General features: G+C 41.1%; 1 protein-coding gene across 2 annotated transcripts; it reads right to left on the bottom strand.

Annotated features, from left to right (window-relative positions):
* Positions 1–19,787: 19,787 nt before the first annotated feature.
* Positions 19,788–71,786, bottom strand: syne3 (spectrin repeat containing, nuclear envelope family member 3). Of its 2 annotated transcripts, none has more exons than XM_004564182.3 (18): positions 71,642–71,786; positions 64,631–64,788; positions 60,223–60,395; positions 55,278–55,587; positions 53,788–53,943; positions 53,122–53,481; positions 49,356–49,492; positions 48,259–48,433; positions 46,250–46,432; positions 45,169–45,312; positions 42,988–43,122; positions 39,358–39,519; positions 34,058–34,230; positions 32,880–33,366; positions 31,297–31,440; positions 27,877–28,062; positions 26,975–27,025; positions 19,788–22,668 (listed from the first exon to the last, which is right to left on the bottom strand). In XM_004564182.3, exons 2-18 carry the CDS (start codon positions 64,772–64,774, stop codon positions 22,483–22,485), a joined length of 3,306 nt encoding a protein of 1,101 aa, XP_004564239.2. In that variant the 5' UTR covers positions 64,775–64,788; positions 71,642–71,786; the 3' UTR covers positions 19,788–22,482. The 2 variants fall into 2 exon arrangements, with proteins under 2 accessions (XP_004564239.2, XP_004564240.2); XM_004564183.3 differs by having other exon boundaries at positions 19,788–22,665.
* Positions 71,787–72,089: the final 303 nt, after the last annotated feature.

Below are 72,089 nucleotides of genomic sequence, written 5' to 3'. Positions count from 1 at the left end.
CCCGGCCTCTCGGCCTGGGGCTCGGTCACTCAGGCACAGCTGGCTGCCGGCGGAGCTCACGGGCGCGTCACTGCAACTCCCCCTGGCTTCTGCTCCGCGGCTGCTGAGTGAGCCCTCATCTGGGACTCTCCTCAGCTCTTTCTGGGACAGTGGCGCGGCTGCCCCTCTGTTGGTCTTCCTTGGTCTCTTGTGTTCTGGGGGCCTCTGGATGTCTGGAGTTTTGATCTCCTCCATACCTGCTTCATACCCTGGAGGACGGGGCTGTGGCCCCCCCACACTCCCTAGCAGATCGTTACATGGAGAAACCTTTGGAATACAAGCATGCTGATCAACACAGGTATGCACACAGGTGTACACACGGGTGTTCACAGAGGCGGACTACAGCTTTCTTGGCTGCTGCCTCAAAGCACATTGTGCGCTGTCTATCTTGCGTGCTGCACAATATCGTTTATTATTTAGTATCTACTGATATCTACTGCTAGCTAGTTTATTGTGATGGTGCTGTTTTTTTTATTATCTTGCTCTTTGTTGTTTGCTTTCTCTTCTGTTTTTTTTCTCCATACAGGTGACCCAGGTGTTTTTTGTTTTTTTTTTGTTTTGTTTTTTTGTTTGTTTTTCTTTCTTCCCCCCTTCTCACCGTCTCTTCTCCCCTTTGGTTTTCTTTCTCTCCCTCTCTTTCTTTCATTCTTTCTCCCTGTCCTATCCCCCAGTCATGTCTGTCCCGTTTGTAGCAACTGAAAATAAAATAAATTCATAATTATAATAAAGGTCAATCAAATGGACCAATATGGCAAGGCCATGATGATCCACTTGGTAAAATAAATCCGCTTAGTATCTTTCTTGGCCTTAAGACAACAATTCTGATGGCTAAAGATCCAAACGGGACACACAAAAAAAAAAAAAAAAAATTAATTTATTTATTTAGGACAGTGCATGTTAATGAACATAAATGTAAAAAAATTACATGAATGTAAACATACCAGATTATAGCCAAGGGCTAATTTCCATCTGTTGTCCATAAAACATAAGAATAAAAAAAAATAGACATAATAATTCATAAAAAATTCATAATTCATTCATAATAAAAACTCCATCACCAAACTCACACATACACACCATTCTATTCCAAAATAAAACATTAAAACTATACAACTTATACATGATCACTCACTTGATTTGCCCATAACCAGTTTTTATTTAGTTTATTTCTCCAATTATACAAAGAAAAGCTATTGGTGAAGCACATTTGAAATATCTTCAAACTGCTCTGAGGTTCCTCATTGCTATATTAGCTCTGCTGTGCATAAAGAGCAGCCAAACAAGGCTTTGGTAATAAATATGGTGTAGCTCTTCCAGCACTGTTCTCATTAAATCCAAATTGAAGCAGCGTCTGGTCTCTGTGCACTGTCACTACATAGGAAATGAGGGTCATTCTAGTGAAGCATGTTTATACACTTAAAGCAGACAGTAATGTCCAGCTTACAGCTGAACTCTTTGTGGCGGAGGTGTGGTCTCTGGCTCAGCTGTGGGGGAGGGGTGCTTCAGTGAGCTCAAGGGGTAGTGCCAGGGAGGCTGGTGGGACAGGTGCATGGAGTTGATTTAATGAGCTCTGTCACTCTTCTGTTGTGATATAGTGAAGCCGGAGCAGAGACTGGAGGAGACAGTCAGAGTGCAGCTGGGCAGCTGCAAGCGTGGGTGCAGAGCCGAACGACACAGAAAACTGTCAGTAGTATGTCACATAAATAATGCAAGCATAAACACGGTCAGTGTGTCCGTTTGTGGTCTTGTGCTGTGACTGTAGTTCTTTTTCGGTCTTTGGAAATATGACCTACATCACCATCTTAAACCACATTAGACAAACTCCTTATACAAACCAATATTTATTCTTGTAATTCTTGTATATATATATATATATATATATATATATATATATATATATATATATATATATACAGATTTATGATGTTATACAACAAAAGACTGTAAGAAAACAGTGCAACTTTTCAAACAAATAATTGATTCCAAAGCTTGTGAAGGACTGGTGTAAGTCCCGTGTTATCCATCCTCACAAAGAAACCCACATAAGCTAAAAAGCAAACTGGGTTTTCTATAAATAAACAGAAATGAGAGGGGGGATATTTTAAGAAAGGGGGCACATTTGCATTCTGGCCCACATTAGCCAGTACAACAGTTAAGAGGTCAGCATCTCCTCAGCTGTCAATGTCAGCGGTATGAGCAGACCGAGTGTTGAGGTAGAGGACCCAAATGCCGATGCATGGCAACAGGATTATCTTAACAAAAGGCAAGCTTTTTATTAGCCTGTAATCCAGAAAGAAAAACCGAACATAGAATACAAAGAAAAAACTTTCAAATTACAGGAACTAAATTAGATAAAACATTAGGAGGTGCTGGGAGAAACTGGGGGGAAATTAGATGATGATCCAACAAAGAACATTATGATTAGGCTTGACACGTACAAAAGGTAAAAAAAAAAAAATGAAAACATGACAGATTTAACATGGATGATACTAAGGGTCAAAAATACAAAGGTGATTGTAAGAGGACAGGAGGGGGACGCTAAAGGGTACTAATAACCCTAAAACATTTAAACTAATCTTGACATGTATAATACACTGTGAAAACAATATGCAGTTAAAATAATTCACAAACACAGGGAAACCAAGGTATAAGAAAAGAATCAAGGAACATAAACAATAAAGAAATAACAAGATTCAAAACAAAACACTGTGTCAAAGTCCCAGACCATGACATCAGCTGTTATCTTTTATAGGCCTCAGTCAGTCCACTGAAACCCACACAAAGCAGAGGCAGATGATACATTTCAGAGAGCAAAATGTTAATCCTCCCACTTATGTATGTCAGGAGAAAACCACTGAAGTGAATGTAGATGCAGATTAGCTGCAAGCTAACTCTGGTACAATGCATTTAACAGCAACATTTATTTTAAGATTGTACATGATTCCTTCTCAAATAAAATCAATAAAGAATATGTTAATTAAAAAAAAATCTTAATCCCAAACTACAAGCTGATATCATCCAGACTAATCTGTTTATAAGCCATCTGGCATGTTTGATTGCTCCCAGATATCCTCAACAAATTATCAGATCACACAGTAAGACCTCCACCATAAGTGCAAGTGCATCAGTGCTGCAACTGTTTATGGGGAAGACAGCAAAATGCTGCAAAAGAGAGGTAGCTGTGCAGAGACTTAACCCTCATTATGAACGGGCTGCATTGTGGGAAGATAGAGGAAACAAAGTTGATAAATTGATATATATAAATGACCCCGGAGGAGCCTGGAGGTTCTCAAACAAGGAACTGTCACATTTCCTCACATGACTCCAAGAGATACTAAGCCTGCCCAAAATGGTTAGAATAATATGATATTTGTGTCAGTGTGTTTCCAACCCAGTCTTATGTGGTAAAATAGCTACAAAAGTGCAGTTTATTTATCTGTCCTGGAAACTAAGATACAGTATTTCAGGTGGAAGGATGCTTGCCAGCACCACAGTTTTTACAGACTTCTCTGAGGGGAGTCGTCTCCCAGGAAACAAGGAAACCAGAGCTTTAGAGAAAGCAGTGACACTCCAAAATAACCAAACAGGGAAGGAAACAGACTAACTCTAAGAGGCTTTTCTCTCACTGGCTACACATAGAGAAGTGTTATGGGAATTCAATGAACATAGATGCCATAAAGATCTGCTATGTGCAATTCCCCCCCCAAATTAAGAGCACAATACTAGATAGTGAAAACACCATGCTTAGAATAGATGCTGACTGGTTTAATTTCAGCTTGAATAGAACATGGGATGGCTATAGCTGAATTCAGTGAGAAAGAACCATTAAAAGGTTGATTTTTAGAGCGTTTCTTAAGGAAAATACTAAAACATATGACATAATTACCAAATTCCAACTTGAAAATACCACTTATATCAACATCCAAGTCAGTTAAAGAGCAGTTAAAGAGCTGCTAATGCTATTGCAATTCAAGATTGTAGACCTAACAGACTTCTGTAAGTGCTGTAAAGGCTATGCATATAAAATTTAAGCCCATGCTTATTATTTCGAGATTTGTTTTTAAAAAGAGACATATAATGTTATTCCAGTACTGAGTGAATGAGTAAATATTTCTGCAGTCTTTACAGGAACATGATGTCATTTACTGAGAAACATTTGACTGTGACAGAACTGGCAGAGCTGGCAGTGAAGACAGGAACAACAGGAAGTGAGCCACAGCTCTTCACTTTATGATCTATCTGATTTATCTAGTCACTTGTTAAACTTGCTCAGTGACAGGCAGACAAGGCCTCATTAAGAGTTGAATTAGAGTCAGAATGCTTCTGTAAAACAAAGATTTCTGCCGTTGATTTGAATACATTTATGAGGTTGTCCAGAACCTTTCATTAGTTCATTTGGTTGTGCGTATTGAATAAAGCTCATAGCAAAATGTGCTATTTTTATATACTTTAAATAGATCTGAGATCAAACACACTGACATGTATAAAACACAAATTGGTGTGAAATGAATCAGCTGTAATTGTCATGGTCTCCGTGCCTGCCCGGTCGGCCCCACAAGGCTACAATTGCTGTTTCTGTTCTCTCCCTCTCTGCCTGGGCGGAGCTCACTGTGGGCTCCCGCCCTTGGCCCACACACACACCTGACAACACTCACCCATCAGCACTATTTGAGGCTGGAACACAGATCCTCTCGTCACTGGATGATTGTACCCCTAACGTTAGTGTTCTCACAGCTCTTGTGCTTCATATTCGTGATTTGTGATTAGTTGGTGACCTGCCTTCTCGTCTGCCTCAGATCTTCCCCCCCCCGGACCTGCGACCTCCCTGCTGCGGGAACGTGTGTGAGTGTGAGCGAAGAAGACGTGAGCGAGTTACCCTGTGATTCCCCCGGAGTTTTGGATCCCTTCACTGTACATATATTGCACTGGCACTGTAAATAAACTACACCTTGGAGATACCTTACCGCTCTGCGTTTGAATCCCTGTACCAGATCGTGACAGTAATGGTGCTTTGCTTTTGTTTTTAAGGTGTTAGCTTTTACTTTCAGACACCAGAGACGAGTTTAGTTTTCTTCTGGCTGAGAAACAAGCTAAAAGGGCAGCACCTACTAGTGCTGTGCAAAACTGCACATTTTGGTATTGATCTGATACCAAGTAAATTAGAGCAGTATTACCACCCATATGGAAAAGATATATATAAATCTTATAAAGTTTGTATCTGTCTTGTGTGAAACTTGTATGAAAACCATACAAGAGTGAAAACAGATATAAGATCCCTTGAAAAATTGTATAATGAAACTTGTATGTTTTGGATACTTACTAAAACAATATATGAAAGTAATAAGAAAGTGGCCACTTTCATGAGTAAATCATATAAGTTTTTACTATTTCTTTTCCATATGGGCAGTACCGATACCTTTAACCTATAAAGGGACCTTATGTAGGGGAGAGCAGTGTTTCATGAATTATAAGCTGAATCATCGTACATTTGCCACATCTTAACACATTTCAATAAACACCAGCATAACAGTGTTGTTATTTTAACTATTTTTTACTTTTTGAAGGACTTTGGGTCTACTTCTGTTGTTTAAATGTGCTCTAGGCTATGAAGAATTGACGTGGTGATATCTGCAAGAAGATGAATGGATATTTGTTCATTAAAAAAAAGATTTAAAAAATGTATTTAACATGGTTCAGTGGGATAAAGTAGGGTTACACTGTAAAAAAAGTAATATAAAAATATTTTACAGTGTATTTTACAGTTTTGTACTGTTCTTCTAGAATAGCATTAAATTTACATAAATAGACAGTGATTTTACATTTCAAATGTAAATTAACGTAAAATCACTGTAAATGTAATAAAACATAATTTTCTTGTTTTTTTTAAAATGTATTTGTCTGTACATATGCATATTTAGATTGTTAAAATACATTCACAAATGTATCATAATTTCACAAATATTTGTCCGTTATTTGAAAGATTGAACTGTTAAATTCAAATGTAATGATATGGAAAAATATATAAAATCATTCTTATAAACTTTTTTTTACATCAAATAATTGTTATTATCATTGCTATTTAGGGCAATCATGGCTCAAGAGTTGGCAGTTCGCCTTGTAATCAGAAGGTTGCTGGTTCGAGCCCAGCTCGGACACTCTCAGTCGTTGTGTCCTTGGGCAAGACACTTCACCTACCACCTACTGGTGATGGCCAGAGGGGAATTATAAAGTGGAATTGTAAAGCGCTTTGAGGGTCTCAAAGAGCGCTATATGACTGCAATCCATTATTATTTAAACCAACTGTTAACTGTATATTTCTGTACATTGAAGTATTATTATTCATATTGCCGCATTCATTGACCTTGTTTATAGGTAATTTCATTGTTTAGTCACATTAAACTGTTCCTAATTTAATGTTTAAAAGCGCTTGAAAAAGGCAAAATCCCATGTAAAATTAGGGCAACAAACTGTATTGTCATTACTGAAAATAACCGTATTTTCATGTGAACGTTATTTTCTGTTATTTTCTGGTATTATTTTGGCGCCCCAGCTGCTGGAATATTACTGTTTTTTTAGGATTTTTTTTTTACGGTTTAGGTTAACTGGTGATCCTAAATTGCCCATGGGTGTGAATGTTAGTGATGTGTCGGTCGCGAACGAAACGGTTCTTAGAGCCAACTCTTTGAAGTGAACGACGCGAGCCGGCTCCTTATTGGGAGCCATGGGTTGTTTTTTTTTCTTTCTCGCTCTCTCGCACTTTTTTTCCGCTTCACTCCGCACGCGAGCCTTGTGCTTTATGCTGGGAAGAGGGGGGAGGGGCGGTAGTTACACTCGTAGTAGCACAGGAACAGAGCGGGCGGGAGAGAGAGAGAAAGAGAGCCAGGGACAACAACGTCACATTAGAAAGGTGATCATCCACAACTATTTTCAGTTGCGGATGATAAAGGATTCAGAAAGTTTATTCATACAGGCCCATATGACAGAGAATGTGCCTCTTCTTTTTGTTTTCATATTTTAATTTATATTTAATTGTGTTGTGATTTGCAGTGTTTTGTGTTGTTTCACTTAAATATTGTTTAAAAGGAATAAGCTGAAAATTTAAATAGTTAAAGTTGAAATGTAAATAGCTGTTTTTTGTATTATATGATTTATTTATTACATTTTATGTGAAGTGAATAAATAAAAGTATATTTACGGTGGCCCCTACAGACAAAGCACATACAAACTCCAAAACACGTACAAACTCTGAAGCTGTACAAACCCCAAAACACGTAAAAACTCAGAAGCACGTACAAAACACAACAGAAGTGCTCCAGGATGCTAGGGGCAGTGTTGAGCTTTTGTTACCTAGTAGCTACACAAGCCAGGAAATACCAACGACTGGATTTGGTGTGTGGTAGTAACAGGTAAATGTTCCTTTTGTGCATAATTTTATATTGTTGTTAATAATAAATTAATTAAAGCAACAAAGCAACCTGAAGAGCCGGTTGGGAGCCGATAGAGCCGGCTCTTTTTAGTGAGAGTGAGCGGTAGAGTGAGAGGAAGGCAGAACATCTAGTGTAGTGAAAGAAGAAGTAGAAATTGTAGTAGTTCAACTGGAGAAATGTTGCCAATTAACATTACATCTTGCATGTCTTCAATTTGTGGATGAAAAACCAGAGTACCCAGAGCATATTTAATATAGTATAGCCAGAGTCATGTAATATCTTGTAGTATGAATTCAATGAAGGTGTCTTAGTACACTTCTCAAATATATGTTCAAGTAAAAGATCAATGATGTTATAACGAGCTAAGATCAAAAGGTTCATCCCATCCCCAAACACTTCTCATCTTCACAGGAAATATCGACACACTGCCACAAACATGAAGACGCTCCTTCATTTATGCAGCATAACCTCCCTCTCACAGGCCTCTGTGTGACTACCTGGATCCACAAGACTAAATATAGCCAGTAAACACACACGTGCTCTGAAAGCACACGCATTTAGATAAAGGACAGATGTCAGATTTTTAATAAGTATTGAGTTTTTGGTCTTATTTTCATTTACGGCATTTTTGTCTTTGTCTTTCTTACTATTGATCTTTTCATCACATTTCTGTGTTTCATAGTCTTTGGTTGCAGCTGAAGTGTTAAAATGAAGTCATGAGGTCAAGGAAAATTGTGAGAGAAAATTAAGGAGTTACAAAATACTTTAAATACAAAATACTGTTCTCAGTTAGGTATTCATGCAAGATCCTATTCCATTTACGACCAGATTGTTTTAACCCATACAAGGATTTTTGTAATCTACAAACTAAACCTTCCCCCTTTTCATAACCTTCTGGCTGGTTAATGTAGACTTCATAACCAATGGGAGCGTGTAAATACGCAGTCTTCACATCCATTTGATGGCGTAACAGGTTCTCCTGTGCTACTTTCTGTAACAGAACTCTTATGTGGGTTAAGTTAGCTGTTGGTGGGAATGTCTCCCCACAATCTATCCACATCTTTTGACTGTAACCCTTGGCTACGAATCTTGCCTTGTATTTGTCAGTTCCTTCAATGTCACTCTTAAAGCATCTGTTCCGTGTTATAGCTGCAGTTTGAATGGAATTTTGGTAGCTGGCTCTCAATTAGCATGCACTTGCCCATTTCAAAAAGAGTACGCCACCTGCTCTTGGCTGTACCGTTCTGATGGGGTGAGTACGGGGCTGATGTCTCATGCTTAATGCCATTTTTTTTTAACAGGGTTTGGAAATCTCTGCATGTGAACTCTGTGCCATTGTCTGATCTGATGCATTTTACATTGCCATATGGTGCAACATCCGCTAGAAATTTCTCTGTTGCCTGTAGCGTATCAGTTTTTGTCTTCAGGAAATATACAAACACTGAGTTTGAATAATCATCAGTGAATAACTGTACATATTTGTACCCGTCAATAGATTCAGTGGCTATCAGACTGCTAAATCTGTGTGTACCATCTGTAAAGGAGCCTTTGCTCTTGTATCAGGATCTCTATTTCGGGTTTGTGCAAACTTTCCCTGGATACACACTTCACATTCCTGGTCAGGTCTATCGGTTCTCCCCTTAATCTGCATACCATTAACCACACCCTGCAATCTTACTACATCTTCGTAGTTGCAATTACCTAATATCTCATGCCATGCCTGTATGTCATGACACGTGTTACACTTACAGTATCATTACCCTCAACTTCAGTCTGCAAATAGTACAACTTGCCATACACATGAATGTTAAAGTTAGTACCGTCTTTGTGGGTAAACATGTCCTGCCCTTGTGACTGTTGCTCCTAATGCAGTGGCTGACTTTACTGAGAATATGTCCTGGAATAAACGGCGCATCTTTAAGCGTTGCTTTGTGTCATTGGCCTGTATTGTCAATCAGGAACACCTCTGCATCCCCCCTCTGTTGGGTGATGCCTCCGCACTGGGTAACGTCTGCCAGTTCCACGCTGTGTGACTCCGGTCTGAACGCATCGTCAAAGCTCTTGAATTTGGCGATGTCATTACTGGGTAGCCCCAGTGTCCACCAACAGGCCTTTCTCCTCAATGCTGTATGCTGACCAGAGATGGGCAAGTAACGCGTTACAAGTTACTTGTAACGCGTTACTTGTAACGTGTTACTGTAATCCGATTACTTTTTTCAAGTAACGAGTAAAGTAAGGGATTACTATTGCAAAAACGGTAATTAGATTACCGTTACTTTCCCGTAGGAACGCTGCGTTACTGCGTTACTAAAACCATGATTTTTTTGCGAGATTGTCTCATGACAGTGACGTAAGTGAGTGCGACATTCGTGACAACAGCTGTGTGCAGATTAACAATGGGTAATATCTCGAGTGCGGGAGAGAGTGTGAGCGTGCAGCGTTTAAAGCGTGGAAGTACTGACCTTACTTTGAGTTTGATTCCATAAAAAGTGACAAAAACATTAGTGTCCGTTGTGCGTGGGAAGAAAACTTCTTTTTACACCGAAAAAACCCCCTAAACTTCCAAGCAAGCACCGAGTAGCTACGACGTAATGGGAAACTCACAGAGAAATTCGCGGATTCTTCCACTGACCGCGGCACACCTGCACCAGGGTAAACCTCCGCCTACCTCACTCCTGCTTTATGGGTGAAAATAGACCAAAAGGACCGCTGAGTCTTTGACTTTATTTATTTGTTTTACTTGCATCTATTTGAAAGAGTGAGTGTAAACACACACAAAAAAAATTATTTCATGTGCTGGAATGTGCAGAAAATAGGTTTAAATGTTAAACTAATTTCTTCCAGTCAGAGAATGTTGCATATAATTAAATGTTTGCTTGATGCATAAAGTTAAAAGATTAAAACTAATAAAACAAGTTTTAAAAAGGGACTTTTTTATTTGTTTACATTTTGTATGATGGATTATGCAGAAAAAGTAGAATTGGGCTGAAAGATCTATTGTTTTATCACCTATTCAGGTTGTAAATCGTGTTTTTAAAAAGTAATTAAGTAACTAAGTAATTAATTACTTTTGAAAATAAGTAATCAGTAAAGTAACGGGATTACTTTTTGGGGGAAGTAATCAGTAATTAGTTACTGATTACTTTTTTCAAGTAACTTGACCAACACTGATGCTGACTATTGGACTTTGATGTCTGCACTCTTAATCCTGAAGGCATAATCCGGCGTTTCTGCTTTGGATCCGTTGCCACTCTCATCTGCAACCTTCCGCGCGCCATCTTGTTTGTCTTTATGTCTACATGTGGTACCACTGTGTGTGTTGCTTTTGCAATGACTGCACCACGTCCTCCACGTGGAGCACACTTTTGCTCGGTGGCCTTTCCACACTTGAAACACACAATGTCCACATCACTCTCGTATCTGCATTCTGTGCTTGATCTCGTGTGCTCACGCCCGTTTCTTACTCCTGTTTTCATTACATTGTCGCTACACTCCGATGCGCTTGTCTTTTCGGTGTCTTCAAAACTTCGTAGCTTTGTTTTGAACTCAGCAAATGTCATATCTTCCTTATCGTGGGTCATGTGTATTGCAAATGGTTTAAAACTTTCAGGTAGTCCCTTTAAAACCATAGCAATCAGTAATCCATCACCTAAAGTCTCACCCGTGTTGCGCAGCGCTGTAATGGCGGCCTCGGCTCTGATGACATAGTCTGTGACATTCTCTTCCCTCTTTTTCTGATGGGATGTCAGCGTGGTGTACAGGTTGATGATTCGGGGCTTCCCCTTTCCAGCGTAGTAGTCCCTCAATATTTTTAATGCTTTTCTCCCATTATCAGGGGCATCTCTCATAATCAGTGAGAGGCTTTTATTGTCCAAAAATTGGATTAACTCGGCGTAAGCGTCGGCGTTCTTCTTACCATCTGCCGCTACTTCAGCCTCACTGTTCGGTTCCTTCAGAACAGTGTCTTTTAATCCCAACAAGTGCAAATATCCTAGCACCTTAGTTTCCCAAAGTTCATATTTGGTCTCATCTCCGTCAAACATAAGTCGAGGCAGCCTGCTTGCTCCTCGTTGATCCATGTTGCTATTTACCCGTTAGCCTGCTATCCATTGCGGCTCCGGATCTTCATAAGAAAAAACTCCTCTTCGAGTCAGCCCTGGGCCCATAACCTGTTGAGACTGTGTTGAGTATTGCAGCATTGACAGCGATCAACTCAAAGGAAAATGACGACGGAGGCAAAAATGTCCTTAATATTTTGGGAACTTTATTCCACCTTAACACGCGGCAAAACCTTTACTCACGGGTGCCATTTTTGTTTTGGTATACTTTCTTTTCAGGGGCGTGATGACTCAGCATACGTGCCCTTACAGTGAGAACAGTGCCTCCTTGTGGTGACAACTAAAATATTGTATCTGTTAAACAACAGTAACCATAATAGTAACATTAATCGTCTCCGTCCTTTTCTCTCCCCACATGCCGCTGCCATTCTTGTCCATAGCCTTGTTACTTCCCGGATTGATTATTGTAATTCACTTCTTTCTGGTCTTACCCAAAAATCCATCCACAAGCTCCAACGCGTCCAGAACTCTGCTGCCCGTATTATCACCAGGACCCCTTCTATCCACCACATCACTCCTGTCCTGCAGGAGTTTCATTGGCTCCCGGTCAAATATCGTATCAATTTCAAAATACTCTTGTACACATTTAAGGCTATTCATCATCTCTCTCCTCCATATCTCTCTGATCTGGTTCAGATCACCGCCCCATCTCGGTGTCTTCTTCCCTTTCTCTCTCTGTCCCCTCTCCCCGTCTTGCCACCATGGGGAGCAGGGCTTTCAGCTGCTCTGCTCCTCAACTCTGGAATTCCCTACCTTCTGATTTAAGAAACATCTCTTCCTTCTCTCTCTTTAAGTCCCAGCTCAAAACTCACTTGTTCAAAATAGCTTATCCCACATAACCTCTCCACTCTGCTATTTTAAATTTGTTTCATGTCTTATGCTTTTATGATTGTGTAAACTGCTTGCTTTTATGTTGCTTTTATTATTTTACTGTGTACAGTGTAAATAGTAAATGGCCTGCATTTGTAAAGCGCTTTTCCAGTCCTAAGGACCCCAAAGCGCTTTACACTACATTCAGTCATTCACCCATTCACACACACACATTCACACACTGGTGATGGCAGCTACATTGCAGCCACAGCTGCCCTGGGGCGCACTGACAGAGGCGAGGCTGCCGGACACTGGCGCCACCGGGCCCTCTGACCACCACCAGTGTCCTTGAGTGTTCTGAAAGGCCCTTTCAAATAAAATGTATTATTATTATTATTATTATTATTATTATTATTACAATGCAGTTCAACACATTTTATAACAGGAGTACACACGATGTATATCTTAACAGACTGTTGTTTCTATTTACTTAGCTGATTGGTTCTTACCATAATATGAATTCTAACAGTTGTCAAATATGGCTGTCAGCTGTGTACCAACCTGACTTCTGCACAACACAACTGATGGTCCCAACCCCATTAAGAAGGCAAGAAATTCCACCAATGAACCCTGACAGCCACACCTGTGAAGGGAAACCATCTCAGGTGACTACTTCATGAAGCTCATTGAAAGAAAGCCAAGGGTTTGCAACGCTGTCAACAAAGCAAAGGGTGGCTACTTACAGGAATCTGAAATATAGGACATATTTAAAGTCATTTACAATTCGGCAATTTGTCAAAAAATATATACCTTGAAAGGTATTTCATATATGACGCTAAAATTTCATCATAACTGGTCACATTTTCAACCATATTGTAATTTTCACCATTATGCAAATTGGAGACAGTCAAGCAGAAGGCTGGGTTTATTTAAGACAGACTGACTATATCTGTGTGTATGTATAGCAAACTATAGTTGTGAAAGTTAGACACTAGAAAAGGTTTTTAAAAGGGTGAGCATCCAGCACATTTATAAATCTGGAAGCTTCTTTCAGCAAGGCTGCTCTGATTTTTCTGCATGTGATTTGGCAGCAGGAGCAAGAGTACCAGATTGCAGAACAGCTCGGTGAGCCATCTGGGAGGGTGAGGTGAGAGCAGCGTAGGAGGCTTCATACACAAAGAGCAAAAAAAATGACACAGATGTGCATGTTAGATGACAAAAACAGCAACAGTGATGTGAGAAAACAGTTTTAGATCAGGTTGAACTGTATTTAACATTTAAATTTAAAATAATTGATTACACGGCAGCGCGCAGTAGAAGTGCTGTAACTAAGTTTAAGAATATAATTCACCCACTGTTATCATCTTCAATGCCCTGTACCAACACACAGCAGAGCAGCTACCGACAAGCTACTCCAACAACAGAGGTCGATTATTTTGTTAATCATTTTTAACTCTTTACTACGTATGACTGTGGATGCTGTAGCTCCTGTGATAAAGAGAGCCTCAAATAAGAATTACTTAACTCCCTGGTATAATTCTCAAACACTTACCTTAAAGCAGATAACTTGTAAGCTGGAGAGGAAATGACGTGTCAAAAATTTAGAAGAACATCATTTAGCCTGGAGAAATAGTTTGCTGCTTTACAGTGGGGCAAAAAAGTATTTAGTCAGCCACCGATTGTGCAAGTTCCCCCACTTAAAATGATGACAGAGGTCAGTAATTTGCACCAGAGGTACACTTCAACTGTGAGAGACAGAATGTGAAAAAAAAATCCATGAATCCACATGGTAGGATTTGTAAAGAATTTATTCGTAAATTAGGGTGGAAAATAAGTATTTGGTCACCTCAAACATGGAAAATCTCTGGCTCTCACAGACCTGTAACGTCCTCTGTAAGACGCTTTTCTGTCCCCCACTCGTTACCTGTATGAATGGCACCTGTTTGAACTCATCATCTGTATAAAAGACACCTGTCCACAGCCTCAAACAGTCAGACTCCAAACTCCGCCATGGCCAAGACCAAAGAGCTTTCGAAGGACACCAGGAAAAGTATTGTAGACCTGCACCAGACTGGGAAGAGTGAATCTACAATAGGCAAGCAGCTTGGTGTGAAAAAATCAACTGTGGGAGCAATCATCAGAAAATGGAAGACATACAAGACCACTGATAATCTCCCTCGATCTGGGGCTCCACGCAAGATCTCATCCCGTGGGGTCAAAATGATCATGAGAACGGTGAGCAAAGATCCCAGAACCACACGGGGGGACCTGGTGAATGACCTGCAGAGAGCTGGGACCAAAGTAACAAAGGTCACCATCAGTAACACACTACAACGGCAGGGAATCAAATCCCGCAGTGCCAGACGTGTTCCGCTGCTGAAGCCAGTGCAGGTCCAGGCCCGTCTGAAGTTTGCCAGAGAGCACATGGATGATACAGCAGAGGATTGGGAGAATGTCATGTGGTCAGATGAAACCAAAGTAGAACTTTTTGGTATAAACTCAACTCGTGGTGTTTGGAGGAAGAAGAATACTGAGTTGCATCCCAAGAACACCATACCTACTGTGAAGCATGGGGGTGGAAACATCATGCTATGGGGCTGTTTTTCTGCCAAGGGGACAGGACGACTGATCCGTGTTAAGGACAGAATGAATGGGGCCATGTATCGTGAGATTTTGAGCCAAAACCTCCTTCCATCAGTGAGAACTTTGAAGATGAAACGAGGCTGGGTCTTCCAACATGACAATGATCCAAAACACACCGCCCGGGCAACAAAGGAGTGGCTCCGTAAGAAGCATTTGAAAGTCCTGGAGTGGCCTAGCCAGTCTCCAGACCTCAACCCCATAGAAAATCTGTGGCGGGAGTTGAAAGTCCGTGTTGCTCGGCGACAGCCCCAAAACATCACTGCTCTCGAGAAGATCTGCATGGAGGAATGGGCCAAAATACCAGCTACTGTGTGTGCAAACCTGGTAAAGACCTATAGTAAACGTTTGACCTCTGTTATTGCCAACAAAGGTTATGTTACAAAGTATTGAGTTGTATTTTTGTTATTGACCAAATACTTATTTTCCACCCTGATTTACGAATAAATTCTTTACAAATCCTACCATGTGGATTCATGGATTTTTTTTTCACATTCTGTCTCTCACAGTTGAAGTGTACCTCTGGTGCAAATTACTGACCTCTGTCATCATTTTAGGTGGGGGAACTTGCACAATCGGTGGCTGACTAAATACTTTTTTGCCCCACTGTATAAGAAAGCCCTCAATAAAGCTAGAACATTTTACCCCATCACTGATTGAAGAAAATAAGAACAACCCTAGGTTTCTCTTCAGCACTGTAGCCAGGCTGACAAAAAGTCAAGGTGCTGTTTACAAGTAATGTTAACGTTAACTAGTAATAACTATATCACAAATAAAATTTTAACCATTAGAGAAAAATTTCAATTACATTTTCAATACAATTTTATTTGTACAGTGCCAAATCACAACAACAGTTGCATCAAGGAGCTTTATATTGTAAGGTAGACCCTACAATAATAAATAGAGAGAAAAACCCAACAATCATATGACCCCCTATGAGCAGCACTTTGGCGACAGTGGGAAGGAAAAACTCCCTTTTAACAGGAAGAAACCTCCAGCAGAACCAGGCTCAGGGAGGGGCGGGGCCATCTGCCACGACTGGTTGGGGTGAGAGAAGGAAGACAGGATAAAGACATGCTGTGGAAGAGAGACAGAGATTAATAACAAGTATGATTCAATGCAGAGAGGTCTATTAACACATAGTGAGTGAGAAAGATGACTGAAGAAGAAAAACTCAATGCATCATGGGAATCCCCCAACAGCCTACACCTATTGCATATAAATAAGGGAGGATTCAGGGTCACCTGAGCCAGCCCTAACTATATGCTTTAGCAAAACGGAAAGTTTTAAGGAAAGAAAAGTTTTTATCTTAAGAATAGAGATAGTGTCTGTCTCCTGAATCCAAACTGGAAGCTGGTTCCACAGAAGAGGGGCCTGAAAACTGAACCATTCTACTTTTAAATACTCTAGGAACAACAAGTAGGCCTGCAGTGCGAGAGCGAAGTGCTCTAATAGGGTGATATGGTACTACAAGGTCATTAAGATAAGATGGGGCCTGATTATTTAAGACCTTGTATGTGAGGAGCAGGATTTTGAATTCAATTCTGGATTTAACAGGAAGCCAATGAAGGGAAGCCAAAACAGGAGAAATCTGCTCTCTCTTTCTAGTCCCTGTCAGGACTCTTGCTGCAGCATTTTGGACTAACATTATCTACAGCTACAGTTTGAGTAGTAGTAGTTCAACCATTACTTACAAAAACATCTGGAGACCCAGTGGTCTTAGCTAATTATAGGCCAATCTCCAACCTTCCTTTCATATCAAACATCCTTGAAAGAGTAGTTGTCAAACAGCTAACAGATCATCTGCAGAGGTTTATTTGAAGAGTTTCAGTCAGGTTTCAGAGCTCATCACAGCACAGAAACAGCTTTAGTGAAGGTTACAAACGATCTTCTTATGGTCTCTGACAGTGGACTCATCTCTGTGCTGCTAGACCTTAGTGCAGCGTTCAATACTGTCGACCATAATATCCTATTAGAGCCATTAGAACATGCTGTAGGTATTACAGGTACTGCGCTGCAGTGGTTTGTATCATATCTATCTAATAGACTCCAGTTTGTTCATGTAAATGGAGAGTCCTCTTCACACAGTAAAGTTAATTATGGTGTTCCACAGGGTTCAGTGCTAGGACCAATTCTGTTTACATTATACATGCTTCCCTTAGGCAGCATCATTAGAAGACATAGCATACATTTTCACTGTTATGCTGATGACACCCAGCTCTATCTGTCCATGAAGCCAGATAACACACACCAATGAGTTAAACTGCAGGAATGTCTTAAAGACATAAAGACCTGGATGGCCGCTAACTTTCTGCTTCTTAATTCAGATAAAACTGAGGTTATTGTACTCGGCCCTGAAAATCTTAGAAATATGGTATCTAACCAGATTCTTACTCTGGATGGCATTACCTTGGCCTCCAGTAACGCTGTGAGGAACCTTGGAGTCATTTTTGACCAGGACATGTCCTTCAATGCACATATTAAACAAATATGTAAGACTGCTTTCTTCCATTTGTGCATCATCTCTAAAGTTAGAAATATTGTCATGGCTACTGGACGGACTCACGCGCAGACAGTTCTTTCTTTCAGAACAAAAGGAGATTATTTATTTACAACAGGGATCACCTCAGTGATATATATGTACAGTGAGTTGGGAGGGGGGGGGGTCCAGGGCTCCAGGGAGAGAGGGGGGGGGGGGGAATCCACACACGCTTCCTCTTCCACTCAGTCACCGCCACAGCTCCTCCGCACACACGCACTCCTCTTTGGCCGCACTCGCTCTGAAACTCCACACACGCTGCCACACCCAGGCAGGTCCCGTGATTTGGTCCAGAAGATGGATATCTACACACAGAATTCAACGTTAGTTCCACAGCAAAATACACACAGGGGATTCTTTTGATAATGCCGAGAGCATGAACTCAGGAGGTTCAACGTTCCAACGATGAGCTGCTCTGTGCCACTGCCTTAAATAGCAGCTGGGGAAATCAGCCAGATCAGCAGCAGGTGGAGACAATCACACAGGTGCATGGGCCAAGAGCGAGAGCCTGTAACGAGCTCCTCCCAGGCAGAGAGGAGGAGGAGAGACAAAGAAAACAAAAAATCGGCCACGGCCATCTGTTATGGCCTATGGATCATCTGAATTTAAAGGGCTGTAAAGCGAGATACCACTGGGTGATCCGGGCTTTGGGCTTTGAGAAAACGTCCCCCTGCCCTGTGTTTGAGGCGTCCGTCTGCAGGATGAATGGGAGGGGAAAGTTAGGTGTGTGGAACAGTGGCTCCCCACAGAGAGCCTTTTTCACCTGCACATTTGCCACTCTGTCCACTGGACCAGATCTGGGGTGTCCTTTCAGGTGAGATCGGTCAAGGGCCTGATTGGGTCCGAAAACCGGAGAAGAACCGGAGATAGTAACCAGCCAACCCCAGAAACGTCTCACCTCCTTTTTAATCTTTGGGAGTAGGCAGGATGCAGTACCTGCTGTTTTCTACATCTGTGGACACACCTGTCCGTCTCTCAGTGGTACCCCAGATACTGTACCTCCCTCCATCCAACTGCACACTTCTTTGGGTTGGCCTCATGGATTTTAGAACCGTGGCCACCCGCTGCACATGCTCTGCCCAGGTGTCACTGTGGATGATCACGTCATCCAGGTAGGTGGCCACATATGCAACGTGTGGCTGCAGCACCTCATGAGGCGCTGGAAAGTGGCTGGGGCTCCGAACAAGCCGAAGTGTGACAAATGGTCAAACTTCAACCCGTACGAAGTGGAGAAGGCTGTCTTTTCCTTGGACTCTGCAGACAAGTGAATCTGCCAGTAACCATTAGTTAAATCCAGTGCAGTGAAAAATTAAGCTGTGCCTAACCAGTCCAGGAGCTCGTCCATCTGGAGCATGGGGTAGGCATAAAATCGTGACACTTCATTTAACTTGAGGTAGTCGACACAGAACCATTTAGACCCATCTTTCTTCATAACTAAAACTATGGGGCTACAGCAAGCACTGTGCAACTCTTCTATAACTCCCATTTTCAGCATTTCAGTCAATTCTTTCTGAACAATTTGTCACCTCAGGGCCCTGGGGAAGAAGAGTGGAGGTAAATGGATTAGTGTACGCTCTGCAGTGGCAGGCCCAGGAGGCTTCCTCCTCAGTGCTGGCACAGGAGGTGGTTACGGCTCATCACTCCCTCTGGCCAGGCAGCCAGGTGATCGTTCACAAGGGTAACCGTGGCTTCCAAGCTCACCGGTCTGTGGCAATGGAGCCAGCGCACTGTTTCCCTGGGCAGGCCATCCACAAACTGTTCTCGGACCACCATTGCCAGCACGCATCCGTTTCCCTCCAGTGTGATTACTTCACTTCCCTGGCACCATCCCACCACACCCCTGCGACATCCTGTCTTCCTTCTCTCACCCTAACCGGTCGCGGCAGTTGGCCGCCCCTCCCTGAGCCTGGATCTGCTGGAGGTTTTTCCCGGTCAAAAGGGAGTTTTTCCTTCCCACTGTCACCAAAGTGCTTGCTCATAGGGGGTCATATGATTGTTGGGTTTTTCTCTGTATATCTCTTATGTAGGCTCTACCTTACAATACGCCTTGATGCAACTGTTGTTGTGATTTGGCGCTGTATAAATTAAACCCCATTTAATTATCCAATCCTCTTATGTTCACGTCAGTGGAAAAATACAGGCACTTTGTTGGTAGCATTAATCAAATATTCAACCCAATACAAAAAAAAAAAAAACAACCAAACCACACAATGATTCCTCACAAAATATTTAATAACAGAATAAAAAACCGGTTAAATACAAGCACTGTCGAATAATATGAAGCACTTCTTCCTTCACTATTCTATAATGTAACAATATGTAAATCCTACATGTCAGAGTTTACCTGCATCTTCACAATGAATACATCCATCTGAGGAAAGTTTGCATAACATATATTCTACCCTCTCTGTTGCTGAAAGACCAGCTGTGCTCAAGAGATGCAAGTCATTGGACATGTTGCATAAATTATTAATAAATGCATACGGTTGGATTATGGGATTTGAGACAGGCATTGCATAGGCTTTTCTAAAGGGATACATGCATACATATCATAGGACTGAGTAGAACAGTGCAGCAAGGAGCAATGCCACACAAGTTATTCTTGATTCAGCATACAATGCAACACACATGATAGAAACACGTATGCGTTGTGTTACTATGTAACTCGTATACTGTATGCGTGGTGCCAAATACAGCCAATCCAATTTTTAAGGCTTTGTAACTGGATGCCTTTACTTTTATGTAGTACATATTTTCTTAATTTTTGTGTAAAGCTGCTACATGAAGCAAATATATTGTTGATCACTCAAATAAGTGACAGAAGAAAAAAAACAAATAAAAAACTCTGTCCATTGCTTTTGTTTAATCACCACTGATAAACCAGTGTGAACCACAGTGAAAGTTCAAACTTGACATTGTCAGGGGTGACACTGGGTTCATAGCATACCAGAAAAAGTAGGCCTTTGTGGCATGTGGCCCACATTTTTTTTTCCAGGTTTCATAACCAAAAATATGTTATAAACACTAGATAACTCTGTACACACGGCGAGCCTCATATTGTAACCAGGTTCTTGTTGTAACCTTGATATGATAGTACATAAAGTAACAAATCACGAACTGAGATCAAGACTTTTCTATTGAAGTCAGAGGGGTATACAGTTTTACTGTTTAGTCAGGTTTCACCATTTATTTTTTAGAAATGTCAAATATGTTCAAAGTTGGACTAGAATGTACACTTTACACACTTCAGCAGTGCTTGCCACTTGATAAATGTAAATAAATTCTGAGAAATTACATAAAAATCTAAATCAGGAGAGAAGTGATTTCCAGCTCGATACGTCATTAAACATGAACACTTGGCCGGCAACAGGAATACCCATCCACCCTTTGGCACATTTTACTCTATTCTGACATCATCAGTGCACTGAGCTATAGACTCTTTTGTTCTTTATTACAAGCAACGCCCACTTCTTTGATCGACTGCAATGGCCTGCTCCCTCTCATTCTCAGTTATTTCAGATGCTGTCCTAAGAAACAGATAAGACAAATGGAACTAGATAAGCATAGCATGACCTGGAGACTTTTTAAGACAGTATTAAAGAGTCCATGTTCCTCCCCAGAAGTCAGAATACAAGGGCGGTCTAATCCAAACTACTGTATTTACTCCAACAGTGACCACATTTAGCTATTCTGCTTTTATGACAAATTAAGGGAATGCATTACTGTGAAAAGTGGCCATGACAGGTATCAGAGAGTCACCAGGAGCTTCTCCTTTACTCTTTACGTAGATGAGCAGAGCATCAGCATGATGATCAACACAGGAACTGTAGTCAGCTGCACTGATGATGTCACAACTTCAAAACACAAGCAAACAGTAAGCATATTGAAACGGAAAAAAAAACCCCAGACTGTCTGCAAATATAATAAAAATGTTCTAAGTGACGATAAAAGTCCTGGAGCTTCAGTGGACAAACCTCGAATTTGTTTACAGGGCTTTTTTTTTGTTAACTATAAAGGCTCTACTTTGAGCTTTTAATATTCCTGTTGACGTTGGCAACCATCAGAAATAAAGCTTTTAAATTGCGACAAGGGTTTATTTGAGGAAATATGGTAAGATATTTGTCATTTAAAATGTATAAATGCCAAAGTACCGTGTCTAGCATTGCTGCTATAGTCTTTGGTTTCAGCCTTCTTGTTCAACAATTCTATGTATGAACTGTGACTTTGGCTTATCATGTTGTAATTTCTAAATCTCTCTTTGGTGGATTTAAATGGTCAAACTAAAACAATTCCAGTCAGCTGATAATCAGTCTCCAATCAAACAAGCACTGATCCACGTCTCCTCAAATTTTCAAAGTAAGAAAATTAGATTTATGTGAGTCTGGTAAAAATGATACTAAATGAAAAAAAATAAATAAAAGAATCGAACGAATCTAAAAGTCCCAAGCTCAAACTCAAAAGCATGTCAGGACTTGTATTTTATAGATGTTAAGCTTTCTCCTGTCTTCATTGACACTTCACATCTGTAAATGATAAGATTAAGAATGACTGATGTGCCAATTAATACTTCTAATGGTGATGGGCAGTTTTACACATGGTTAAGAGATCATGGTTTCATATAGTGAAAAAACCTTAGAAGACATTTAACCATGCAGTGCAGAATGCAAAATGTTGTTTGCATACACACGATGCTCTAGGTTGCACTATTCTTTTAGACTAGATCTGTCACAGAGAGATATGCACTGCAGACTTTAGACTGATCTGAAGTTTGGGTAGACCAGCTCTGTGGTTCTAGTACAGTTACATATGATCTTCAATCACAGGGGAATGCCGGGTCTTAGGTAATCAAGTCAACATTTCCTACATAATCCACAGCCCATCATAGAGTTTTCTGTTGTCAGGAAATCTCCTATGTGGGTGGAGGTCCTTCGTAGCGGAGCATGATGTTGAAGGATCGGGCAAAGTTGTTAGAGAGAGAGCAGCTATTGCCTTCATCCATGAGGGGCAGCAAGAAGGCCAGGAGCAGCAGAGCGAGGAAGAGGAGCCACAGAGGAAGAGCCAACCGACAAACCCGCTGCAGCAGTCCAGGTTTCTGCTGATGAAGAAGTAATACAGGGTTACTGGAACACATAGTTAATCAAACAAATGAATCCCCATTGACACATGTTAAAATGACCAACTATACAGCACTAAAAAGTGTGCTTGCTGCCCAGCATAAATAATGCTTCTGGCCTATTCTTAATTAATCCATTTGGAACTCTCAGAGCTTAAAGTTGGGTTACTTTGACTGAAAAAAAGCAGTTGTAGCTAGTTGCTAATAGCAATGTCCCATGAAATTGCATTGCTGGTGCCTCTGTAATGGAGCAATAGCATGTCCAAGTCTACCCGTAAATTTTGGTGAAATTCTAATATTTCTTCTTTTTAACTTTGTTAGGCAGCACATTTGCAGTTCATGAATACTGCTTGCTAACCAAGCTACCCAAGGCTGCTAGCAATACTTGATAACAACACTGCACCATCAGTCATCATGCCTGGTTAAAAATAAACAAAAACAATATAAAAAAAAAAGTCGATATCACAGCAATCAAAACCATGTTTTATTCATCTCTACAGTGTTTTTATTAGCATCTATAACGTGAATGACAACAATGATATAGTTCTGTGATCATTCATCAGCTCTTAAAAAGAGAAAACCTGTTCAACAAGGAAATCTGCACCATTGCAAGCAGAAAGCAGAAGACAGCTCAGTCACACAGTCAGAAACAACACATACCAGAGCAAAATGACTCAGCTCAGGCCTCTGCCTCTTTTTTCTCAGACTTGTTATTCTGTGAATCATGTTTACCGCCTACATCCATCTTTCACCTTCTGAACACTGTATCACCAGCCTCACTGGTGGCAATGTGAAAACAACAAAACTGAGGTCTACACAGTGTAATACCAGGAAAAAGGCAGAAAAATATTTAAGATGCTTTGTATTGGTGTGTAGTACAAATAAAACTTCCCAAAATACACCATTGTTGTACTTCCTCACGTCAGATCTCTGTGCACTTTACTAATAACAATACATACAGATGGCTGAGGGACAAATTGATAGAAAACGCATTAATGAACTGGAATGAAGTCTTTGATAATGATGATGATTATGAGAATATGCACAATGCCTAATGAGCCACAATGGTTTTGTGTCGGGCATCATTGTGTTGTGTTTAGATTCACATTTTATGGTTTTTACTCAATGAAATATTTGTCAATGGAAAAATAGTGTATAGATTATGGTCACTAGTTACCATTTTTTCAACTTTCTGGAAAAAAACCAACCCTCAAATAACAGCAGCTCCTTCAGGACAATAACTGCAACTGAGTAAATGTAATAGCACTGCAGCTGTCTGAAAGGCTTTTCCAATATGTGGCTATTACTGTTAAAAAAGATATTTGGACGTTTCTTTGGTCCACTCTTCTTTACAATGTTGTAGCACTCCACCAACCAGGACTGTATTGTTGCCAGTGCTAAGCCACTCCCCAGTAAAAGACATATGACAGCCTATTTGTCAGAAGGACTCTCAAAGCACGAGAAACAAAATTCTCTGGTCTGATGAAACAAACATTGAACTCTTTGGCCTGAATGCCAAGCCCTCACCAACTCTAAAGAGCAGACCCCCTCCAACCCCCGACAGGGGCCTCAAACTTGCACAGGAGCTCAACAGCTTCTTTGCTTGATTTGAGACCACCCAACCCCCACTCCCCTTGCCCCCCACCTCCCCCTTCTCCCTCCAGAAGCATGAGGTCAGGAGGTGACTGAGAGCAGTGAACCCCAGGAGAGCTGCTGGCCCTGACAGCATCCCAGGAGCTGTGGTTAAAGCCTGCACGGACCAACCGGCAGGGGTCCTCACCAGGCTGTTCTACTTCTCCCTGACTCATGCTCGGGGCTGCGTTCTCAGACTCCTACTGTATGCCCTGTACACATATGACTGTACACCAACCCACCCAACCAATGTCATATCAACAAATATGCCGGTGACCACTGTGGTTGGGCTCATCTCTCATGGAGATGAGAGAGGGTACGGAGCAGATGAAGAGACCTTGTCCTGCTGGTGCTCAGAAAATAACCTGAAGCTGAATGTCCTCAACACAAAAGAACTCACAATGGACTTCAGGAGGTAAAAACAGGTCCACTCCACTCTCATTATAAATGGAAAACGAGTGGAATTTGTCTCCACCATCAGGTTTCTGGGCACCCACAACTCCACCAATCTCACCTGGACCCACAACAACAATGCCCTGGTAAAAAAGGCCCAGCAGCAGCTGCACTTCCTCCATGTCACGATGAACAATAACCTAGACCAGAAGCTGCTGCTGGCCTTCTATCGATCCTCAGTAGAGAGCGTTTTCTCCTAATTTCTGGGTGTTTGGTATGCAGAGGCCATAACTAACAACACAAAGGCTGTGTAGAGGGTAATTAACAGTGCCCCCCCCCCCCAAAAAAAAAAATCATAGACTGCCCTCTGCTGACCCCTGGAGGCCATTGTATGATTCTCCTGTCTCAGGAAAACCAGGGCTAAAGTTGACATCTTGCATCCTGCCCACCACCTGTTTGACCCGCTGCCCTCTGGTTGGCACCTCATGTCAATCAAGTCCCACACCTCCAGACTCACAAACGGCTTCTTCCCCTGGGCTATTTGGCTGTTACTAAACACTATCCCCTGACTCCCCACCCCCGCCTATTCACCTCACAAATCTGAGCCATGGTTAAGAGTAACCCCCATCACTCTGGCCGCTCACACATGGACTAAGTCTGTTCTTTGCACTACTTCCAAGCACTTTGCAACTTTTCTCTAATGTGTGCTTCTCTCTCTCTTTTGTATATTTCCCTCTCGATTGTATATATTTCTACTATTTGCTATTTATTCCAGCTGTCTACTATTCATTTTATTCCAACAGAGCTGGTTTGGGGCACCCACAATTTCGTTATACATGTACAATGACAATAAAGGGCTATTCTATTCTAGTCTATTCTATTGATCAGTGGCCACTGACCACTAATCAATGATCATTAATCAATGGTCATGAGAACTGGATGATCTTGGATTGTCTAAGAATTTCATCTCTGCTTTCCACAGATGATGTGGTTCTGTCGGCTTCATCGGGTCGTGACCTCCAGCTCGCACTGGAGTGGTTCCCCGTTGAGTGTGAAGCGGCAGAAATGTGAATCAGCAAGTCTGAGGCCATGATCCTCAGCCAGAAAAGGGTCAGAGACGAGTTGCTGCCCAAAGTAGAGAGTATACCCCGTTTTTGTTTACAAGTGAGGCAGCAGGAGATTGAGAGGTAGATCACAGTAGAGATGGTTCGGGCATCTGACAAGGATGCCTCCTGGTGAGGCGTTCTGGGCATGTCCCACTGGGAGGAGGCCCCGGGCAGACCCGGGACACACTGGACAGATTATATCTCACGCTGGCCTGGGCTTCTCTGCTCAGGGTGCTGCTCCCACGACCCAGCCCCAGATAGGCAGAAGGAGAAGGATAGATGGATGGATGGACTTTTGCACAATATACGATTTTAAATAATTATAACAAATAAAAATATTAAGTTGCAACTAAACGGAAAAGAATATAGGCCATTATCAAAATTCAAAAAGAAACCTAAACAAGTAACAAACCAGAAAACAAAACAGCCTAAATGAAAGTTCTACCAGTCTCAGAGAAAATCTCCACCTTTGCAGGAAGTTTGTGCACGATTAAATAATTTTTCTTTAATTTTCTTTTAAATTGTAGCTGTCCAAGAGAGTCCAGGCTTTGTTGATGAATAAAGGTGGTCATTTATATTGCCACATATGCTGTTTTTTCATGTATATTTTAGTGAATATCCTTGCAAAATATAAACAAAAGCGGGTTACTCAAAAGCTTTGCACAGTACTCTCAATACAGTATATTCTAACAATGGCATTTCTGATTTCTATGACCTCTAAGCCAAAAATAAAAACATCCCTGAAATATTTCATATATTCACAACATTTTTTGAAATGATTTATGTTAGAAAAACAAACAAAAACAAACAAAATTCAAAATCAACAAAGTTAACTTTTTGTGACCAAGTAATATATCACATGATGCGCTCACCTGAACTGTTTTTTATATCCCAGCCTTAACAGTTACTTGATTTCAGCACAAAAATGTTGTTTTCTTGATTTAGTAACAAATCTTCATAATCACATTTTTCGTTTTAATCAGTTGTTAAATCTATTTAGAACAATTTACATGTACAAGCTGGAGTAGGTAGCCCACAGACTGTGATATTTTAATCTTCCAAGACTTCAACCAACTCTGTAACTAAAGTGAAAGAAATATTTTTTGACCGAGGATGCTTGTAGTTGTCATTTGAACATATCTGAACTCTGCTCTTACCTTTCGAGCTGGTGCTGCAATGGCTGCATCCTCCTGAGTGGCTGAGACTCTCTGCAGAGAAAAAAAACCTGCCCGTTATTTTACAGTGTTTTACCAGACTGTGCGCTGTGTCCTTTAGGATTATATGTTTTTATTTATATAAATGTTTTTATATAAACAGCCGTGTCTCAATACCTAGAGAACGTTGTTAAAATGCATAACTTTAACATCATTACACAGTCCAGTGAAAAAGTAAGGGGACAAATCTCTTGTATGTCACATAAGTTAAGAAACCATCATAAAGACAGCAATAAATGTGAGACTAGCAAAGAACAGCAATAACAGATTGTTTAAAATCAAACAACTACATTTGGGCCCCGGATACCTGCTGTATGTATGCAGAAACCAGTCTGTTACTTTTTACCTCACCTTTCTCCTGTTATATGAAATATACTTTGTTTTTGTTTACAAGATGGATGGATGCATAGTTAACACCATAAGATCCACATAGATTCCATCACAGGGAAAACACAAACATGCAAATGTTTCTAATTTGTTAACTAGATATGTCGAGTGTGATTCGGTTTGCAGACCTGAGTAATAAGTTTGCCCCAAGTGCTCTCACAACACATTACTGGTCCTCTTTGCTCTTTCAGGCTTGCCATGGTATGGCGCTTGCAAATCATTCTTATGCTGATGGATGCATCAGCATATTTGGCATGCAGACTAGAGCAGACAGGGGATTGTACCACTAACCTTCTGATTAATAGGCGACCTGCTCTACCGCCTGAGCTACAGCCACCTAGGTGAAGCCTCATCAATACACATCAATTAGACTTTTTCATTCTTACAGCAGAAGCCAAGAAAAATAGTTTCCTGCTAGTTTTGTCTCTATAATGTTCAGAAGTCAGCGGTCCTCTCACCTTGGAACTGATCCTGTTCCTCACATCTCCGACATCCTTGAGCTTAGACTTGTAAAGCATCCAGCGGTAGCGGAGGTCCTCCAGGCCGGCCTCTTCTTTTGGTCCAGTACCAGCCTCACTGCTCTGGCTATCCTGGATCAACAGCTGAAACTGCTTCTGACCCCAGGACAGGTCAGCTCTCAGAGACTGCAACAGGACACAGATTTGACTCACAGAACTAGTTTTAATAAAATAAACAGTACAGGCTTTTCCTGGTGTTTGGATTGCTACTTCTGAGGCGAAATGCAAGATTTAGAACAACAAAACTCAAATTTTAACCACAAGAGGTCAGTATAACAGTGTCTTTTAACTTGCTCTGCAGGCTGATCATTAAAAAAATCTGACTACAATCACTATGCAAAATAATCACTTTGATACGTGAACAATTGTTATGCAAGATTATACAAAGTTCTAAAACCACAGCCACTCAGCAGATGAAAAAAACCACGAGGTCTGGCTCAAGGTGAACCAGAGGTTCTGTTAGAGCTTCATTGTTATGGTAAATGTGGGTCTTCAGGCAAAACTGTTGCTGACATGTGGAATTCTTTCCCACAGTATCAGAGAGTGCAGTACTTTGAAAACATGCTGTAAAGATTCTGACTCTTGCATGGATAAAGAATGTGGGAGGACTGGTATTCACCCTGATGCAGGAAACTAGTATGGTTACTCCATTTTTTTCCTGTGACATGGCTTATACTGTTTTCTACATGGTCTAATCTACTCGTGTATTTACATATCAGGTTCCTTATTACAGCCTTACACACTATGATATGTCTATGCAGACATAAAAGAGTGTTGACACAAACAATAACATTGATGTGAAAGGCTCTTCTTTGCATTTTCAAACACTGGCTGGAAAACATCTGAGCTACACATGGGTACGGTGTTGTACCCATGAGACCTTCTCAAGAGAAACAACTGGAACCTTAATAAGTGAAATATGACGCCCTTAACAACCGGCTCTAGTAATAACTGACTGATAGCTAATATACCAGCAATAAATAACAGGCTTTAACACCCTCAGATTTAATGATGTAGTTCTAAGCGATATTCATTGTCAGCCTAATGTAGCACATCCCTCTCCTTTAATATCAGTTTCAGTCTGCATAATGTGCAGTCATTAGAAAACAAAACTTGTTTTTGTAATGACAACATTATTTACCATAATAACCAATCAGCCTCAATCAGACTTGGCCCCTGCCTTTCCCTGCACTGTCACAAGGTACCGGATCCCTGCAGGGCTGTATTCTCTGCCTCCTACTGTACACCTATGACTGTACACCAACGATGGGTGGGTCATCGCTGATGGAGATGAGACAGCGTACAGAGCCGAGGTACAGAGTTAGTCCCGCTGGTGCGCAAGAAATATAAAATTATAATAACACACTGGACAATGTGAAGAGCAGTTTCAGCAACAGGTTCCTTTAACCTGGCTGCCTGAGGAAAGCTACAGGAGGTCATTCCTTCCCGCTGCTATCGGACTGCTGAATTCATCCACTTGGGTCAGATCCACACATGTGGAACAGAATGAATCACACCTCAATGCACCCTGTCGCTTTTGTAGACCGCAACATATATTTGCACACATACTTGTCCTTTTATATTTATAAGTATATTTATATTTACTCCTCTATCTCAATAGTCTTCTTAATACTTATCAATATCTGGTTCTACGTTTCGTTTTATATGAGTGCTTGACGTTTGTTGCTATGACAACTCAGTTTCCCTCTGGGATTAATAAAGTCTGATTCTGATTCTGAAGTTGCAGTGTGTTGTACTCACATCAGTTTTTAAAGCTGGAGGTCTGTCACTGAGGACTGAAGGCAGATTTGGATGTTGGGACTGTAGACATGTACTCTGGACTGAGCTTCTCTGTTTGCACAGTTTTCCAGTCACGCTCTTTATCTTCAGTAACATTTCAGAGAGGATTTTCTTGTGTACTTAAAGCAGGACGCTGCTGCATGAACTAACCTGCAGTTGTTTTAACCTTTATTTAAAAATTTTCAGCTATGTCTCTTATTTCTTCATTGTTAACTTTACCGTGATTGTCACTGAATAGTTTGTGCGGTGGACAGTAAATGCTTATCCAGCTTTTCGCCCCTTCCGCCTGTGAAAGCCTTCTTACAACAGACGTGTGTAGTAGGTTACGCACATCTTAAGAGGTTTATTTACTGCTGTTGCCGACTGCACTGACACAAACAACATCCAGAAATTCAAATATCCAGACCGAATGTTTTCAAAATGCAAAACATTTCACTAAAAGTTAACATTCTGCACTGACCAATTTTTATTACTAGATTGCTAGTTTTTGCAAGTTTCTGAATGGGCCTCATTACTGTGATACAGCTGTGACAATCACCAGGAGACATGACGGTAATTTCAGCAAAATCAATATTGACTGAATGAAGCATGTGAAGAATGTGGACACAGCACCACAAATCTGAATAGAAATGTGACATCTGAAAAATATGAACACTATGATCTACTGCGAGTTGGTCTGTGACAACAACATTTGCAACAGTGTGTGTAATAACACTGTGTTACAGCACAGTTTCAGAGATACCGGCTCTCAAAACAAATAATCAAAGTATCAAAAATATAGTCACAATAAAAAAATCAATAAATAATGAACTGGTTATTCAGAAAAATCCACTGTAGATGTGTTTTCTGATACCAACACATCTACAGTCTGCAGAGAGTTTATTATACTAGATTATTTAGATATGAAGCCCTGCTGTTCTCCTTCCAACAGCTTCATTCTCTCTTGTTGACAAAATCCTCCGTCTAGCTAGATGTGCTGCATCAGAGAGATTTTGTTCTGAAGCTCAAACAGTCTGTGCTACCTTTTCCAACATCATACCAGTAAAATTATAGTCTGTGATTCATTGGCTACGTTGTAAAAGGTGTAAACACATGTATGTTAGCATTTTAGACCTATAACTGCAGTGTGTGTCTTCACAGTCCCACCATAACAATAAACAATTGCAGCCAGGCATACATTATGCAAATTAGGGCAAATCTCAGATGGATATGAGAGAAATCTTTTTTTTCTTAAACAAAAATATCACAATACAAGGATTCATCGATTAATTCATCAGTTTTTTGCTTCAGTGCTTCATTTAACACAAGGCTGTGTAGAGCGTAGTTTCTCCCTCCTATTTAAGAGGTTTCCATGATGACAGAGTATAGACAATTTTATTTTACGCTTGAACATGTTTTTAAAGTGCTGAACACACATAAAATATTTCCCTTAACTTCTGATTGGGCAAGACCTCAATTTGGGTAGCCTGAGCTAAATCCAGCCTAACCGGTGACCACCACCTGTCCTGGCATCTTTCTGCAACAAAAACGTCCTGACTGTTTGCACATTCACAAGCTCACCTTGAGTGTATCCTGCTTGAGTCTGACATCTTTGGCGCTGTGTGCTGCTCCTTTGGAGCTGAGAATCTCAGAGAGGAGTTCATTCTGTTTGAACAGCCAAGAATCAAACTCCTTCCTCCTGGATTCATGGTGTCCTTGGCTCCCCTGGAAAACCCCAAACAAGTAATGAAACATTTACATGCACACTAAAACACCTTAGTTAAAACACCAAGTGAAAAATGAAAACCATTTAAAACCCAGATTAGTGATTTAATAAAATTTTAAAAATCTATTTTATATTAACACACAAACTTGAACTTATTTTATATGTAGAAAATGCATTTTCAGATTGCCAAAAAGTCTCTCAGTTTTAGTGTTCCAGAGTATGAAAGTATGTTACCAAAGTATTTTAAAGTGTATAAGTTGCGTCTTTGTTGCCAAGCATATTGGGCCTTAGAGTAACTGTAAAAAAATTGAAACAATTCATTGATTTGTAGATCTCAGAAACCTATATTTTATTCACCTTAGAACATAGAAGACATGTCAAATGTTTATTAAAAATATTAGCATATTTTGAATGTGAGGGCAGCAACATGAAACTCAAAAAATACCGGCAACCGCCAGCGCTACCCCTCAGCATCGTAGTCGACACACCTATGGTATTAGTTATTAAATTCACAAGGTCTTCAGAAAACATGACGTCTGACCTCAAGGTTGAGGACAATGAGATTCAAACTTGCCTGAGATTTTTAGCAGCTGCACCTATGACCTTATATCAACATAAAACATTTGGCGCACAATGAAATATAAAATATGAGGAGGAGGAAGACCCTGGACTGCTGAGCAGCTAAAATCCTCTATGAGACAAGAATGGGATAATTTTCCTCTCCCACAAGTTCAACAGTTGCATATGGACTATTGGTAAAAGAAAAAGGAACACCACACAACTTCTTTGAGATGTGTTGTGGGCAACAAATTCAAAATGTTCTTTTCTTAAAATTAGTACACTTTCTCATTTCAGATGTTTGATATGTCTTCTATGGGTTTCTGAGGTCTGCAAATCACTGACTTCTGTTTTTATTTACATTTTACAAAGCAGCCCAAATTTTTTGGTGTATCAGTGATTGTACTGGTGGTTCAGAGAAGCATTTTCTTTCCCATGATAGAGGCAAACCCAAAACAACCAGTTAGTGGCTTCAATTGTGGGAGGACTGAATAATGTGTTTCACACATAAACCCTTTTTGGAATTGGTTTATAAAAGTCAATGATGTTGTGTGTTTATTGTTTGTATTAGATCAGTTTGCATTGACTGTTTTGGTTATTTAGTTATGGAACATCCATCCATCCATCCTCTGCTTATCCTTGTCAGAGTTGTGGAGGGCTGGAGCCTATCCTAGCTTTCTTAGGCTGAGAGGCAGGGTACACCCCTGGACAGTTTGCCAGTCTGCCGCAGGGCCAGTTATGGAGCATCTAGTGCTCCATAACTGATATAGTGCACTGATACTTGGGCACTATAGTAGCATACAAAACATAACAGTAACTTATGCAGGAAGTTGCTGTAAGTTAGCTTGGTAGAAAATAACAAAATCCTGCACAACAGTACCATTGAGTATTGAACTGGTGTTGCTGATGCTTTCTTGGCTGAGGGTCTTCTGATCTCTCCCACTCCTCCTCCTGAGATGAGGCATCCCCCTGCTTCTGTGCTGTCATCTCCAGAGCTAATCATTGGCGGCTGAGGATAGCTGGCCTGTGTAAATAATACTGCTTCCTCTCCGTCTTCTGCCAAGACACTGCTGTTACCTCCTATTGGCTTGTCATTGGAGACTCCCTGCTCATGGCCAGAGAAATCTACTTCATCTGTTTTGAAGGTCAGTGCACTTCCCTTGACTTTACTTGATGAAATAGGATTTTCAACATCTGGTTCAGCCAATATGTGGTAACCTCGTTGGCCCTGGTTCCACCCTTCCTGGCCAGTCATTAATGCCTCCTCCCTCCCTATCATTGCCTCCGACTTTCCTCCAAGTGCATGCATAAAGCCAGACGTCTTGGCAAAGTCAGACTCTCTCTGCTCTTTGGAACTGTTCAACAACCTGAAAGACAAAGAAATCCAGGTTTCATGCTGTCGTAACTCGTCAGTGGTACCAGTGGACAGAAACTTTCATGTCAAACCTCAGTGCCTACTTTAAACACAAAACCTGATTTCTTGGTTGTTTTGATATATATTAAAAAACAACATTTAGGAAACAGATCTGTCAGAGTGAGCCAAACCTAACTGTTTGCCATCCTTTTCTCAAAATTTATGCAGCGGGGACGGTCTTTCGTAGTTTAGAGAGACTAAATCTAATATAAGACACTGAAAGCATTTAGAGCATTAAGAAACAAAAAACACAACAAAAAATAAGCAGCAAATATTTGAGTAGACATCTACAGCCAGCTAAGACGGAGAAACAAAAGCTACAGACACTGGTGTCATCAGTTACTAAACAAATAACCATGCTGTCTTTGTACTCTTTTAGGTAAACTGAGGGTTTAGAGACATTTCTGCAAACAGCCAGCCTTGATAGGACGGGTTTGTTGAAACACATTTATAATTAAAAAATGTGTCTATGAAGGACTCAAGCAGCAGCTAGTGCTGCTAAGATGTGTCCTTTTGGTATAGACAAGGCCAGAGCGATAAAGGAAAACAAGCTAGGAGCAGTATTGTGATAATACCACACACTGTGTTAGTACCACACACTAAGCTAGGCTGAAAAAAGGAACTGCTGTGTGCTTTTCTTGTACCTGTGCAGATTCAGACTCATTTCGTACAGGGCCAACCAAGAGTCTTTTAGGCGCTTCATGTCTCCAAGAATATGGACCTGCCCCTCCTCAGAAGTCTTCTTTAAAACTCCCTGACCCTGAATATCCACCTGCTGCAGCTGGAGCTCCTTCTCTGGGAACTCTCCCAGTGCTCTCTGTGGAAAAAGGGAAAGAAATACTTATACATAGCGGACAAACTAGACAAAATATATTTTTGTCTTAGCACTAAAGCCACAGTATCTTCTTTTATTCCACTTGCTTCAGTGATGCATGTCTCATTTTTATCAGTGATACAAAGTCAAATAAAATACCAATGTATTCCATCCATATTCCATATTGCTACTCTGCTCATGAGTAAAGCTTTGTCCACATTGGTAGCGATTTCCTCATTGCACATCTCTTTCAGCAGAGCTCGTTAACAATTGGACATTCTAGCTCCCAGCTGCCCAAGTAACCCTCTAATGCATTTACTATCAGACCACAGTCTTTCTATGGTATCTGGTTGTTGGGTTGCTGTGAATCACTTCCTTTGTGGATGCAGCTGAAACGCACTCCCATTACCACGGGGACCACCGTTACCTTCACCCTCCACATCTTCTCTAGCTCTTCTCTGAGCTCTTAGTAATTCTCAAGCTTCTTATGTTCCTTCTTCCTGATATTGCCGTCATTCGGTATTGCTACATTTATCACTACGGCCATCTTCTTCTGCTTGTCTACCACTATGTCCAGTTGGTTAGCCGTCACCAGTTTGTCCGTCTGTATCTGGAAGTCCCACAGGATCTTAGCTCGGTCATTCTCCACCACCCTAGTGCGCGTCTCCCATTTGGACCTCGGGACTCGGCACAGATGTTTCTTCTCACTTGGTTATGGCGTTCCATGTACGGTATGCCCTGCCTGCTAGCATCTTACACCCTGCTGTTATGTGCTGGATTGTCTCAGGGGCATCTTTACACAGCCTGCACCTGGGGTCTTGCCTGGTGTTGTAGACTCCACCCTCTAAGGATCTTGTAATTAGCACTTGTTCTTGTGCTGCCGTGATTAGTGCCTCTGTGCTGTCTTTCAGTCCAGCTTTATCCAAACACTGGTAGGATTTATGGATGCCACCTTCCTCTATCTGCTGGTGGTACATACCATGCAGGGTCCTGTCCTTCCATGATGGTTCCTCCTCTTTCTTGGGTTTCTGCTGCCTGAGTACTGAGCACCCGTTGTTTGGGATCTTCCTAATGTATTCGTGGATGTTCGTTGTCTTATCCTCGACTGTGGTACTGACACTCACTAGTCCCTAGCCTCCTTCCTTCCACTTAGCATACAGCCTCAGGACGCTGGACTTGGGGTGAAACCCCTCCGTGCATGGTCAGGAGCTTCCTGGTCTTTATGTCAGTAGCTTCTATCACCTCCTTTGGCCAGCTTATTATCCCAGCAGGGTAACTGATCACGGGCAGGGCGTAGGTGTTGATAGCTGGGCTATGGATAGCCCAGATCTTGTTCTTACCGTTCAGCTGACTTCTCAGGACTTGCCTGACCCTCTGCAGGTACGTGGTGCTTGCAGCTTTATAGCCTGTGGGATCCCCAGGTACTTGTAGCTGCCTTCTATGTCTGCACAAGTTTCCTCAGCCAGTAGGCGTGTACCATGTCAGGGCCTGGTGCTGTCTAACTCTTATAAATGGACTGGTTCTTATATAGCGCTTTATACAACTTGTGCATTCACCCATTAGCACTTTAAAAGATATTACTGTTTGTGTTCTTTCTTGGGTGGTGCGTGAGTGGGACCAATTTCTTTTTGCGTTCAATGCACGCCGAGACTAAGAACGTAACATGAATTGGGGGGCTCATCCATCCTTTTTTTTTTGTCTCGTCGGGTTGACTTGGAGCGCGAGCTTGTTCGTTCTTTGTTTGTTGCCATTGTCGCGGGTAGGTTACCAGTGTCCTTTGTTGGCTCTGTTTTTCTGGTTGGCAGTTTTATCTTGTGTGGGGGGTATGTGTTAGTATGAAATTTAAATTGGAGGATTTCACTTTAAGTCCAAATGAGGAAAAGTTGAACAGATGTAAAAAGGATGACCTCATTCTTATTGCCAATTTCTTTGATGTGACTGTGCCATTGAATGCAAAGAAAAAAAGAGCTGAAAGAGCTCCTGTGTGTTAAACTGCATGAAAGGGGGTTGTTTGGTGAGCCAGCTCCTGTGGAAGGAGTTGAGCTGGGAGCTGTTGCTGGTATTCCTGCCCCACTGAAAAATCTCCCTCCTCAAACTGGCCCTTCTGCAGACGAGCTGCAGTTAACACTGCGCATAAAGGAGGCTGAGTTAAAAAAGCAGCAGTTGGATGGCTTCCATGCACTTAAGGGTGAGGGCTCTGGAGATGCCAGTCCTCTTACACCTCGGTCACCACCTCCGCAGTCACCACCTCCGCAGTCACCATCCCGTAAGCCAGAAGACAGCTTTGATGTAAGTAGGCACATCAAATTAGTCCCAGCATTTAGAGAAACTGAGGTAGACTCTTATTTCACAGTGTTTGAGCGCATTGCAGGTGCACTACACTGGCCAAAGAATGTATGGTCTCTTTTACTTCAGTGAAAATTGGTGGGGAAAGCTCAAGAGGTATGCACAGCTCTTTCACGTGAGGACAGTTTGGACTATGACGTTGTCCTGCGTGCATACGAGCTTGTGCCAGAGGTTTATAGGGAAAAATTTAGGAATATGAAAAAATCTGCCACCCAGACTTACGTGGAGTTTGCCAGAGAAAAGAAAACACTGTTCGATAAATGGTGTCACGCTACCAAAGTAAAAACCTTAGATGACTTGTGTGAGCTGGTGTTGTTGTGGAAGAGTTCAAAAGTCAACTCCCAGAAAAAGCGATAACCTACTTAAACGAACAGAAGGTTACAACCCTTGCCGCTGCTGCTGTACAGGCTGATGAGTTTGCGCTGACACACAAAAGTGTGTTTACACCTCCTATTCACAACACACCAGGTTCAGTTAGCCCAAAAAACAGGTCTCCAAAGAACACCTGTCGTACCACCACCGCATCCACTGAAAATAGAGAATGTTATTATTGCCATGAGCAGGGATACCTCATTGCTGCTTGTTCCGTTCTCAAAAGAAAGGAACAGTCTGAGAAGGGTAAATCTCCTTCCCCAATAAACCTTCTACAGACCAAACTTCATGTCTTAGAAGGTGTGACTGTAATTCGAAGTGATAAAGTAGATAAAGAGTTCAAGCCTTGTGTGTCAGAAGGTTTTGTTTCATTATTGGGAGAAGAAAAGAGGGTTCCTGTCAGTATTTTGCGGGACACTGGTGCAAAACAGTCGCTCATTCGTGAGTGTCTTACCGTTCTCAGCTCAATCCTATTGTGGTGCCGATGTGTTAGCGTGGGGAGTTAGAATGTGTGTAATGCGTGTGCCTTTGCACTTTGTGCAGCTCTCGTCTCAGTTTGTGTCGGGTGAAGTTAAACTTGGTGAGCGACCCCAGTTACCGGCTGCAGGCATTGACATCATCCTTGGAAACAATCTAGCTGGCTGCAAGGTTTTTCCGTTGCCTGAGGTAGTCGAAACACCAGTTACAGACAACAGTGGTTTTGATCTTGTCACACCAAACTGTTCCTTTGTTTCCTGTGTGTGCTGTGACACGTGCGCAGGCAAACAAACATGGAGACTTGGTGGCTCTTAGTGACTCTTTCCTGAGTGATTCAGATCCAACAAGCGCACCACCCGACTGTGAAAGTACCCCTGTTTCAGTAGAGCTTCAGCCTGATGAGGAAGCTATGACACTCTCAGTAGATAAAGAGAATCTTATAGAAGCCCAGAGAAATGATGAAAGCTTGTCATCCTGTTGGGCTTATGTGAAGGAACCTGGGAAATCTGCATCTTACCTCATTGAAGATTGTGTGCTGATGCGCTACTGGACTCCCAGTTCTGGCTGCACCCATGAGGGAGTGCAGCAAATTGTTGTTCCGCAGTCATTCCGTTCCCAGGTCCTAAGCTTAGCACATGACCACATCATGTCCAGTTACTTGGGAATCACAAAAACATACAACCGTATCCTCTGTTACTTCTTCTGGCCTGGTCTTAAATCTGATGTAGTAAAATTCTGCCGCTCATGCCATACATGTCAGCTTGTAGGTAAACCTAATCAGGTGATTCCTGTCGCACCGTTGCAACCCATTCCAGTCGTTGGAGAACCATTTGAGCATGTTATTGTTGATTGTGTTGGTCCTCTTCCAAAAACAAAATCCGGAAACCAATACCTCCTCACCATGATGTGCACTGCCACCCGTTATCCTGAGGCCATTCCGTTGCGCTCATTAAAAACCCGTGGGATTGTGAAAGCACTTGTTAAGTTCGTTTCTACCTTTGGACTGCCTAAACGCATCCAAACAGATCAGGGCAAAGTCATGACAGAGCTCGGTGTTAACCATCACACTTCCAGTGCGTATCACCCGGAGAGTCAGGGTGCATTAGAAAGGTTCCACCAAACTCTGAAAAACATGCTTCGCAAATTTTGCTCCGAGTCAAGCCGTGAGTGGGATGAGGAGTTGCCACTACTGTTGTTCGCCGTCAGGGAGACATGCTAGGAGTCTTTGGGGTTCAGTCCAGCTGATTTCGTTTTTGGCCACACTGTGCGCGGTCCGCTATGTCTTTTGAAAGAGAAATTTCTCTGAGATAGGCATCGTCCAAGAGAAAACATTCTGGACTATGTTAGTTTGTTTAGAGAGAGGCTGCACAATGCCTGCAATTTTGCTCGTGACGCGCTAGCAAAGGCTCAGGTCAGAATGAAAACCAATTTTGATAAAAAGTCTGTAGGGTTTTGTTTTTTTTTTTTCTTAGGGGGTGGACACCTGGGCGTGCCTACTGAGTAGTTGGGTGGAGTCTCTTCCTGTCCTGAGATTGGTTGATTGGTTGATCACCCCCAGTATTTAACCACCAAATGACAGCCACCTGGCCCCCTCTCTCCTAGCCTCCACGATCCAACAAAGGACCTGTGATTTTGATTTGTTTGTGTCTTTGCCCATTGATTTGCAAGTATAACCAAGTACAACCTTTTTGTGTGTGTGTCTAGCGTTAGAACCTTAATCTTGTAAATAGATTTGTAAAGTAGCAATTGTGGAGTTTTTTTCACCTTCTATATATTGTCCACTGGAGCAGCCTAGTAGGTGTGAGAAGCCATTTTTGTTGATTAAGTTTTCTCCTGTTTTTCGTTTAAAAAGTTAGGTAAGTGAATTGTCCTATATCTATCTATCTATCTAATTGTTTTTAGCACATCCAGTGTAACTGGCAAACACACACGGACCTCAGCTTCATGCCAGCGCCCCTCTATGCTCCACTCTCCTGTTGGGCTGTGGAAGGACATCAGCTTCTGCTTCATGATCATCAGCCACTTCTCGATGTTTAGAAGGCTGTCATGGAACCTCTCATGTTCTGCAACAATTTTGTCACTCTCATCTACCTTTGCCTGTATATAAAAGAAAAATACAAGTTAGACAAGCTTTGTCAGGAAAAAACAACTTAGAATCCATGCAGTGCAGGATTTAAAAAAAAAGATAAAAAAGAAAAGGTCAGGAAAGAAGAAACATGCATCATGGAAAGTAGCTTAGTAGTAGCTACGTAGAAGCTTAAAACTATTGCAGTGTAAGTAAGGGAGGATTCAGTGTCACCTGAAAGAAGTTTTGTCAAAAAGGAACATTTTAAGCATAATCTTAAAAGAAGACAGGGTGTCTGTCTCCTGAATCCAAACTGTGAACTGGTTCGACAGATGAGGGGCCTGAAAGCTGAACGCTCTACCACCCATTCTACTTTTAAATACTGCAGGAACAACAAGTACACCAGCAGTCTGATACTGAAATGCTCTACTGGGATACTATGAGGTCTTCAAGATAAGATGATAATTCTAGGACATTCAAGGACATATGCTCTCTCTTTCTAGTCTTTGTCTGTACTCACTGCAGCATTTTGGATCAAATGGAGGCTTTGTGGAGTTTTTAGGACATCCTAATAATACTGAATTACAATACTCCAGCCTAGAAGTAATAAATGCATGAACTAGTTTTGCAGGATCACTGAGACAGGATGTTTCTAATTTTATAGATATTGTGCAAATGTAAGAAAGCAATCCTAAATATTTGTTTTATATACATTCAAGAACATATGTTAAAAAGTCCTCCTGCCCGGGCATGCGTTACCTGCATGGGAGGAGCATGATTCCCACAAGGGCCAATAGCCAGAGTCCATCCTTGATGCCACAATTGCAGGCAAGTTATGGATCTGAACGGAAGTGGACTAATGCTGGCAAGTGTGCGTTCATAGAAACAGTAAGTCACATTGGGAACATATTTTATTTCAGTTGCATTTAATATACCCATGTGGACAGCTGTTATTATTAGCTGTGTGTCAGCAGCTATACTGTCAAAGCAAAGTAGGTAGTAGCCTGGCTTCACAGGCTACTCCTCATTTCTAAGTTGTTTTCAGTTGTTGTGGAGAATTAATGTTCACAAAGATTTTCCTTGATGTAGTTTCTGTGCTAGCATACAAACCTGTTTTTGCTAAGAACCCCTGTGTAAGCATAACGGCATTTGAGTGAGCAATTGTGTCGAGGGTGGTGTCGAGTCACAAATGAGAGAATTAGCCTAAATTGACTATGATTCTGTGTTTATTCATCCTGTTATGTCGTTATGATAATCCTTTTGTGGTATCCGTTTCTGTCCATGCATAATTTGGTATGGTGTTCTCTGTAATACTGAATGTGAGAGATGCTGAACCAGTGAAAGAGATGTTTATGTTATTTCTTATTTGTATTAATTTCAGAACCACGTCATTGTAAATAAAGTTCTTCAACACTCAGAGATAGCTTACTAGTGTGTCTGCTATAACAACATATGCTGGTCAAGAACTTAGAAGTACTACTGAAAGTTAAGCTAATGCATCCAGAGTAAGCATCTGATTAGATACCATGTTTCTAAGATTTTTAGGACAGAGTACAGTAACAGTTAATTGAGAAAGATCAATTGGAGAAAAAGAGTCTAAATAAATATCAGTGGTATGGAAAGTAGCTGTACTAGGGATGTTCCTAGCGACTGCATAACATTTAGGAAAATAATTTACTGGCACTGGGCATCAATTAAAAATTTAACAGTTAGATTAAACGACAAGTAAGTCAATACGGATATGGGCTGTTGTCAACAGCAAAGATTAGTCGGCTAACATAATGTTATGTTTGTGAGATTATTTTTTCCCCTCTAATAGTTAGAGCTTTAATCTCAAGAAATTAATGAAGTCATTACTACTTAAGGTTAAAGCAGTGCTTGGCTCAACAGAGGTCTCCCTTTTTGTCAGCCTGGCTACAGTGCTGAAGAGAAACCTGGGCTTGTTCTCTTCTTCAATCAGTGATGAATAGTAAGATGTTCTAGCCTTATGGGGGGCTTTTTCTTTTCTTTTTTTTTTTTTTTAAAAACAGAGCAACAAAGTGTTTTTCCAGGCTAAATGAAGACCTTCGAAATCAGTGAAATGCCATTTCCTCTCCAGCTTATGAGTTACTTGCTTTAAGGTGCAGGTTTGTTATACAAGTCAGTCAAGTACTTCTGATTGAAGGCTCTTTTTCAGAGGAGCTAGAGGAAATTCTTAACACAATAATCAACCTCTGTGAATAGAGTTGGTGTAGCTGCTCTGCACTGTGTCAGCACATGGTATTGAAGGAAATAACAGTGGAGGACTTATATCCTTAAACTTTGTTACAGCACTTTCAGAAAGACATCTACTGTGATGAAATGTATTTCTCACTGCTGTGTAATCCATTATTGTAAAATGAAATGCTATTAGAAACAGATAAGACAAAACAGGATTTTGGGAGAAAACTGAGGTGTGTGAGGAAACACTGTTAAATGTTCAAATGTTCCAATTCCAGAACAAGATGTACAGTGTGATTTAAGTGGTGGGTGGGTTCCTTTACATTGCCAATTGTGTCTGTAATAATAGATTGTCATTTTCAGTATCTGCATGGATGTTAAAATTACCAACAATAATTTCTTTTTCCTGAGCTGAGCAATAAATCACATAAAAAGTCAGATGACAACACCTAACACTGCTTTTTTCTCTCCAGAGCATACCCCCAGCTCTCCATGTTACCTTCCACCTGCTCTGACTACAGATCACAATACTGTCTGCAAACATCACAGTCCACAGAGACTCCTGCATGACCTCATCCATCAACCTGTCCATCACTATAACAAGCAAGAAGGGGCTGAGAGCAGATCAGTGATGTAAACACTCGAACCTTCAACCTATCTGTCAACACACCTCACCACTGTCTCATTATTCTCCCATATTTCTCTGCCACTCCTGACATCTTCATGCGCCACACACCCTATCATATGCCTTTTCTAGATCCACAAAGACATAGTGAAGCTCCTCCACACTTTATTTATACGTCTCCATCAACACTCTCAAAGCAAAGATCACATCTGTGTTTCTCTTTCTCAGCATGAAGCCATACTGCTGCTCACTGATCATCGCCTCTCCTTTTTAAATCTAGCTTCAACAACTCTATCACATCTTCATGGTATGGCTCATCAACGTTATCCTTCAGTAGTTACTACAGCTCTGCACATCTTTCTTATTTCGTTTTCTGGTTCTTCCGGCACCGTCACCGGAGAAGGAGACGTTGCAGACCATCTCTCCCTTCTGTAATCATTGGAAATGTGTGAGACTTGCTGTTCATGGGCTTGAATCAAAAACAATCTTGCCTGCTGCCAAGATAAAAGTGTTTTGGATGGTTGAGGTCATGGTGGGTACTTATCTTGTTATTCAACATGATCATATTACTTCAGGGTCACAGATAATCTAACTCCAGCAGAAGTCAAGTACCCAGTTCCAGGGGAGTATTAGGAAAAATGGGCTATTCACACTTCTTATATGAATGTCCCCTCACCTTGACTGCAATGTGCAGATGTTTCCATTCATCACAGAGTTTCTCAAACTGAATCCTGTTGGTCTGACTGGAAGAGACCAGAGTCTCAAGTGCCATGACCTGGGCTTCATAGTCTTCTACATCCTTTAGGATGACCTGGAGACACAAAAGCAAGTGTGCACATGAAAAATAAATAAATAAATAAATAAAATTTTGTACACATCTAAACTTCAACTGAAGTGAACTTCAGTTTCACTAAGGGAAGAGGTACAGGCAAGATCAGACATTCACAGTTTGAAACATTCAAGATAACCAAAAGACTAATCACCTTTTCATAAAGCCCTCCAGCAGTACACAACAAAATTTATCAGCCTTTGTAACAACTGGTCACATAAAATAATGCAATTATTGACTATTTAAAGATGCATTATAAGAATCCAGCTGCTCTTATAGTCTCTTGGTTCATCATGTTGAATGCTTAACGTATGGAAACTACAGTGTTGCTTCATTACAGTCCTCGCCCTGAGAGACAAGCACTACATCATTCTCCTTAGTAATACTGGGATTTTGATGAAACAGTGTACAGCTTCACTGAACTGAAATACAGCGTGTCATAATAACAGTACTTCACTAACACACAGGAGTGACAGTAAATAATATTAAGTGTCTTATATATATTGTACAGATCAACTGTTAGAAAGAGATGTTAGGTTTTCATCAAATAATTTGTAGTAATGCAGCTGTCCTCTGAGAAATCCAGCAGTTTCTATCACAACAGTTACATTAACACTATTTCTCCTGCCTTTTATTTATCTGAATTGTTGATGTTTTCAGAGAAAAACACAAACGGAAAACCAGGATTACACTGCTGCATTATTGTGATACGTACATTACTCCTTTATCAGGTCAGCTAGTTTTCGAGCTGATCATTTGCACTGCTCTTGGCAGAATGCTGCTTATAACTGAAATAAACTAGCTGCATTTGTATGTTAATTAGTGCACTATTAGGTAACCCTGCAAATGCAGCATCAGGCTAATATACATTTTCCTGCCAGCTGACCCCAAGTAAAAAAACAACAGCAATACTACTATTACTAATAATAATACTAATAATAATAAAAATAAATATATAAATAAATAAATAAACAATAATTCTAAAGGCTGACAATACAATGACCTGAAACCTAAACTATACAGAAGCTTAAGCACACTTTAATTGATTAAAATACATCAGAATTTTGGTTTACAGCGCTTGTATAAAGCTACGTTCTTCATGGAAGGCAACGATTTAACAAGAAGCACATTTTGTTACAGTTCATAGTTAACATGTGCCTTTAACAGGCCATCAGTAAGTTCTGGCATGAAATGAAAAATGCAGCTATGAGTAACATTTATATTTGGATGATCTTCTCTACTTTGCCAATCATTCATCATCTCCTTATAGAGTCATCTCTTCTCCTTCTATAAACCCTCTGCTAAAGGAAGCATTAAAGCTCCTTTTTCAGTATTTGGAGAATGTCAATAGCCTTTTTCATGGCCACCACACACGCGTTACTTCACCTTCCCGAGAGAAACAGACTATTTGAACAAAACTTCTGATGACGAGAAAGGCATTAAAAGCAGTGGACGACTATTTCATTTGCTTTTGGAATTGAGAGCAATGATAAGAATTTCATTTTCAGAGTGAAATGTTGCTTCAGACGAGTGATTTTTGGAACCTTACGGGACTGAAAAACTTAAATGAGGCAATTGAATGAAATAATATGAACAGACAGCGTTTCCTGACATTGACGGACTAACTCATATTTAAAGGGTTTACACTTTACAGTGTGACTCTTCATGTGAACTGAAATTAAATAAGCAAATACAATACAATACAGTCTAACTTTCAGCATACTTGGACAACTATGTACCAGCAATGATGAGAAAATTTTTGAGGAATGCAAAGAGCGACATGGCTTTGGACCTGGCCTTCAAACCAGCCAGATCTCTGATTGAGCACTGAGAGTGTGACAGGCCAGATGCCAAACAGGATACAGACAATCTATTCCAAGTGCTGTCCATGCCCATACAGGTCACAGCTGTTTTGTCAGCTTAGAAAGATATAGTCATAGAAGACGAGTCAAATTATAGGCAGGTGGATTTATGGTGTGGCTGGTTAATAAATGTCTAACCCAAAGTCTGGCAGGTGAAAAAACTCACCCCAAACTGGTCTGACTGGCTTTTTTTGGCGAGAATGTCAGGCTGTAGACCATCAGCTGTCATCAGTCTGCCTTTGACACTGGACAACTTTGAGCACATCAGCTTGTAGGTGTCAGTGAAGTCCTTGGTTCTTGAAATGAATGCCTGTGAGAAGGAAAATGTCATTAAGTGTGTCAGTCAACTTAAAGTCTAACAGTATTTTGTCAACCAGACGTCTTCATTCTTTGAAGATGAGTTTTCATTTCATTCACCTAACCATAACCTAACTGTAACCCTGACACTAAAACCACATTTTGAGTCTCAAAAATGCCTTCAAAGTCGTGTAAACTACCAAGTTTTGGTCCCCATGAAGATGTTAATACCCGTCTCCACACACACACACACACACACACACACACACACACACACACACACACACACACACTCTTTATTGAGCCATAGTATGAACACAACATTGAGTACTAAGTCCAAGATTTGACACTACAGCAAGTGCTTTTACAGTGCTTTTAGTATCTACTTTGATAATTACACCAGATCCTGCATGTACTTACTAGAATGCATTCATGCACACTTTAGTAAATGCATCTGATGATTTCAGTTTCTAAACTGTGACAGCTCACATGTGTTGCACAAAATCTAATGAGTGACGTTGTTGTTACACTGCAGTAAATAAGATTGGTATGGGCAAAGCGAGACAGAAGGGCATTCACCAAGACAATCTTGTCTGTTCACTGACACGAACTAATTACAAAACAGTTGCCAGGTTACTTATCGTTCCATAGTCTGATATCAAAAGGCAAACCCGTGATTGTTATGTAGCCTCTGAAAATATTTACTGATTTGATAGTCACATTCTCTTTTAGACTGTCTCTTGGACAACTCCGCCCTCTTTTCTCATCGCTCTCTGTATGCATTTCTTGTCAAACATGACCTGTTAATGATTTCAGGATCAGTTTAAAAGTCCAAAAGGTTTGTCTTGGTCTTTTCTTTAAGCCTGAGGGATACGGTAAAGCTTTGAATAGACTGACACTCAAACCTAAGACAAAACAAAGCTCAGTGGACGACGCCAACACGCGCATACCTGTAGCCTGCTCTTCCTCTGCTGCAGCTGAACATGCAACAGTTCTCTGTTCCTCATGGCAGTGCTCAGTTCGCTCTGCAGTCCATCAGACCTCTCAGGACCAAACACAGAGTCTAGCAGGTCCCCTTTCACTTCCAGTAGACTGAAGCGCTCCTGCAGCTGGACACTTTCCTTCAGGAGACACTAGCGCAGAGAGTAGAAAAGAACATATTCACACGTCTCATTCCTGAACGTTTTAGTCAGCACCTTGGACAGATTGCCAGTCTGTCACAGGGCAATTTAGAATCATCGATTAACCTAACCCAACTAATTGCACATGTTTGGACCATGGGAAGAAGCCGGAGTACCTGGAGAGAACCCACTCAAACTCCATGTGCAAATCTTACATAGAGTTGCATAGATGCACATAGATGGTGGAGTCAAACTGAGGACCTTTTTGCTGTGAGGCCACTATGCTGCCCAGCTAGCATTATACAACTTCTCAAAGTCCACATATTTACATGAACATTCAAATGAAACTCTAAAAATTATTTCTATGCAGACTTTCACACAGAACTTTTCACTGAGAATTTTGACTGTCCTACAGTGCAGACTGAGTTACGCAACTCAAAACTTTCCAAAGTGAAGAAAGCTAACCAGTTATGATACAATTATCTTATGAATACAAACAAGCACATCAGGATAACCAAAGTGCAGCAGACAATAGAATCGTATCTTCCCACCGAGGTCTTTGTAGAATGTAGAACGAACTGGGTTGAAACCTTTCTATGTGAGCGTTCATGTTCTCCCTGTGCCTGCATGCCTTTTCTCCGTTTGTGCTCAGTTTTTCCCTACAGTCTGAAGACATGCATGTCAGTAGGGCTGGGCAATATCATACCGTTCACGGTAATACCGGTGTAATTTTGGGCAACGATAGGAAAATGACATATCGCGATAGAATATGGGTAAAACGCGCATGCGCAGTGCCTTTGTTTACAGACGCACATGCCGGCAACGCAGAATGAGAAGAGTGAAAGTGGATCGTTGAATGAAACAGATGAACCAGAACTGGTTTGTAAAAATGCTGCAGCTTCAGTGGTGTGGAACTGGTTTAGCTTTCGTCCGTCAGATACACAACAAAGCACTATTTTTGGTAGAGCATGCTAGCGGGCCGTCGTTATTACACACGGTTAAAATCAATCCTTTGATTTTTCTGAAAGTCGACAGAGCCCCTTATAATCCCGTGTGCCTTATGTATGAACTCTGGTTGTGTTTACTGACCTTGAAACGATTTTATGTGCACGGCGCTCGAAAATCTGTCAAATGTTTTAGTACAACTTTGCTAAGCTACGAAGCCGCACCGCTTGATGGATTGTTGGAGCATTACGGCTATCGTAGGCAGGAGCCTCGCGGAGTGATACGTACTGTGCTTCAACATAATATTACCGTATTGTGTGTGTATCACCTCTTTTTAAGTTTTGTGGATATTATACATGGTTATGCTGAGGATATGTCGGCCAATTTCCACTGGAAATGCCTTTTGGTTAAACTGTCAGTGAGGAATTTGCATTTGCACTGTTACATTTTTATATAACTTTAATGCACATAAAAAAACAGCTGCTTGTTTAAGTGAAAATACATTGATTTTTTTTTTTGTTTTGCACTAATAAAGTTGTGGAGTTGTAAAGGATTTTGTCTCGTGTCAATTATATCGTCAGTTATATCGTTATCGCAAATTTTCAAATGTATATCGTGATAAATATTTTTGGTCACATCGCCCTGCTCTACATGTCAGGTTAAAGAGCTGATTCTAAATTGGTAGCAGGTGTTGATAGCAAGTTTTGAAAGCCCATCTGACCTCCCAACCTGTATGATTGTGTCTGCTCCGTTTGTGTTAAGCTAGTATGAAAGTTTTTCTTGGTTGCACCAAACAATTCAAATTGCAGGGGTTAACATACACAAATTTACAAAGGTGAGGAATTTTTCTATATGAGCAAAAAGTCCTTCTAAAGATAATGCATTTGTTTTACCTCAATCTTCTGGACTAACATGGCAACATGGGAGAAGTCTGTGACCTCAGCAGAAGTTTCCAACACCTGAGAAACCGTATCTTTCCATTGGTCGTAGACCAGTAGCGGGTCTTGGAGGATGTTTCTCAGTCCCAACTCGGACTCTGAACACAGTCTAGTTGCTCGACATTTCACACTGAAACACAGCACATATGTACAAATGTACAACTACAATTTGAAAAGAAGTTTCCCAGAAGCCCTAAGGTGTTATGATTTATCCTTACAGTAAATAAACAGAGTCAGATTTTGCAGCTAATAAGTTCCACATTCCTGCTGGTAGTTCCATATTTCTCCCTAGATGGAGAGCTACTGCTGGTGACACATCAGTGAAGATACACTACCAGTCACAGACACAGCTTCTAATTTAATAGGAAGACAGGAAATTTCACAAATGAACCCTGACAAGGCACAGTGGTGAAGTAAAAACTATTTCAGGTGACTACATCATGAAGCTCAGTGAGAGAAGGCCGAGGATTTGCAGAGCTGTCAACAAAGAAAAGGGTGGATACTTTAAGGTATCTGAAATATAAGACATATATAAAGTTTTTATCCATTTTTTCTTTGCTACATAACTCCATATATGCTTCATATATATTATATTTGCCTTCAGTATGTATCTACAATGTAGAAAAGTAGTAAAAACATTAAATGAGAAGGTGTGTCCTAATTTTTGACTGGTAGTGTATGTCATGCAAATGTGTTTGAAAAAGGTGCTTCGACTTGTGAAAATTTCGACTTACCAAAGACCCTCTGGAACGAATTAATTTCGTAAGTCAGGGTTCCACTGTATAACTAAACACAGCATTTATAATGTAACACACCCGCATTTATAAAGTGTGTGCATTCTTCAGATTATTATATTATATTTTCAACAGATTTATTATAGCACATACATTTTCACTTTTAACATTCTCATTTAGATAACAACAGTAATCTAAGGAAAGTAAAATGATTAATTTTACTAAATGATTAGTCATCATGGGGCCTTATTTTTAGTTTTGTTTTGGGGTTTCAAAAAACTCCCACACAAACACAAACACAAGCTCCCTAGCACATACCTTTGATGTTCTTTAACAACAGCCAAGACATCATGAGAAAGGTGACGCGAGTCCTCTGAGAACCTGAAGAGCTCCCTGAGCTGAGCCTTGAGCAGTTCCACCTGGGATTCTTCCCCTGCTAAAGTATTCCTCACACCCTGAAACACACAACAGAATATAAACAGTACAAGAGGAGTACAAGTAGCAACTCACACAAAAACTAACAACCCCAACGCTCACTGAGCTATTATATAATCCTGCACTCTAATCAATCCCAGGGTTAATTAAAGGCCATCCACTTCCTAGTTCTAACTCCTAGCTGAAATACAAAATACTAAAAACGTACAACTTACAGACTGAGTACCCTGAATTACTGATACAAGGCAGGATACATTAATGGTTTCATGTTGTTTACACCAAATTCTGACACTACCATCTGAATGTTGTAGCAGATTTAGAGCTTAATGAGACTACCCAATATTTTACTGTCTAATATTGGTGAGCCTGTGTGAACTGTAGCTTCAGCCTCCTGTTCTTAGATGACAGGGGTTGCAGCTGGTGTGGTCTTCGACAGCTGCAGCCTATCTGCATGAAGGTTGGACGTGCTGTTTTCTACTGCCTTCAAGGATTCTAGCGATTCTTGTCTGAAGTCAACAAGACATTTTCACCCAGAGAACAGCCACTTACTGGATATTTTCTCTTTTAAAGACCATTCTCTGAAAACTCTAGAGATAGCTTCGTGTGTTTGCTTGTCGAGCAGTTGCTCTTGACTTTCAAATCTTGTCCCTAGTGTGGTGTCACACAGGCAATATGGTTCAATAAACAGCACTATGTAAAGGCTTTGACTCATTCTCATTTCTTTATATCTCTGTGGATACACAAAGGAAACACAGCATTTCCAAGGGTCAAAAATGGAGTGAGAATTATCATCAAGAAATTCAAAGAAAACCACAGAGTGCAGAACAAGCCTGGCAGAGGTAAGATGCAAGAAACAAAAGTAATCAGAGACATGTATACAGACCTTACCTTAACATGAGTAAATGACCTAGCCAAGTTGGGAATTGTAATATCAAAGAAAACAACCCCTAGAGCATTGCACAGGAATGGACTCCAAGGCTGCAAACTAAGAAAAATTCCACTTCTGCAGAAGAGACACTTTCAAAACAGACTGAAGTATGCTTAGAACAACCTGGAGAAAGATTATGCATACTGGAAGCATCCTTTGGTCAGATGAGACTAAACTAGAACTCTCTCTGGACAATGAGGCACTGTTTACGCTTGGATAAAGAAAGAAGAGGGATACAACCCAAACAACACTTTAACACTCCCTCCACAGTGGAAGGAGTGTTATGCTGAGGGGATGCAGCATACATAATACCTCCATAATAAAGTCCAAAGCTCATGCCAGAAGACCATCAACTCTGGAGCAGCGCGAGAGATTTGCTAAAAAAAGAACGGGCTGAGTTTGCTCAGGAAGCATGTGTGACAGTTGCTGAAAAACACACAAAAAAATTACTCCAGGATGTTAATCAAAGCTCTTCTTTGTTGCTGTGTTTGGGATCACAGTCATGCTCAACAATAAAGTCCTGCCAATTAGACACTATTCAGATGCCGTGGTTGATGAAGATCTTGTGGTACTTTTTTGCATTTATAATTTCATTAATTTTACAAAGATGTCCAACTAACATCACAATTGCCAGTCTTGGTAGCCAGGGATCAAGTCCACCACGGTCTCCACTCCTGGCCGCCGTCCAACACACAATGCACCCTATCCCTATGGCGCCTGCAGGTGGTGGGCCAGCAGGAGGATGGGCCCATGTCCCCTTTTCGTGCTCTGCCCGGCCGGGCCTCTTGGACTAAGGGCCGGCTACCAGACGCTCACCCTTGGGTACCATCTCTGGGCCTGGCTCCAGGGCGGGGCCCCGGTAACCCTATCCTGGGCTGGATGAATTGTTCCCTCTATGGTTTTCTCATAAGGGTCTTCTGAATCGCTGTTTGTCTGGTCCCTCACCCAGGACCAATTTGCCATGGGAGACCATACCAGGGGGCAGAAGCCCCTGGACAACATAGCTCCTGGGATCCCTGTGACACACAAACCCCTCCACCACGATAAGGTAGCGATTCGCGGAGGGGCAAATCTGAGGCCGTGGTTCTCAGCCGGAAAAGGGTGGAGTGCCCACTCTGGGTCGGGGGCTAGTTCATGCCCCAAATGGAGGAGTTTAAGTATCTTGGGGTCTGTTACCATGGATTTCCAATGCAGTTTTCATATAATTTGGCATACCTGTGATTTTGTACCAGTCCCCTAACTTAAGTATGGCTCCTTGACTGCCACCCTTCCCCTGAGTCTGGGAATGAACTTGATCCTACTATCTTTTCTCCCGACCTTAAGAAAAAAACCCTCATAAGATTGCTTCAAGGTGAGACGATTATACAGATGAATACCCCAGATCGTCTGGCATTCCAGACACACCTAACAGAAGCCACTCCACAGGTACAGAGCTCGTCTGCAAAAAATAAATCTGGCTACGTCTCTAGGAACGCAGATAGAACTAATAATGTGACTGACACACCTCTCTGAGGAATCCGGTGTCTCAAACAAACATATCAGACAGTGGAGAATACCTCGAAATGGCAAGAAATTAAGTGAAAAGAGAAACTTGTCTATAAAATAAAATTTGCAATGTACTGTTTGGAAACATGTTGTTTGTGTTCAGGACTACCAAAAAAAACAAACAAAACTATCAGACTAACTATCATGACAATTTGGGAGTAAAGGCACATTCAAACAAAGAACCAGTTAAACTCTGGTGTTACTTTCTTTTAACAAAATGTTGACAAATGACAACTTTCAGCAAAGATGTGATAATTAACTAAACTAAAAACTACAACTAGATGTGATTTAGTCTTTGGTTTAGTCTGCTTCTCGGAACAACCAGAAGCATCTGACCAGCTGAAGTTAAAGTTCTGTTCTTAGTTTACTTATTTAAAAGTTCAGAAAGGTGCTAATCCATTTAGTGCCTTAAAAATGCCTATTGCCTTAATTGCCTTTTGCAATAATAAAGCCTGGATAAAACGCAGACATGAATTGTTTTCTTGAGGTTAAGAGGTAAGAGAATGAACAGGTTAACAGAAATACTAACTCCAGTATAAAGCAGAGCTGGAGTGCATCTGAGATTCTTTCTGGAAAAGCAGCTGAACAGTCAAAGGGACTACAACAACAGCAACCTGGAATGTTAAAACACAAGACGCTAGGGAGGGGCTAAGTTACAGCTAGTTGGTAAGCAGTGACTGTCTGTTTCAGAATGATACTGTTCTCTCAGACAGGTACAACAAAATAAAAACAAAAACAGTCTGAAGTGATTCATCAGATATACTTGGATGGCTGTTAAAGTACCCTCTGACCTACTCAAAGTCTGGGATACAAAGCAAAAGCTAACAATGAGGCAGCTAACCATAAACATGGCAATTATAACTCAATATGTATGTAACAAACACATTTTTCATTTTTTATGACCCAATGTGTAGGTTTGTACACTGCTCTGTGCAACATCTGTTACCCTCAATCATACACTGGCCACTTAAACTGGAACCTAAACTGAGCTTTCTTTTTATTGTTTACATCAGGACATCCCAGACAGTATACAAATCGATCATCAGCACATTAAAAGAACCACAGTAACTTGGTTACAGAAACGGCAGGAAAAGGAGAGGTAGGACTTTCCTGTATTTATCTACATCTCCACTACCCTTTACACTATAACACTGCTGATATGGTTAATAACCCTACCGTGTATTTTGTCCACTGGCCAACCATTTGCTCTTCAGTGTGGTCAATGCGATCCCTGCAGTCCTGGGTCTCCTCCAGTTCCTGGTCCAGCCCTTTGAACAGCTCTCTGAGGCGGCCGATATCGTCTCCCAGCCGCTGGCACCGGGTCATGTACTGACTGTGAGTATCCAGGCTGGAGCGGAGGCCTTCATCTGCCTTGCAAAGACCTTCCCTCAGTCGCTGCCAGCCCAGCCTCAGTTCCTCTGCCTCTTCAACCACTTCTTCCACTCCCGCAGGAGAGGTGTTGGGCCTGAGGCTTTCCACCATGCCTTCAATATCCAGCAGGGCCTTCTCCTCACAGGCCACACTGTCATCCAGAGCCTGAAAAAGGTAAGAGACAAAACATTGCATGATGGCTGGTGCAAAGATATACGACAACCTACCAAGGTAACTCAAATTTTCAGACCTCACATTCAAAAATGTGCACCTCTTGACCTTTTTCAGGCCAGAAGCTTTGAATCATTCTGTAAAAGCCTAATTTTACAGAGTGATTGAACCAGCAACCAGCTCTCATCTGGAACAACAATCTAAAATCTAAGTTACCTCTAATCTAAGGTAAACATAGCAGCAGAATTGCTCTAGACGTGCACAATGAGTTAGGAAATCAGTTCAGTTTCAGGGTCTCACTTTTAATGCTTTGAGCTTTTCCTCAGCTATGTCATTCCTCCCCATCACTTCAGTCAGTTCCTTGGTTTTTGACAGCAGCCAGGACTGGAACCTCTGAACACAACCTTGGTATGTCTGGTGTTCCTCGCAGATCTTCTGAAGCAGTGAAAGACGTTCCTAGCACAGCGGGAGATATATCTCTAGGTAATTTTTAGCATTGCACTGTTCAAAACAAACGAACATCTTAAACCACATTTGGATGTCTGAGTGAGAAACCTGAATATGAATTTGTATTCTTCTGCGAGACCTTCTGCTGAAAAATAAAAGAGAAGAAAAATACTAACAAGCGTTTCCAAGTAAGAGAGGCTTCCAGGGAATATAATCTCATTAGAAAAACAAATAAAATAAAAAACACTTTTATTTAAATCAGACGTTTCCCATTTGTAGTTAAAAATACAGCACTGCAAGCAGACTGATCTGTTCAGCTTATAAAAGCAGTGTGTGGGAAAATGCGACTGACATTTTAAAGAGCTATTTGAAAAGGGAAAGAGGAAGAACACTGTGTGACTCAGGGAACAGCACAACAGCCTGCATGTGTTTGCTCTTACTGACTAATCCAACGTTGTCTTCACTAGTAAGGTAAATTATTCAGTCAGTAAACTTGCAGTCCCTGGATCAGATTACAGGTGCACAGAATAAATATCACCACATACCTTCATTGACATATTCATCCAGACTGCACCCTTCACACAGTCATGTCCCTTGAGAATATTTCAAATGTTTGACCAACTATTTGACCCACCAGTAGTCTGTGTGTAGGTGTTTGAATTTGTGCGTGAAGTGGTTGTCATCATTTCAGCTCAGGACGACTACATCTGTAGGTGTTTCTCAAGCTCCATGCTTCCTGATGCAGAGGAACTGGACTGCACTGGAGGCTTTACTTTTACGTCCACCAATCAACCACAACATTAAAACAATTGTTTAACATAGTGTAGGCATGCTACTAAATCAGCTCTGTCCATCAGTCCACACCCACTCCTCAGTCTGTGCTTTGAAGATTATGACAATTATTATGACTCTGGGGTGTTGATTCATTTAAACTAACACAATCATCCTCCTGTAACCAAGTTTCTATAAGGCAGAATAAATCGATTTTTTGGTCAATTATTAATTCATGTAGTGACAGACACCTAATGTTTAATAATCCACATTTCATTTGTTTACTCTTTTGTGCAGTTGTGGATACTACACTGTTCTTTCTGTGTTTTTAAAAAAAAAATTTAAATGATTTTTTGCAGATTTTTGCTTTGTTTTTGTTGGTTTGGGAGCTGACGCTCAGTAAGGCTACGACTCTGCTTCCTGGTCCCAACTAACAGTCAAGAAAGGAAATGGTTTTAAAAAAGAAAAGAAAAAATAGACTCAACGACAAACTGCACTGTGACTTCTGAACTTTGCCTACAGAGCGGCCACCTTACACTTTTCATAAGAACCAGGTCAAGTAAGTGCCTCACCTCAGCTCTGTCTCTGACATGATTGTACGCTTCCTGCAGTCTCTCCTGGGCCTGAGGATCCACACTGGGGTCCTGGGTTCTGTTGTGCAGTGCAGCTGCCTCATCCAGCAGCCTCTCCAGTAGCACCGCCTGGCCTTTGATATCACTCACCACCACCCTCTGCTGATCGACCTGCCAAAGCTTCTCTTTCGCTCCCAGCTGCGCTTCTAGCTCGACATCATGGCTTCGTTGCTGCTTTGTCAACCACAGCTCAAACTCTTTGTAGGCCTCCAGGTACTCACTCCAGTGCAGCCACACCCACTCTATGCGACTGTTTTTAAGGTAAAAACAAGAAAGAGACAATTTGTGTCAGGTCCATTGTTTCAGTAAGTCCTATTTAATACGTTTTTAATTAAAAGTGATAGGTCTAACAAAGCACATTTGTTTCTACAACTAGACATAGACTGCTGTCAAAGTTTGTTGCCTTTAAAAAGACATTTTTAGCTTCCTGAAACTGGATTTTATTTACCTTCTCGCTTATTTGCTACATTTATTTATTTGTTTGCTGGTTATTTCAGGAAACCATCTGAGGGCCATACATGAATTTCGACCAGCACGTGTTATCCTCCCCCTCCATCACATACCCCAACATTGTAAGTCAATAAAGGGTTCCTAATCCAGCCATGAGGGCATTTATGCATATCAAGGGGCTTTTGGCCGCATATGAACAATCACAAACCATGAAGGTCTAACAATTAAACTGAAAATACAGAGGTTTAACACATACATGCTAGACATCTGCATTGTTTTAACACAGCTTCAAGCAGCAGTGTGTGACAAGTGCTGTACATTATGTTCAACTACGACATAACTGCAGAATTCTTTACTTGTTTAAGAAAAAACCTTCGAAGGCAAACTCAGGATGCTTGTAAGAATCAGGAGTTGCCTTCATGATGTCAATGTACAGGGTGGGCCATTTCTATGGATACACTGTAATAACATGGGAATGGTTGGTGATATTAAAGTCCTGTTTGTGGCACATTAGTATATGTGAGGGGGCAAACTCCTCAAGATGGGCGGTGGCCATGGTGGCCATTTAGAAGTCGGCCATCTTGGATACAACTTTGGTTTTTTTCCCAATAGGAAGAGGACCATGTGACACATCAAACTTATTGGTAACGTCACAAGAAAAACAATGGTGTGCTTGGTTTCAACGTAACTTTATTCTTTCATGAGTTATTTACAAGTTTCTGACCACTGTGTGTTCAATGTGCTGCCCATTGTGTTGGATTGTCAATGCAACCCTCTTCTCCCACTCTTCACACACTGATAGCAACACCGCAGGATTTATGCCAGCACAGGCATCCAGTATCCGTAGTTTCAGGTGCTGCACATCTCGTATCTTCACACCATAGACAATTGCCTTCAGATGACCCCAAAGATAAAAGTCTAAGGGGGTCAGATCGGGAGACCTTGGGGCCCATTCAACTGGCCCACGATGACCAATCCACTTTCCAGGAAACTGATCATCTAAGAATGCTCGGACCTGGCACCCATAATGTGGTGGTGCACCATCTTGCTGGAAAAACTCAGGGAACGTGCCAGCTTCAGTGCACAAAGAAGGAAACACATCATCATGTAGCAATTTCAAATATCCAGTGGCCTTGAGGTTTCCATTGATGAAGAATGGACCCACTATCGTTGTGCCCCATATACCACACCAAACCATCACTTTTGTTGTTCCAACAGTCTTGGAGGGATCCATCCAATGTGGGTTAGTGTCAGACCAATAGTGGTGGTTTTGTTTGTTAACTTCACCGTTCACATAAAAGTTTGCCTCACCACTGAACAAAATCTTCTGTGTGAACTGAGGGTCCTGTTCCAACTTTTGTTTTGCCCATTCTGCAAATTCTGTGCGCCGATCTGGGTCATCCTCGTTGAGATGCTGCAGTAGCTGGAGTTTGTAAGGGTGCCATTTGTGAGTAGCTAATATCCGCTGAAGGGATGTTCGACTAATGCCACTCTCCAGGGACATGCGGCGAGTGCTACGCTGTGGGCTCTTGCTGAATGAAGCTAGGACAGCCACTGATGTGTCCACATTTTGGCAAATCCAACACTGAACCAGTTTCACGAAACTTAGCAATCAGTTTGCTAACTGTAGCATGGGAGATGGGTGGTCTCGTAGGGTGTCTTGCATTGAAATCTGCTGCAATGACCCGGTTACTGTGTTCACCAAATATCAACACAATTTCGATCTGCTCCTCACGTGCCGACTCCTAAATGGCCACCATGGCCACCACCCATCTTGAGGAGTTTGCCCCCTCACATATACTAATGTGCCACAAACAGGACTTTAATATCACCAACCATTCCCATGTTATTACGGTGTATCCATATAAATGGCCCACCCTGAACATAACAAGGGTTTACAGTAAGGTACAAACCACCGGTTACACACAAGCACAGAAAGACCAGATTAGACTTTGCCAGAAAATATCTAAAAGAGATGTCACATAAAAAGAGATGGCGTGTGCAATAGTTAGGGTTTAAAGTTGCTTGTTTACTTTGATTGTTTGTTTGTTTTGTTTTCTTGCACGACACCAGAACAACAGCAGGTGTCCGTAAGTTGCAGTTGCGGTACTATGGCACCTAGCCAGCCCTACAGAAGAGGAGGGGACTTAAAGGGAGTGATTTTTTTTAAGTGACAGGTAATTTGAAATGCAACATTTCTATCAGCTCAAAAATCAGCAAACACAAAAACTGCTTGTGCAGAGTTTGTCTCAGTGTGTTGCAGCTAAAGGTCCAGCTGCTGTATTTGACAGGGAGAGAAAAGAAAGAGATAACTTTCCATCAGAGATGGAGAAAGATAAGAAAGACAGGACAGGAAGGAGAGGTTAGATTTAAAGGTAAGGACTGCTCAGTGGGGTTTGATAAACTGGAAATTTAAAGCTTACATGCAAGTCCTTATGTTTTCAAATCAGAGGTCTGTGCACCTAACATGTTTTTTTATATTATGAAACATGCTGTAAATTGAACGTTAGAGGTAGACTAACTGTGGCATTTAAAGACTGCATGAAAATATTCTTTAGGTTAGTTTGGTGTACTGTGATGCATTTAAATTCAAGAACAGTGTGTGACTGATACACAGTGGCTGTGGCCATGGTCAGAGTTAGGTTACATCGAGTGTAGCAGAGATTAATGTAAATTTAAGCTGATGATGCTGAGATTCATTTTGACTGAATTCCACCTTCATACCAACTACATACCATCTAGAAAAATACAGTATACTGTCAATGAAAAGGATGGAAATCAGCGAGGACAACTCATGACATGTCTGCTTACATCTTTCTGAATTTAGTTGTGCAAATCCACAAGGAGCAGTGTGTGACAGCAGTAGCCCAGATCAGCTGATCACAGCCTGTAGACCAAGAAACTCTAACAGAGCTCTCAATAAAAATTATTGTGAGTTGTGATTCTTCCCCACACTATGCTACTACAACTGATTTTAGGGTTCCCTCAGCAGCTGAATCCCACTTCAACTCCTGACTGTGCTCATTTTCCTGTTTAGAGGCAGTCACACTAATGTAGGCATAAGAAAATCAAGTTTAAAAATGTTGCTTCTTCTTCTTCTTTCTGATTCAAGCTGAGTACTGTTAGAATTAAAAATTATATTAAAGTTTGTATTCCCATTTTCTAATATTATTTTATTATTGCATTAATATAGCACACGGCTCAGTTAGCTTTGCACAGAAAGCTGGTAGAAACTTTCTTTAAGTACATTTCAAAGCCTGTACTTCTTTTTTACTTTTACTTGAGTAAATAAGTTTAAGTACTGGTTCAACTGTTAACACTAGTATCTGTAGGGCTGCACGATTTTGCATAAAATGAGAATCACGATTTTCTTTTCCAGTATAAATATTTATTGCACATCAACTTTGTAACAGTTGAGACTGAATATAAAAACAATAAATAAACATAAAAACAACAAATGTCTCACGTTTTGTTGTTGCCGCAAAATGTTGTACTGCTTGAAATCCCGTCTCCACCGTTGCTCGACGCTGCGTGTATAGAGCAGGTAGTGCAACAATAGAAAAATAGTTGCGGGACGGCACTGTGTAGCGTTTGTCTAGGGTGTTGATCGTTTTCCTAAATCCCTCATTTTGCACAGTGTTGATGGGAGCCATATCTTTGGTCAGGTGATAAGTGATGGCCTCCGTGATTTCTTTGTGCCTGCGGGAGGTCGACGGGTATAGGGAAGCGCTGTATAAGGTTCCCGTTATTGATGTTTGGGTGGTTGACCGGGACGGATTTTCTCCTGTCACTTTCTCGTCATCCCTGACGTGCTCTCCGTTGTTTTCTCCCTGCTAATTTTAGCAGCCAGCTTCTGTATCACGTGGTATAAGGCTCCGCCCTTGTCATTTGTTGAGCAGGAAGAGTGAGCGCTTGTTTTCATGCAGAGTACGTCCCGGATCAAAATGCGGTACAATCGTCGTCGTCTTTTTTCTTTAAATCGTTGTCATTTGGAAATGAGATCGCACATAAGTATGAATTGAGATCGCGATTTTCTAACGATTAATTGTGCAGCTCTAAGTATCTGTACTTCTACTTAAGTAGAAGAGGCGTACTTTCACCTCCTCTGCTAATAATAGATTGAATGCCACGTTGAGGCCGTCATTTTTTGTATCTACTCCCATCCAGAATTTTCTGAGAAATGTCAGAATTATGAGATTTTTTCAAGCTACACGAAAACATCACTGTGTGTTGTAACAGGAAGTGATACTCTAACGCAGAGAGAGGCAACACCAAGTAAGAGCCTTTTTCTCTAGTTTAGACCCACTAAGCTGAGCTTATACGGTAAGGCAATTCAAAAACAGAACATGAAGTCAAGGCTGCCCTCAGGCCAAACCAACCAGTAATGCTACACATTACCACACATCCTGCACTCCTGAACAGTGTAGATGACCACCTGTGACAGTGGGTGATGTAGGTGCAGGTCTCTTCCCAGAGGCCTTTCAGGTCTTTGAGCTGAGTATGGGTGTGGTTCCTGAGCTCTTCATTTCCATTCTGCAGAAGCTGCTCAGCAGCCACCAGCACCATGTCCATCTTCACACGGCCTTCTTCCTCTGACTGGCGGATCTTCTGTTGTCGAGAAAGGTGGAATTGAGAGAGAGAGAATGAACTGTGGATAAATCTAATTTTAACAAAATTGCCTGAGCTAAATAAAACATGAAGTGAAGTATGTTCATATGTAATGGAATTTGTTAAGTATAACATGAAAACAAAATAGATTTTAATGTTTAAACTTTTTTTGAATCATGTACAAACCCAAATCAGAAAAAGTTGGGCCAGTATGGAAAACACAAATAAAAAAAGAAAGTAGTGATTTCTAAATTTACTTTGACTTCTATTTCATTGCAGACAATATGAACACAAAATATTTCAGGTTTTGTCTGGACACCTTCATTTCATTTGTAAACATACATAATTTTCTGTAGTTCAGACCTGCAACATATTCCAAAAAGTGTTGGGGCAGGAGCAATTTAGGGCTAGTAATCAGGTAAATTGGTTAAATATGTTACGTTAGACTCTTTTTCTCTAATTGATCTTTCTGAGTTAACTTCAATAATTACTTCCTCCAAACCATCAACGTGTCTTTTAGACCCCATTCCTACAAAATTGCTCAAAGAAGTCCTGCCATTAATTAATTCTTCGATCTTAAATATGATCAACCTATCTCTAATGATCGGCTATGTACCACAGGCCTTCAAGCTGGCTGTAGTTAAACCTTTACTCAAAAAGCATCTCTAGACCCAGCAGTCTTAGCTAATTATAGGCCAATCTCCAACCTTCCTTTATATCAAACATCCTTGAAAGAGTAGTTGTCAAACAGCTAACAGATCATCTGCAGAGGTTTATTTGAAGAGTTTCAGTCAGGTTTCAGAGCTCATCACAGCACAGAAACAGCTTTAGTGAAGGTTACAAATGATCTTCTTATGGCCTCTGACAGTGGACTCATCTCTGTGCTTGTCCTGCTAGACCTCAGTGCAGCGTTCGATACTGTCGACCATAATATCCTATTAGAGCGATTAGAACATGCTGTAGGTATTACAGGTACTGTGCTGCAGTGGTTTGTATCATATCTATCTAATAGACTCCAGTTTGTGCATGTAAATGGAGAGTCCTCTTCACACACTGAGGTTAATTATGGAGTTCCACAGGGTTCAGTGCTAGGACCAATTCTGTTTACATTATACATGCTACCCTTAGGCAGTATCATTAGAAGACATAGCATACATTTTCACTGCTATGCTGATGACACCCAGCTCTATCTGTCCATGAAGCCAGATAACACACACCAATGAGTTAGACTGCAGGAATGTCTTAAAGACATAAAGACCTGGATGGCCGCTAACTTTCTGCTTCTTAATTCAGATAAAACTGAGGTTATTGTACTCGGCCCTGAAAAGCTTAGAAATATGGTATCTAACCAGATTCTTACTCTGGATGGCATTACCTTGGCCTCCAGTAACGCTGTGAGGAACCTTGGAGTCATTTTTGACCAGGACATGTCCTTCAATGCACATATTAAACAAATATGTAAGACTGCGTTCTTCCATTTGCGCAACATCTCTAAAATTAGAAATATCCTGTCTCAGAGTGACGCTGAAAAACTAGTTCATGCATTTATTACTTCCAGGCTGGATGACTGTAATTCATTATTATCAGGATGTCCAAAAAACTCACTGAAAAGCCTTCAGCTAATCCAAAATGCTGCAGCAACAGTCCTGACAGGGACCAGAAAGAGAGAGCATATTTCTCCTGTTTTGGCTTCCCTTCATTGGCTTCCTGTTAAGTCCAGAGTTGAATTCAAAATCCTGCTCCTCACATACAAGGTCTTAAATAATCAGGCCCCATCTTATCTTAATGACCTTGTAGTACCATATCACCCTATTAGAGCACTTTGCTCTCGCTCTGCAGGCCTACTTGTTGTTCCTAGAGTATTTAAAAGTAGAATGGGAGGCAGAGCCTTCAGTTTTCAGGCCCCTCTTCTGTGGAACCAGCTTCCAGTTTAGATTCAGGAGACAGACACTATCTCTATTTTCAAGATTAGGCTTCAAACTTTCCTTTTTGCTAAAGCATATAGTTAGGGCTGGACCAGGTGACCCTGAATCCTCCCTTAGTTATGCTGCAATAGACGTAGGCTGCCGGGGATTCCTATGATGCATTGAGTTTTTCCTTTCCAGTCACCTTTCTCACTCACTATGTGTTAATAGACCTCTCTGCATTGAATCATATCTGTTATTAATCTCTGGTTCTCTTCCACAGCATGTCTTTATCCTGTCTTCCTTCTCTCACCCCAACCAATCACAGCAGATGGCCCCGCCCCTCCCTGAGCCTGGTTCTGCTGGAGGTTTCTTCCTGTTAAAAGGGAGTTTTTCCTTTCCACTGTCGCCAAAGTGCTGCTCATAGGATTGTTGGGTTTTTCTCTGTATCTATGAAGCGCCTTGAGGCGACTTTTGTTGTGATTTGGCGCTATATAAATAAAATTGAATCGAATTGAATTGAAATAAGGATGTGATGTCAACAGATGATTGTAATTATGATTTGGTACAAAAGCAGCATCCAAGAAAGGTCTATTCCTTTAGGAGCAATGATGTGCCGAGGATCGCCTGTCTGCCAACAAATAGGTAAAGGAATTATTAAAATGTTTAAAAACAATGTTCCTCAAAGAAAGATTGTGTATAACATTCTTAAAGGATTCAAGGAATCTGAAGGAATTTCAGTGCGTAAATGATAAGGGCGCAAGCCCAATATGAACAACCGTGATCTCTGATCCCTCAGGCGGCACTGCATCAAGAATCGTCATTCATCTATAAACGATATTACCACATGGGCACAGGACTACTTTGGCAAAGCTTTGTCAAGTACCACAATACGTAGCTTTGTCCACAAATGCCAGTTAAAACTGTTCTGTGCCAAAAGGATGGACCATCACACAGTAGAAACGTGTTCAAACGAATTTCTGTATTTCAAGTATTTTTGGGGAGAAATGGACGCCGTGTACTCCAGACCAAAGAAGAAAATGGTAACCTAGAAGGTTACCAGCAACAAGTTGCCCTTAAGACTTGTTTGCAGAAAGAATGGGACAAATTTACACCTGAAAGACTTCATCACTTGGTGTCTGTAGTCCCTAAACGTTTTTTAAGTGTTATGGTAACTGGTAAATGCTTTACTGTTCGAACCTTTTTTGTGTCCCAAGAACCAAAATTTGAATACATGTTAATTTTGAAAACAAACAAACAAACCCCATAAAATTCATGAGGAACACATTAAATAATGCGCTGTTGTATTGTTTTCAATGTAATACAGGTAAAAGATAATTTAACAAAGTACTGTTTTCAGTTTGATTTTAATTTAACACACCGTCCCAACTTTCTGTGATTTGGGGTATGTTTTTTTTTTTGTTTTGTTTTTTAGTCACAGAGTGTATGATAAGGTGTGGTTGGACATCCGGTGATTAGATATCGCAGGTATTGAAAGTTATGTGAAAAAGAGATATGGGGTTTTACCTTTTTCTTCTGCAACACGAGCAGTTCAGAGTAGTCCAGCAGAGACGCCATAGGACATTGACAGCTGCCCAAATTGTGAACTTGCAAAACTGTTTTTGTATTTTTTGGCTTTTTCTCTGCTCATTTTTGCCGTGTTAGATTATAGATTAGGGAGGATTTAGATAAGTGCATCTTCAGATCTGATTGTGCTTATCCTCACCTCCAACCTTTCTCCTCACAAAAATTAGAACAAGGTCGGCATTAGTAGGTTAATTAGACAAGTATTTTGTTTCTGTCTAAATTGTGGCATTCCCTTTTAGCCCTTTGTGAAACAATATTTGGTGACCTGTAATTTTTTATTTACTCATCTGAGAAAACAACACCATCTTTGATTATTTTGAAAGTTCAACTAACCGATGTGTATGTATACTTTATTAATCCCCGTAGGAAAATTACTCCTCTGCATTTAATCCATTCACTCAGTGAAGCAGTGGGAAGCCAAAAATCCAGTGCCCGGGGAGCAGTGTGTAGGGACGGTACTTTGCTCGGGGGTACGTCAGGGTAGCCGTTCGGTGGATTTGAACCCCCAACCCTTCGGGGCAAACACTCTACCTACTGAGCTACCTCCTTCCCCCACCAGCCCTGGCCTGCCTCATGTTTTCCCGAATGGCTGGCATGATGTAATTCCAGCAGTCCTTGAGATCAAATAGCTGCTTTCCACCGGGTTATGTCTCCTCAAGTTAGACCCTGTCTGAAACTGGTCAGATGTATAACAACACAGCATGGGTCAGAAGGGAAGGGTCAAGATTAATTTTACCAACCCACCTCTGTCTCCCTAAGTCTGGCCTCCAGAGCCTGACGGGGGCCCTGCGTGTTGTCATTGGCCTTCAGCCTCTCTTGGATGGCTGTCATCCAGGACTTGGCTGAATCCAGGTTGTCTGTGAACTCCTGCTGCTCCGGTAGAGTCATGACTAGTTCTGGGTCTGAAAAGAACAACAGCAGGCAGTTTTAGTAGACACTTTCTGCTGAAGAGGAACTTTACCAGCTGTAGGTTGGTGACGTTTTGAGAAACAACTTGAACAACACTTTGATATGAACAAGAGTAGAATCATTGCATATCCACTTCAGGTTCTTGTTACAATCAGTGACTCCGTACATATGGCTGTGCTCGTTTGCAGCAAAGCAGTGAGGAGTTTTTTCTGTAAAAAAATCATGGTTAGACTGAAGGTTTCTAAGGGGTTCTATATGGTCATTTGCAAAAACTTCACGCTTTGCTCCAAGACATAAAAACTATCTATCTATATTGTATATATTGACCGCCCACAGGGGCGAGTGGGGAATTTATTTTTATTTTTATTATAACAAAAAAAAACCCAAAAAAAAAAAAAAAAAAAAAAAAAAAAAAAAAAAAAAAAAAAAAAAACACCCAGCACGCCCCTGCGGGCGGTTTATCCTTCAAGCTCGGGTCCTCTACCAGAGGCCTGGGAGCTTGAGGGTCCTGCGCAGTATCTTAGCTGTTCCCAGGACTGCGCTCTTCTGGACAGAGATCTCCGATGTTATTCCCGGGATCTGCTGGAGCCACTCGCCTAGCTTGGGAGTCACCGCACCTAGTGCTCCGATTACCACGGGGACCACCGTTACCTTCACCCTCCACATCCTCTCGAGCTCTTCCCTGAGCCCTTGGTATTTCTCCAGCTTCTCGTGTTCCTTCTTCCTGATATTGCTGTCATTCGGAACTGCTACATCGATCACTACGCCCGTCTTCTTCTGTTTGTCTACCACCACTATGTCCGGTTGGTTAGCCACCACCATTTTGTCCATCTGTATCTGGAAGTCCCACAGGATCTTAGCTCGGTCATTCTCCACCACCCTTGGGGGCATCTCCCATTTTGACCTCGGGACTTCCAGGTTATACTCGGCACAGATGTTTCTGTACACTATGCCAGCCACTTGGTTATGGCGTTCCATGTACAGTGGGGCAAAAAAGTATTTAGTCAGCCACCGATTGTGCAAGTTCCCCCACCTAAAATGATGACAGAGGTCAGTAATTTGCACCAGAGGTACACTTCAACTGTGAGAGACGGAATGTGAAAAAAAAAAAATCCATGAATCCACATGGTAGGATTTGTAAAGAATTTATTCGTAAATCAGGGTGGAAAATAAGTATTTGGTCAATAACAAAAATACAACTCAATACTTGGGGTTGAGGTCTGGAGACTGGCTAGGCCACTCCAGGACTTTCAAATGCTTCTTACGGAGCCACTCCTTTGTTGCCCGGGCGGTGTGTTTTGGACCATTGTCATGTTGGAAGACCCAGCCTCGTTTCATCTTCAAAGTTCTCACTGATGGAAGGAGGTTTTGGCTCAAAATCTCACGATACATGGCCCCATTCATTCTGTCCTTAACACGGATCAGTCGTCCTGTCCCCTTGGCAGAAAAACAGCCCCATAGCATGATGTTTCCACCCCCATGCTTCACAGTAGGTATGGTGTTCTTGGGATGCAACTCAGTATTCTTCCTCCTCCAAACACCACGAGTTGAGTTTATACCAAAAAGTTCTACTTTGGTTTCATCTGACCACATGACATTCTCCCAATCCTCTGCTGTATCATCCATGTGCTCTCTGGCAAACTTCAGACGGGCCTGGACATGCACTGGCTTCAGCAGCGGAACACGTCTGGCACTGCGGGATTTGATTCCCTGCCGTTGTAGTGTGTTACTGATGGTGACCTTTGTTACTTTGGTCCCAGCTCTCTGCAGGTCATTCACCAGGTCCCCCCGTGTGGTTCTGGGATCTTTGCTCACCGTTCTCATGATCATTTTGACCCCACGGGATGAGATCTTTCGTGGAGCCCCAGATCGAGGGAGATTATCAGTGGTCTTGTATGTCTTCCATTTTCTGATGATTGCTCCCACAGTTGATTTTTTTCACACCAAGCTGCTTGCCTATTGTAGATTCACTCTTCCCAGTCTGGTGCAGGTCTACAATACTTTTCCTGGTGTCCTTCGAAAGCTCTTTGGTCTTGGCCATGGCGGAGTTTGGAGTCTGACTGTTTGAGGCTGTGGACAGGTGTCTTTTATACAGATGATGAGTTCAAACAGGTGCCATTCATACAGGTAACGAGTGGGGGACAGAAAAGCTTCTTACAGAAGACGTTACAGGTCTGTGAGAGCCAGAGATTTTCCTTGTTTGAGGTGACCAAATACTTATTTTCCACCCTGATTTACGAATAAATTCTTTACAAATCCTACCATGTGAACTCATGGATTTTTTTTTCACATTCTGTCTCTCACAGTTGAAGTGTACCTCTGGTGCAAATTACTGACCTCTGTCATCATTTTAAGTGGGGGAACTTGCACAATCGGTGGCTGACTAAATACTTTTTTGCCCCACTGTATGCCCTGCCTGCTAGCATCTTGCACCCTGCTGTTATGTGCTGGATTGTCTCTGGGGCATCTTTACACAGCCTGCACCTGGGGTCTTGCCGGGTGTGATAGACCCCAGCCCCTCCCTCTCTCTATATAGATAGCTCGATAGCTAGATAGATAGCTAGATAGATAGCTAGATAGATAGCTAGATCACAGATGATGAATTTACTATTAAAAAAAAGACAAGACTCAATCAGCAAAAGTCCTCTCTAAACCCTCTTGTGTACTGGTAGTGATTCAGAGATGCTCCTGAGAAAATGGGGAGTAAGGATGGGAATTGATAATAATTTGGCTTTTCTGATTCTGATAGTCATCACTTGTCAATTCAATTCCAAATTGTCATTTGGTTCTCCTTGGCTCCACTTTCAGAGTCACCACAGAGTTGAGCTAAGCAGCATCAAAGACATTACATTCGTGCAAATTAACTGCATGCTGTGTGGTCAAGTGTTTGTCATATTGGAGGCGTTCAGTCTTTGTTGTGATCAGTGTTGAAATTGCTACTGAAAAAAAGTAATAATTACACATATTACACAGAACACTTTTCTTAACAGTAATGCAGTATGTTACTAAATTACACCCAGGAGAAAGTAATCTGTTATACTGCTCATTATATTAATTATGCATTTCTGTCCTGGATGCAGTTTCCACTTTGCACAAAAAGACAACAGAATGATAATAAAGTAAAAGTAATATCCATATCCATGCTGTAGACCAGCGGTCCCCAACCTTTGTTGCGCCACGGACCGGTTTATGCCCGACAATATTTTCACGGACCGGCCTTTAAGGTGTCGCGGATAAATACAACAAAATAAAACTAGTACCGGTACCGAAAAAAAGAAGATTTATTCACAACACACGTTAAAAGACCCAGGAAAACCGAGTTAACAATAAAAACGATAACAAAATAACGCTGAAAACCAATAAAAACCCTGAAAACCATACATGTCACACCTGAGCCTCAACTCTCGCTGCCCGGTACCAAACGGCTCACGGACCGGTACCAGTCCGAGGCCCGGGGGTTGGGGACTGCTGCTGTAGACTATGGCAATATTTTCATCCTCCAGCACACAAACTGAAATCAGTTTATTGTAGCACAACAGCAAAAGATTAAATGGGATCGAAAGTTCAAGGAAGTGTAGCTCAGGTGGCAGAGCAGACCACCTACCAACCGGAAGGTTGGTTGTTTGATCTCTGTCTGTTCGTCTGTATGCCAAATATCCTTGGGCAAGATACTAACCCCATGTTGCTCTCCGATGTATCCATCTGAGTATGAATGCATGTGAATATTAGATAGAAAGTGCAAAGGAAGCAAGTGCTTGTGTGAATGAGGCAAGTTTTGTAAAGTGCTTTGAGTGTTCAGACTAGAAAAGCCAGTCCACCATGACCAACAAATTCCAAGGAATTGAACTAGCGGTTCTTGATTCACATTCATAATCTCTGAACTCGACTAAGAATTGGGATCAAAACCAAGATTCGTTGTGGGCTAACCTGAGAGACAAACCTGAGGACTCAGAGTTTAAGTACATGCTGTGGTAAAAGTAAAATACACCAAATAATAAGATGATCTAAAATTCTGTGCTAAACTTATATTAGAATTTATAAAGAACAGTGTCTATTTATTTCAGCATAAATGTAAAAGCTTCATTGCTGGTTCCACACTTTATTGTAGATCAATTACAAACAAAACCTGAACCTCTGCCCTGGACGATTAGAACTCCTGATGGCTCTGACATTCTCAGGCCACATTTTGCTGTTATCCCAACAGAAGGTTGGTAACGCCTAGGGTTAGGGCTGCAGCTACTGATTATTTTATTAATCGAGTAATCTATTGACTATTCAGTCAATGAATCAAGTAATCAGATATGAAATACTTCTGTCTTATTAATGACAAATGATAAACATTCAAAAGACAAAAAAAAAACAGCCATTTAAAAAAAAAAATCATTTATTTTCATTTTAGAAATTGCAATGTTTTAAAGTTCAACTGCATACAACTGTCAAAAACAAAACAAAACACAAAAAAACTAGAAGCTGTGACTGTATTTACTTTCTATATTTAAATTTCATTTTTTTAAAGAAAACATTTTTTTAAATGCAAAAATATTTAAAGAATCTCAAATGTGCTCAAACGTCAAAGCCAAATAAAATAAGACAGCGGTCCCCAACCCCCGCGAGAGTTGAGGCTCGGGTGTGAAATTTAGGGTTTTCAGAGTTTTTATCATTAACTTGGTTTCCATGGGCCTTTTCCCGTGTTGTAGTTGTGCGTCTTATTTTGAAAGAAATATTTACGCGTTACCATAGCGACCAGAGAGCATTAAGGGGCAGAGAAGAGGATGTTACTCTCAATGTTGTTGGCGCATTTCAGGAGGACGCTGCTAATAAAGTTACACAGTGAATTTGGGTTTATTATTATATTTACAAAATACCACAGTTTTTGTCTTGGTCGTGTCATTTTATTTTGTTGTACTTATCTGCGACACTTTACAGGCCGGTCCATGAAAATATACATGCAATCTAAACTAAGGCATCAAATATTTATTTCACCTCTATAACTTTGTCTCTCAGGTTTTCTGACATTAATCTGGGGTGTACTGACAGTGTATTATCTCCTGAATGGGGTAGATTTGGAGTGTGTGTATTCACATTTATCAAGCAAGTGAATAAGTAAGTTTGCCAGTTTGTTTTGATGCAGAATTTTTCTTCTGCTGAAAACAAAACGTTATGATGGTGTAGATGTTAAAAATTAATATTAACAATATTAACAAGCCTTTTGTTGATCTACATATTTTATTTTTTTTACATTATTTACATTTGATCTTTTACATTGTATATAATTCTATTGATTTTATTGTTTATTTTAATATTTGTGTACAGCGCTTTGTGATTGCCTGTCTGCGAAAAGCGCTTAATAAAGTTTACTTACTTACTTACTTACTTACTTACAATAATTCAGTGGGGAAAAAAACCTGAGGTCAGGGGACTCAGAGTTTTACTTTCCCCAAGTAGATTTTTTACTAAATAAGTAAAAGAAAAATCTTTTATGCGAACATGCTGAATTAACTTAGCAAATTCATAGCCTGCTTCATGTGACTGACTGCCAGGCCAAGTGAACCCAGATAAGAAAAGAATACTCTTATTATGACACTTTGTTATGATCTGGCACCTATCTGTCCATCATATATATGGAACACATGTGGGTGATTTGCTCCAACTTCCACAAATGTAATAAGGCCAGCTCAGCACTACACACAAAGTCACTGTGACTTCAGAATGCGTTATAAGGAAAACACAAGTTACAGAATGAGAATATGAGTAACTGTGATGAAGTTCACTGCAGAAGCCAAAGCCCAAAAAAGAAAAAAAAAAAAACCCAAGGGAAAATAGAAAGGCAGCACAGGCCCCTCTCATGAGTGACTCACTTTTCCCCACCACAGCATTCCTTCTAACAAATATCTGCACACTCTACCTCAGACTATGGAGGCTTGCTAATACTTAGGACTTCATTTCCCGACTCAAGATAGGAAATTTTAAATCTTTGTTTATCCTTGCCAACACCCACGTGCTTTTCCCTTATTAAAAATTGTTTCATCTTCATTGCTAATGCCTTGTTTCATTAGAACTGGCGTTATATTTGACGACTAAATGTAGCTACTAGTATACTAGCTGGCATCCCCTTTTATTGCTTTGTTTGTTGTCAGGTGAGTCAGCAACGCAGCGAGTTAAAAAGGAAATGCAGATGTGTTCGGGTTTGCTCACAACAAGCAACGTTGCCAAGTTCCAACGAAAACTTTTCACTTGCGTTGTAACAAATTCTTTCTCTCTCACACACACCGAGCAGCTGACACGTTTTGCGCCCCCGCCGGAACCTTTGTTTTGGTTTGCTTGATTGTATCATGGCTGTAGTGACACCCCGCTTCCTTCCTCACAGCTCGTGCGGTCAACTCGCATTACCATTATTTCCAACTTTTACACGCATCTATAATTGACGGCGGTACAATTAAACAAATTATCTGTCATGCTAAGCCAGGTTCCCATGCTCATTTAGAATTCAAAGGCACATGTGAATATTCATACATAGTTCAACTTCCACACCTAACTACTGTCTCGTTTTTAACGACTTTTATGCTATGCTATGGTATGCTAAACTATCAGGCAAAATTCAAGGTCGGTGCCCCACTGGTTTACTGTTAAAAGCACATACATACATACATACACACAACTAAACCATGTGCGTTCATTTCAGTTCTACCTAACTCTTTCTTGCATAGTATTTTAACAGAGAGCAACTCTAAGTACAGTACAGAGAGTTATCCGTGTTTGTAGCTAGAGCTAGTTCTGTGATTCGGCTATCTCCACGACGGTGCATTTACTATCATGTGGCATAAAAAAAATACAATAAAAACTTACAGCTTTGAGTTCATCAAGTGAGAGAAGCCACCGCCGCGATCGCTGTACTTCTATGTTGTGTACAGCAAAGTTACAAAAGGCAGGAAGTAACCCTGGCCTTCGGGGGCTGGAGTGTACGGCAAGCAAGGCAGCCTGCCTTGCTGCCTTCAAGGACACCATGTAAACTGCAAATGACCTGATGTTTCAAACTAACCCAGAAATGTGCTTCAGACGCAGATAAAAACAAACAAACAAAAAAACACTAAAGGAATTAAATACTGTTAAATAATATTGCTAAGGTTTCTGAAAAGTGGGATGAAAAAAGAAGATTTTAGATTTGTCAAAAGAAATACAAAAACAAATGCAAAATACACAGAGAAATATCTCAAACAAACCGAGTAAAAGTATGAAAATTCCTGTAGCATTCGACATGCTTAGAAGGAAGATAGTACATTTTTGCCTATTCCTC

Source organism: Maylandia zebra, linkage group LG19 (genome assembly GCF_041146795.1).
Source record: "Maylandia zebra isolate NMK-2024a linkage group LG19, Mzebra_GT3a, whole genome shotgun sequence".
Taxonomy (NCBI): Eukaryota; Metazoa; Chordata; class Actinopteri; order Cichliformes; family Cichlidae; genus Maylandia; species Maylandia zebra.
This window is presented reverse-complemented; position numbering and strand designations above follow the sequence as displayed.

Excerpts from the sequence above, each read along its gene's own strand:
- syne3 (XM_004564182.3), bottom strand. The coding sequence starts at position 64,774 with ATGACTCTACCGGAGCAGCAGGAGTTCACAGACAACCTGGATTCAGCC. Across the intron at positions 53,482-53,787 it reads AAAAGCTCAAAGCATTAAAA|GCTCTGGATGACAGTGTGGC; the intron begins GTGAGACCCTGA and ends TACCTTTTTCAG. Across the intron at positions 49,493-53,121 it reads GCCAGTGGACAAAATACACG|GGTGTGAGGAATACTTTAGC; the intron begins GTAGGGTTATTA and ends TGTGTGTTTCAG.